We start from the raw sequence: 72,089 nt of genomic DNA on the forward strand, positions 1-72,089 counted from the left end.
TCTTTAGCCTGCAGAAGAGGCATCTTAGGGGAGATATGATAGACATCTATAAAATAAGTGAAATGGAACAAGTAAACATTAATTGGTTGATTACTCTTTCAAAGAGTACAAAGACTCGGGGACACACAATGAAGCTCTGGAGTTCGTTGCCAGAGGATGTGTGTGAAAGCTAATAATGCAGCTGCATTTAAAAAAAGGTTTGGGCAAGTTCCTGGAGGAAAAGTCCATAAACCATTATTAAAGGTAGAGTTGCAGAAATCCACTGCTTATCTCTTGGATAAATAGCAGGGAATCTATCTACCCCTTGGGATCCTGCCAGGCACTTGCGACCTGGATTGGCCACTGTTGGAAACAGGATACTGGGCTTGATGGACCTTTAGTCTGACCCAATATGGCAATTTCTTATGTTCTTATTTAATGATGCATGTATTACTCAGAAATCTAATTAAGGTTAAGACAATATTTATTATAACCTTATGTAAATTTCTGTACCAAAGAAGGAAACTAGGCATCATGTTATACATACGGATCTTCTTGATTTCTTAAAATATTTAAATAGCATTATTTTGAAATCACTAAAACATCAGAAGAGAAAGTTTTGAAATATGACTGTATACAATTTTAATGTTGAAAAACTAAGATGCAATTGAATCCCTGATCGGCAATGAAACATTAATTTAAAAGATAAACAGTTGAACTAGTTTATTTCAGCTGATGATTTTTCTGTTTGCTGTGTGCTCTTAATTCCCACTGCTCAGGAGCATCTTGCTAGCCAAAGAAACAGCCCCTTCTGTAAAGCAGGGCTGAGGCCTTTCCTGCAGTGTAGAAAGCTGCCAAGGAATAAAGATAGGCATAATATAGCAGAAAGTTGGTGATTCTGTTTCAGTAGTGGAAAGAGAGCAGGAGCTCCTTGGCAAAGGAGCTTCCCATGATCTGCTCTGCCAGGATTAGGGGTGCCTGAGGGATGCACTAACATGGAGACCGTGAGACATTACAGCTCCCTGGCAATAGACCGATGTGTCACAACACCTCTGCTGAACTGTTCTGCCATGCTCTCTGGGTCACCAGGGCTGCCTCCACCTCTTGCCCCCACTGAGAGAGAAGCTTCAATTGTGCTTCCTTGTCTGTATTTTCCAACAGTCTCAGCTATCATCTCTGGGGCTGGACCCCCACCTCCTACTGACCCCTACTGTCCACCTCCCACTGTCATCGGTGCAGAGGGGTCAAAAACTGGTAGTTTATGCTGGAAACACCATGCTCAGGAGGGGCACATACAAAGGAGCATGACTTCGTGCGTGATGAGGGCCAATGAGGTCCTGTCTCCAGATTCATGTTCATCTAAGCCTATTGTCTATGCATCAGCTGTGATCCTGGTAATTATGGAACAAAGCAGGTATGGCGATTTATTTAATCTTCATCGTAAGATGTGTAAGTCTCAGCCTCCTTGTCTGATTCCTGTGTCTTGTTACTCATAGTTCCTCAAAGCCATCAGTTTCTTCATGTTGGTTAATGTTTAAGCTATAAAGAAAAAAAAATGTTATGTGACTTAAGTTTCAAAGAACAACCAAACATTTTTTGTTTAACTGAATCTTGGTTACTAGATTCAGACCAAGTTTTATTAAATTAGCTTTGTCTATCTGGCTATGTCATAGTATTGTGGCCTCATTAGAGGGGATGAGGTGGTGGCCTAATGATTTTTAAGAAACTAAGGAAAATATATGTGGAGAATCTCAATGGTAATTCACCATGTGAAATAGTAGTGCTTTTTTCTGATGCCTTGAGTATTTTTCTTTCCTACTGTGTCCCCTCCCCCGGTCGGTCTCTTACAATCTAATCATTCCCCTTTTTTGACTAATTAACTTGATGAAAGGCTAATGTAAATAACATGTTAATTCTCAGAGACTTTCATTTACATGTTGATGTACTTCCTCCATCACCTGCTTGTTGCTTACTTCTCAATACTATGACATCCTTAGGATGGAGTCAAATAATTCATAAACCAACTCAGAGATTAGGCCATACTTTGGATTTAGGTTTCAATAATACATCTCTTTGTGTTAATTACCATCCTGATATTTACTTCTGCTCTATACTTTGGTCCAATCATTTTTTTTAATTTTCTTCTCATATCCATTTGTCAACACTTGCATGAGAATGGACCATCTCCTGAGCCCATCTTAAAATATGGTCATATTGATAGTGATAAATTGAGAAATTACTATTTACCTGATAATTTCCTTTTCTATAGTATAGCCAGGTAGATCCAGAACAAGTGGGTTATGCACCTCTACCAGCAGATTGAGATGGAGCAAAGCTGACATCACAGTACATATACCCCTGCACTGATATCAACCCGCCAGTATTCTCTGCAAAAGCCAGTTGTGGACAGACTAACAAAACTTGATTATTAACAGATAACCATTCCAGCACTCAGCCAACAGGAAAACACTGAGCTCAGACAAAGAATGTATTAACACTGGTCTAGAGACTGGATTAACACTTACCAGTAACCCCTGGAACACGCAGCCACACAGGAGCACAATAGCACAACCCACCAGCAGCCAAGAGTGGGAAGGTGGATGCACCTGTCTATCCTAAAGAAAAGGAAATTATCAGGTAAGTAGCAATTTCTCATTTCTTAGCATTTAGACAGGTGGATCCAGAACAAGTGGGATGTACCAAAGCTACGCCCTAACAGGGCAGGAGGCTGCCCACGGACCAATCAAAACCATACGTGTGAAGGCTGCATCCTCCCAGGCTTGCACATCCAGAGGATAATACCTGGAAAAGGTGTGTAAAGAGGACCACGTCACAGCTCGGCAAATGTCGATGGGAGACCACAATCTAACCTCCACCCATGACACTGCCTAAGTCCTAGTGAAATGAGCCCTAACCTCACTGGGCAACAGCTGCTCAGCATCCACATACGCAGCTGTGACTTCCTTAATCCAGTGAGCTAATGTAGCCCGCAACGTCAGCTTGTTCTGTTTACTTCCACTGTGGAGAACAAACAGGCGATCCGTCTTCCTGAGAGGTTTAGAAACCTCCAAATACCTCACGATATGGTTGTTCTATTTTATTTTATTGTATTGTCATTTTGATTTCTATTTTATTATTTATTTTTATGATTGTATTCTTGTTCATCGACTAGACCTTTTTAGCGTTAGGCGATTCACAAATGCTAATAAATGTAAATGTAAGGGCAGCAACAGGCAATATTCCTTCACATCTCTTTCCCTGTCCAGAGATGGCAGGGAAATGGATTGATTCAAGTGAAAATCTGAAACCATTTTTGGCAAAAAGGAAGGAACAGTACAAAGCTATATTGCCTCCAGAGTCACTCGAAGGAATGGCTCCAAGCAAGACAAGGCCTGCTGCTTGGATACTGTACATGCCAAACAAATTGCCACAAGAAACACCGTTTTCAAGGTCAGTAACTGTAAGGAGAGGTTACGCATCGGTCAAAAAGTAGGGCACTGGTAACCACAAAGGAGGATGAAGATGCTTCACTCCTTTCAAGAAACGGGTCACATTTGGATGAGCCAATAAGAGTCCCCCATTTGCCTGACCCCTGAAAACAGGCAAGAGCCACTACCTGTATCTTTAAGGAATTAAGGGCCACCCCTTTACTCAATCCATCCTGCAAAAATTCCAAAATGAACAGGATTTTAACTGACCAAGGAACAACCCCTTGATCTGTACACCAAGCTTCAAACACTCACCAAACACGTATGTATGCTAAGGAAGTGGAGAATGTTTTCGCTCAGAGCAAGGTGGTAATCACTGCAGTAGAATATCCACGCTTCAGCAACTGAGTCCTCTCAAGGGCCATACCGTAAGACAAAATCAAGTTAGATCTTTGTGAAGAACAGGCTCCTGCCACAGCAGATTCCTGTGCGCCAGAAACCAGAGAGGAGAGTCCACCAGAAGCCTTCACAGATTTGCATACCATGGTCTCCTGGGCCAATCTGGTGTCACCAGAAGCACTATCCTCCTGTGACTCTCCATCCACTGAACCATTCTGCCCAACATGGGGCATGGGGGAAAGCATACAGCAGCTTGCCCTCCAGCCACTCCTGCAGGAGGGCATCGATGCCCAAGGACTTTGGTTCTCTCCTGCGACTGAAGAATCAAGGAACCTTCGCATTGCGAGAAGTCACCAACAGGTCCAAAAACAGAAGGCCCCCAGCGATCCACTATTAGCTGAAACGCCTCGTTTAGCAACACCCATTCTCCTGGATCCAGACTGTCTGCGGAGAAAGTCTGCTCTTACATTGTCTTTTCCTGCAATGTGAGAGGCTGAGATCTCCTGAAGATGCACTTCTGCCCATTCACTAATTTGTGCTATTTCTTGCGACACTTGCTGGCTCTTGGTTCCTCCTTGCTGACTGATGTAGGCCACTGTCATTGCAATGTAAGACATTATCTGGACCACTCAACCCTGCAACCTGTCGCCAAACTGCAAGCATGCCAACCGGACCGCATGGGATTCCAGCCGATTCATGTTTCAGAGAGACTCCTCTGCACTTCAGTGCCCTTGCACCATCAGCTCCTGACAGTGAGCTTCCCAACCCTGGAAGCACGCATCTGTCGTGAGTACTAGCCAGTCCAGTGATCTTGTAAATGTTGTTTTCCTATTTTAAAACACAGCTGATCACACATTTAAAAGGTAGTCATAAGTTTAAGATAAAAGAATACTAAAAATTACCTTATAATTTACAGATATGTTTGATTTTAAACTGGGAGTCACTGAGAATATTGTTGTGAATTATTGTGGCCAGTGACAAGGTTTTTAAATCAAACTGGAGGTTGCTGAAAATGTATTATAAAGAAGTATGATGATATATCTTGTCTGCTATTATGAAATAGATTTTGTTTATTGTTAGGAAGTTTTTTTAATAAATCTGGGTGATCTCTTATTCTTTGGGTCCAACTGTGAGGTTACTTTTGTTGTATTTCATGTGGGGTGGGGCCTTGGGATAAACAATGGAAGTTTATTAGGTTAGTCTTATACCAAATTATCTGAGGTGAAAAAAGGTGAAGAGATTTTGGGGTGAATTAGAAGAGAATTAACCACGGTTTCTTCCCTAGTAGTTTACAAATTTACAGATTTGTTGTCTCCAAAATGTCAAAGTTATCGGCCATTTTTGCATCTGTCCAACTTGGTGTCTGGTTCTTCCTCAGCACCCTGAGTCACGTCAGCCTTCCTTTGATTCCATTTCTGCAATCGAGGAGTCAAAGGCTATTGCTATCAGTTCTTCCTTTTGTCCATTGAATATTTGTGATATTGCGGTTTTGAAGATCCCAAGGGATACAGCTGCACCCTGCACTATCTCAAGATGTTGTTCCTCCATCTCTTAAAAAAAAGCCTCTGTCAGACCTCTGCTGAAGAAATCTGGTCTCAACCCATCAACCAACCAACCTCTTCCCCGCCTTTTATTTCAAAACTGATGGAACATCTGGTGCTGCGACAACTGACTGACTTTCTGGATGAACACCTTACTCTGGATCCGTTTCAATTTGGATTCAGAAAGGTTCTGAGCACCAAAAATAGACGTGGTTTCTTTATTCGATATGTTCAGGAGAGGTATTGAATATGGCAAAAGTTTTGTTCTTGTTCTTCTTGATATATCATCTGTATTTGATATGAAAAACCACCAAATTCTCTTATATTGTTTAAGGGAGCATGGTATGACTGGCGTTGCTCTGAATTGATTCAGTTCTTTTCTCTCCGAACAGTCTTTTCAGGTAATAGCTGGCAGCAAGCACCAAATGGAGTCCCCCAGCACCCTGCCGTCGACATTGCTTTTTAATAATTATATGGTGCCAATTTGCAGGTTGCTGGCAGGGCTCTGTGAGGGAATAGAATTTATGCAGATGACATACAATTTTTCGTCTGCATTCAGTCCAGCCAGGACAACACTGTTAAGTTAGTTAAATTCAGCTTTATCCACCATTAGACGCTGGCTTTCCCATAGCAAACTGGCACCTAATACCACAAAAACCGAGATAATTGTAATCCCACGTCCTTATGCTCAATCTTTGCCTTCTTCAGTTGTTATTGATAATGTTCTGCTGCCAATTCTCCCCTATGTAAAAATCTTAAGGGTTTGGATTGATTCCAATTTAATCTTTTAGCAACACATTGAAACAGTTGTGAAATCTGGACTTTTAAAGGTCTGAGTTTTTTGGAAATTAAAACATCTATTGGATTATTCTGATTTTTGTCTCCTTGTATAAGCCCTAATTCCTCCTCAGTTAAATCACTTCAAAGCAACTTACATTGGTCTCTTGCATCAACAATGAAAGCGTTGCAATTTGTGCAGAGTTCAACCACATGGTTAATTTCAGGGAAGAATGTTAGGGAACACATTTCTTCAGTTCTAGCTGATTTTCACTGGCTGCTAATACAGCATTTTGTTCAATTTAAAACTGTATTATCGGTACACAATATGCTGAAATTGGATACTTTCCTTTGTTAATGTATTACATAAATATAACCCTACTCGCTCTCTATGTTGCGCGTCCCGGCCGCGCTGGTGCCATGGCCGGCTCTGCTCACATCGGGCTCCTCTCCGCAGGGCCTGATCCATCCTTCCACGCAGCCGCAGCCAGCCCACAGCATTCGCGGCGTCCAGTGGCCTATCCCGGGCCTTCAACCTCGCACTGCTCCTCACGTCGGATCCGCCCTTAGGCGCACGCACGCGGAACACCCAACCCTTTAAAGGGCCAAGCGCGGGAAACTCCTCTGTGGCGCGCGACGATGACGTCACCTGAGCCCTGTATATAAGGCAGGGCTCAGGCTCCAGTTCCTTGCCTTGGCAAACGGGTCATCTCATTGTTGAGAAGCTAGTTGCCGTCCTGTTTCCTGCGTTCCTTGTTCCTTGCCTGTTCCAGTGTTCCTGCATTCCTGTTCCAGAACTTGTTCCTTTGTTCCTGTGTCTTCCAGTGCTCCTGTATTCCTGTGTTCCTGTGTCTTCCAGTGCTCCTGCGTTCCTGTGGTCCTTCCAGTGCTCCAGCGTCCGATCCTGTTTCTGTTCCACTTCCCAGGTTGTACCTTCTCGGACTGATACTCTGTACTGACCTTGGTTTGCCTCTGACCACGCTTGGACTGATTCACGGTATTGACCCCTGCTTGCCTCTGACCACATTTGGACCACTGCCTGGAACTGACCTCTGCTTGCTACTGACCACTCTTGGATGGATATACTGGCTTTGACCCTTGCGCTCCACTCGGACACTCTATGTGCTTCTCCCGTGACCACTAGGCCTGCCTGCTTTGATGCTGTGGCCTTCTACAGGCTAGACCACTAGGCGCTGCCTATCCTGTCCGGAGGACCTCCAGTTCAGGTTCCCTTCCAGTGGTCTCTGGTATACTCTGCTCCGATCTAGCTCACCTATTCTCCACTAACTGCGCACCCTTGCTCGTGGTGGGCACACCTCTCCGGGAGACCCTCCGAGGCCCACCTAAGCACAGGCAGTCCGGGTACCCAAGGGCCCAACCCGCGGAAACCCCGGACTGTTATTGGTGAAGCTCCAGCTTGCCTCTGTCTCCCTGTGTGCTCCGCCTCCTGGCGGCAGGCGCCCTCTGGGACCTCCTTGAGGACCGTACCAATCCTGCCCCAGGCCAAGGGTCCACCTCCAGCGCAACACTCTATGGTCCTCGCAGAGAGGTATGCTATATATTCCAACTTTGAAACAGGCTTGCCTTGCTGAGACAAGGGAAAGATCATTCTTAGTCGCTGCTCCGCACTTTGGAACTCATTTCCTGAACATTTGCATCTCATAGATTGTACAGAAACCTTCAAGGTTTTGCAGAAAATCTGCTTGTTTAAACTGGCCTATTTGTAAATATTTCCTGGCAGGTTTTTACATCAAGTGCAGTGTTTTTGCAGTTTCATACTGTTGTATGCCTTTGGGCTGGGACATGGGTGATGCAGTCTAGTAGGCAAACCTACTTGACCCATGCCGACAGCTGATGGACATGCCCTAGTGGGACTGGACAAGAGTTTGACCTGTACCAGTCTTGTTTCCCACAGGTTCAGCCTTTGGGTTCCAGGGGCCAGCAGGATTAGATATGAGTCCCTTAAGAGCACTTGGATAGAGAAAGTCCAGAGGCAGGCTAAGGTAGGAGCTGGCTGCAGGCAGACAGTAACCAGATCCAGGCCGAGGAGCAGGGTAGGCAGCAAGTAGAGAGTGGTTGAGGTCTGTAGCAAAGGTCAGTACCATGCTACAGGCAAGAGAATGGTCCGGATCCGTAGCAGAGGTCAGTACCAGGTGACAGGCAAGAGAAACAGGACTCCAGGGGACAGGGCAGACCAGGCAAGACAGAGGAACAGACAAGGTGCAAACAAGACAGGAACCAGGCACGGACAAGGCTAGCCAGGGCACAAATGAGACAAAGGCACAACAAGGCAAGGCAGCGAGACAAGGAAACACAAGAGCAACACATTCTGCAGACTAGGCTGGGGACCTGTTGCTGAGAGAAGGACTAGGAGCGTAGCTGGGGTTTAAATATATCCAGCTGCGCCAATATCATCAGAAGGCGCCACTGTTGACTTTTCCTTAGTGAGGCTTATTCGAGGGACAGCAATGCACGCCCATGTGCCTATGGGAAGGCACAGCATAATCAGGGAGGCACGGAGGCGTCCTTTCTGCGGGGAAAGTCCTGACGGCATTCTGGGCCAGGCAGCATTGGGGGTGATGTGACTGGTCGTGGGCCTTCCCATGACTGGCCAAAATGTAACATACGAGTTGTTAAGATCCACTGGCTATGGCGCTATTGATTTGTTTATCTTTCATGTGTTTTATTATGTTTTTGTTGTTGTTGTTATTTGCAATTTTATATTATAGATGTTCCTTTGTACATTTCCTAGTGTCTAGGCATTGGTTATCATAAATCCAAATAAAAATAAAGCACAGAAACCCGTATGCATTCTAAGGTTGTCACCTCACCCCAGGTCTTCTAAACATATTGATCCAATCCTGGTTTGCCCCATTGCAGGCATAGAGCTGAGTATCTAAGGGAAATCAATGGGACAATCAGCTTTACAACTCCCTCTATATAATGGGGCAAAACCAGGACTGGATCAACATATGCGGTATGCCTGTGTGTGTTGGCAACCCTATGTGCAGGAGCTCAGCCTACCATTCATATTCCCAAGAAGGGAAAATAGTTTGAAGCAGAGAACGTGATGGCTGTGCTTAGCCCTTGGCTGCGGGGAAGCTATAGATTGATTGGAAGGTGCCTGGGGTAGTGCAGCGCCAATACCCAGGGGACAAGCTGGCCACTATCTAAAAGCACAAAAAAAAGCTGGGACTGAACTGCAAGCAGAGGAAGCGGGGAGAGGCTTAAACCTATGAACTGCATCAGATTACTCTACATATGCTACCCATTTTCCTGGAATTTATATATAGATATTAGACTTGCACAAAAAAAAAAATCAATGAATTCCACGTTGACAATTCTAAATAGTATGCTTGATTTATAAAAGTGTTTTTTCCTCCCAATAAGCACAAAATAGGTTCAAACTCCTGATAAATCAGGCCCTACTGTACCACAAAATGACAGTTCGGGAGCAAGTCAGGTCGTCCGCTCTCATGTTGCAGCTGTAATTAATCATGTTTTCCCAACTACTAAAGTCTCTTCTGAAGCTGGCCCACTAAAAACAGACATTTCATTTAGAGAGGTGAATATTTCTCATGCCGTGGGTGACTATATCATGTCCGTTTATGTTCTAAAGCGAATGAAAGTGCAGCTTAATCTTGCACAACCACACAGCCTTCAAAAAACAAAACAAAAACAAAATTATAAAAGACTTCCTAAAATGCCTGCGGTGTTAGAGCAGAAGTCTGTGCTTACACAGTAATTATTTTTTACAGTATTTACTATATTTTTTAAATGTGCATCAGTTAGAAAGCAACCTTAGGCTTTTTCTTGTTTCATAACCATTTAGATAAGCAAACGCAGTTTCAACAAATCACACACAAAGAGCAACAGGAGTGCAAGAGCTAAGGACTGGGCCGCATCTCCCCAGCCTTGTTATTCCATGCTATTCATACCACTTTCCTTGTTTATATAAAACACGCTTTGTTTTCCTTTCCAAAAAGAATGCTGCCAATCGCTAGAGGCAGACGTGTTTATCAGGCCAGCGATCTTGAAGTCTGACAGAAAATCCATGGCCTTTGGTACAAGCTGAAAAACATTCTGTCAACACCTTGGAGAGAGCAAGTCGGCGCTGCTGGCAGGGGACCAGCGGCTGTGCTGGAGGGAAGAGGAGCCCCAGGGGCGAGTGCAGGGGAATGGAAGAGAATTTGAGCCCAGGCCAAAAGCTACAAGCTGGGGGGAAAGTCAAACTCGAGCCGAGAAAACCTTTTCCATGGACTCTGTTTAATCTCCAGCGCAAGACTCCAAACCACAAGTCAGTCAGCTCGGGCCGGTGCAAAGCCTGGTCTTGTCTCCCCTGTTGGAAAAGTGCCTGGTGCTGCACCGGGATGAATATATCATTATGTGATACCTGGAAGGCTCTGTCAATGGAATTTCAGAACCCAGTAAAAAAACAAAACAACAACAACAACAAAAAAAACCAAACCATTCTGTCAGGATGGGTCAGCTTCTGAAATCTATAGCCTTCCATTTCCATGCACTCATTGGCAATAACGTAAAATAAATAAAAAGCTTGCAAGCACTTACCAGGTTAGAGACTGGCTTTTGTTATTACTATCCCAGGTCAACTTAATAAACTTCCCACATTCCATAGTTTTCAGATGGGCAAAGCAATATAAAAATAATTCATTTTCAGAGCTTACTATGGAAGGGATTTTTCTTTTTTTTTTGTATTCAACAGAGATAGTTATTAAGTGCAGATATATATTAGTGAACAAAAATTATTTAATGGAACATTAACTCTGAGGTAACATATTCATGCACCCTGTTATGGGTTCTCTTTTAGTCTGATACTCACAGCTACAAAGGGTTACCTAAAATAAAGTGATCCCCAATCTTCCCTTCCAACTCCAAAATTGAGCCCTTGTGGGTAATTCTAATTTCAGATTAGTGGCATGTCAAAGGGATTGGTCCTGGAGCCAGTTCTGATCAGTGTCTTTGGGAGAAACATTGCAGAGAGTTCTGAAGGTTAAGTTGATCTCTATGAGGATGACACTAAGATCTGCAACAGAGTGAACACCCTTAAAGGAGCAGCCAGAATGAAATGTGATCCAAGCAAGCTGGAGGAATAGCCGAGTGCTTGGTAGTTAAGAGACAACACTAAAAATAAAAGTGCATAACAGGTGCATTTAGGGTGCAGAAATTTTAGGGAGCAGTACATGATGGGAAGTGGGAAGCCAATGTGCATCGATCAGGAGAGAGACCGCTGGTGATTGTGCCAGGCATAGCCAGTGAAAGAAAACAGATGATAATACCTCTGTATATGTCATTGCTGTGTCCTCACCCAGAATATTGTGACACTTTACTTCCAAATGGCTACAGACAGGGTGGACATGATGCAGAAAAAAAAAAAGCTATCAAAATTGTATTTAGCCATATTTGATTTTCCACCATTTGGAGCCCTATTATGGCAGAGTACAATATATAAAATAATCAAAACATAATGCTTGCAAAGCAAACACATAAAATCCAACACAATAAAATAATCTTCCCTCCCAATGACTATTTAAAACCAAATCTACCCATTCATCAGTCTTTTTATTCTTCCTAAGGCAGAGTCAATAAACTCCCCCTCACCAGAGTAAATACCAGCCAATATCACCCTAAGGTCTGGGTAAATAACCAGGGCTTGACTTGCTCTCAAAACTTCAAATAATGTTGCTCTTCTCTAACCACCAAAGACAACTTGATCCATAGAACTGGGCCATAAAAACTAAATGCGATGTTAAAGAGTTGTCAATGTAACCCTGGTAGGGAGTATAATGCTTAAATCTGGTATAAGGGTAATAAATCACTAGGGCCTAGAGCTCATGGACTCTGTGGGCTGAAGAAATTGCCACCAAAAACTGCACCACAAAAACTGAACCCTAACAGAGTTGTTTTTTAGGCTAGTCTCTGATAGACAGAAGGTATTCAAGAGTTTTTGTGTGGGTAAGAGAAGGGATCAAGGGCCATGCTCTCATATTAGATGGCAAACCTTTTCTATTTAGAACCATTAGGCCTGCTGGTAAAGTCCTTTCTAGAAAATGTTGCAGGGTCTAAATCAAAAGTCTTCTGAAATGAGACTTAAGAATCTAAATATATATACCCTAGAGCAGGGGTTCACAATCCAGTCCTTGGGACATGCCCTCCTAACCTGTCTGGTTTTCAGGATATCCACAATGAATATGCATGAGACAGATTTGCATACAACAGAGGTAGTACATATAAATCTGTCTCGTGTATATTCATTGTGGACATCATGAAAACTACACTGGCTGGGTGTGTCCCGAGGACTGGGTTGAGACTCCCCTTGCCCTAGAGAAGAGGAGAAATAATACAATAGAATACAAATTTGATTTATATCCTGCCTTTCTAGTATAAAATACTACTCAAAGTAACTAACAGGAAACCAAATTCAACAGTTCAAATATATAATACTAATATAAGCAGGCATAAAATAGACAGCCAAAAAATAAACTACTTCATAATTAATACATGATAACATCAGCAAAGTGTAAGTTACAACCTCAGCATGTTACCTTAACAATCTTTATCCTGAGACCCAAAGGCATACAACTGCTCTTTCACTGTTCATGAAGGGGCTTGCCCTTCTAGTGGTGATCTTTTCTTGCAGCTGGGCCAGTTTATCTCCCTGCCTTAGAGCTGGCAGCAAGGCCTAGAGCTAAGGACTGTCCTAGAGCTCATGCTGCAACTGCTGAAGGAAACAAAAGCTGAACTGAAGCTACTCATTTGGGCCAGCTGATCAGGGCAACGTGACTTCTTTCAAAGACAAGAATATTCTAGAACAAAAAGTCACATAATGATATTACAAAATGATAGACTTAGGAGCAACATCAGGAAATATTTCTTCATGCAAAGGGTGGTGGATGTATGGAATGCCTCCCAGGAGAACTGGCAGAGACAGAAATAGTAATTTAATTCAAGAAAATGGGATAAGCCCAAAGGACTATTGGTTATAAGAACTGAGAGGGGAGCCTAAGTTCAAACAGATGTATGGCACTGCAGCAAGATTAGAACTGGGCAGACTAGATGGGCCATGAGGTCCTTATCTGCTGTCATATTCCATGTTTCTATGTATCCCTATCCTATACTAATTTTGGATCCCCTAGGTGTGTTCAATATGCATTTTTCACAAAGCATTTTGGCTCTCTGTTCACAGATTCCATAGAGTCCATGGAAGAGACTGAGAAAACAATGGCAGATAGAGACCACCAGATTCATCTTGTCAGCCTATTCCTGATGCAATATCACAGAGCCTAACTGATCTCAAATTGTATTCTCTCATCTTTTTATCTAAGGATCCTCTGTGCTTAGCCCGTGCTTTTTTGTATTCTGGTATGCTTTTGGGGATGTGCATTCATTTCAAATCAATGTAGTTTTTGCTAACAATAAGAGTTATAATCTGAAAATGCTGGGATACTTTTGATCTGTTACCAAAAACAAAAGAATGGGGACATTCCCAGCCGCTCATCCCTGCTTCTGCCTAACAAGGGCAGGTTGCTCTGGCCCTCTCACCGCCCATTTTTAAGCCAGGGCCTCATGGTCACTACCATATTTCTTTAGGTCTGTATGACAGTAAGACAACATAAGCCTTCGCCAGCTCTTGGGTCAGTGCCATTTTTAAAAGGGAGCTGGCGGGACAGGAGTACCTGGGTTTAGCTTTTGCTTCCTTTTGCAGCCAATGATCCCATGGAACAGATAAGTTGGGGGACGGGGCAGATAGGTCCAAGCCCTGGATTTTTGGTGGAGGGCAGGATCCGCAGAGGTCTTGGCTTATTTTCCTTCGGAGGTCATGCAGTGGGAGGTTATGGTTCTTTTTTTTTTTTTTTTGGTGGGGGTTTAAAATGCAATATTTATTTCAGTTTGGCATATAAACCAAGCCAAAACAAACATAAAATGAACCTAAACCCCGCTCCTGAAATAAAAAAAAAAACTAACCAAACTGAAATTGTTCACCCTGCACACCCCCTCACCTCCAGCAACCTTCTCTGGGTGGCTGGTTTAAGCATTCAGAATGGATTTATGGTATTTTAACAAATTAATGTTTTCAGTAAAAAGTTATATATTTGACTCATTCCTATGATCACACCTCCATCTCCTTCTTCCTTTTCCCAGGTGGGACCAGTAACTGTGTTTCAGCAGCTCCCTCCCGTTCTACAGCAGGAGTAGACAACTCCAGTCTTGCTCTGAGTGCCACAAGCAGATCGGGTTTTCAGAAAATCTAAAATGAACATGCATGAGGTATATTTGCCTGCAAAAGAGGCAGTGTATGCAAATCTACCTCTTCTAACCAGTTTAGTCTTTTTCCAGATTTATTTTTTTATTTAAATACAATTTCTAGCACGTCCATCCAGATGAGTACTCCCAGCAAGGTACATCATTTGAAAATAGCAGAATAAAAACAGAGCTGTATACATATTTCAAAGAGATGTGTTTCTATTTTCATGCTATTGCAGTATAGCTGGATCTATTTTTAATAAGGCTTATCCTTATAACCCAGAATCATTGCTTAGTTAGGCTCCACTGTATTAATATAACACCTAAACATAGTAGGCTGATGCCTATCATCATGTTACATATGGGCAGATTTTCTTCACATACTAAAACTAATCTGAGTGTGCTACAACACTATTCTAATACAGCTGCTTTGAATATACTGACCCATTTCTAAACAATACAGACTGGACATTGTACACTTCAATAGGGGATAATAGAGCTGATTTATTTTGTTTCTATAAAAAATGTATAACCCGCTCAATAATCAAGTTTTGGTGGCTGACAATACAACACACATGTCATAAAATAAAATTAATGCAGTAGGTCTGGGATATACTTGCTTAGACTGGAAGAGTGTAGCAGGTCGGGGTAATAGTACAGCAAAGATTTAAGGCAGTGCCGCTGGTCTGGCCATAGTTCCCTCAATCAGAATGTGCTATGCTAATCTGTATCCAGTACACTTGGTCTTTATACAGAGCAGAAAGAAGGCCCCAAATAGATTCAGATAACTTTATTGGCAGGACAATTTTACATGTATTAGCAAAGTAATATATACAATGATTAAATTAAAAGAGTAAAAAAAGAAGAAGGAAATTACAAATTGGTAATAAATAAAGATTCAGCTTACAGAAAGCCCAGCATCAGGGACATGTCTCAGGTTTCATTTCTGGCCTGTTGGCAGGATACCACATATTTTGCTGCTATAGCTGCTGTTTCTCTCTTTCCCCCAGGATTATAAAGAATTTTTCTTGCTCATTTTTTTGTGGGAAGTGTTGTATTTTCTCTGTCAGCTTGTGGAAATGTGCATCTCTGATCTCTGTATTTTGCACAGCACAGGAGGAAAGGCGTTTCTGTTACTCCAGTGTTGCACTGGTTTCTTGGGGTTTCCAGTTTAGGTTTTATCAGCATCTTTCTATTTCTAGTCTGTGACCACTTATGCTGTATTTGGTGAGGGTCCACATGTTTTTTATATTTGTGACCAAGGTGAGGTATTCTGTTAGTATGTTTGTTCTGTATAGGGATCTGTAACTGTCCAGCTTGTTCTGTTTTCCAATTCTTGTTCTTGTTCTGTTTTCCAATTCTAGGGCATGTTGCAATTTTTGCATTGCTGTCTTTTTGTATGCTGGGTTGTTGTTTAAGTTTCAGGTGTTGGTGCTGGATTTGTATGGCAGGTATGCTATGTAGGGCCAAGTGTGTTTTTTCCAGGGTTTTGTGTTGCATCACAGAGGGCCTCGTAGTGGAGGGAATATATGTCGCTGTTATTGAGATGACACCAGGAATTCAACATTCTGTTTTGCATGGCGTGTAGTATGGGGAAGAGTCCCAATTCTGCTTTGCACCCGTTATTAGGAGTGTTTGAGAGCACAGAGTGTCTGTTTGCAGAACTGAAGGTATAGGATTTCTGTTGGGGTTCTGTCCCATTCTGTATAGTTTGAGGTGAATGATATCCCTTCCAGTTGCTACTGCTGAAACTGTGCATGAAGAAGTGCCTGGAGGACTTCCACTATAGCATGGACTTATTCTTGGCGCTGCGCTAAAGTAGCTTTAGGGAGACTGAAAGAATGCCACATGCAATCAGATTCAGTAAACAGGCAGGTCTTTGCATGGACTAGGATACTGGGCTTGTAACTGTGCTTTACCTCATACGGCCTTCTAGGGTTTATCTGTTAATCATCACTCAATAACATTCACACTTGGCTAGACTTCCTGTATTGGGGCAAACTTGATGCTATCGTTTCAGTAATTCACTGGGTCCACCTCTCCCATGTCTATGGCTTGTGATGGGCGCTGTGCCCAAACTTAGCAAGATTGTATCAGTAATGCTCTCCGCATAGCCAACATTCCAGGAGATCTCAGTCATTAAAGCCTGTGAAAATGGCAAACGGTGGGAAAACTAACTCTAAACGGGGCCTCGGAGGGTTTGCCCTGTTACTTAACCAGTAATGCTCAAGAGTCTTCCAGCCCTTGAACACATTTCTAGCCCGTAAAAGGTCAAGACAAACACATCGGGCCAAACAGATGCAGGTAAGAAAGAAGCAAGATTCATCAATGTTTACTGTTCAGTTTGATCTTTTATAAAAGGAAGCTTTGGGTACATTTGCGCTAAACAAGAACAATAGGTTTAATGTTTCCCTAAATCCTTGGTCTGCGTGAGTAAGGTCCCTTTCCCTTATTTCTGAAAACACATGCTGTCTATAGACTCTACATTATTTCTTGCAGTACAGGAGTGAAAAAAAGAACAGGTGACGGAGAGTATCTCTATCTGTTGCAAGATTCAAGAGCAAACTCCAGAGTAAGGAGTAAAAAAAAACCCAAAAACATCCACTTCCACAGGGCCGGAAAACTATCTGGTTAACTGTATGAGAGGCTTCGGCACACATTCTGCACCTGCTAAAGACAGGCTCACAACACCAAATAATCAACAAAGTCAAGCAGGAGGAAAGAACCTAAGGGCACCTGAAAGGGAATTATGTTTTTGTTGTTACATAGAATGCTTTCAAAACTGTCCTTATCGTGAGTTTTAGGATGACAATTTTCCTCCTACTAAATGAAGGAACATTTCACCTTTTGAAAGGCAAGCACGTCCTTTCTTTTGAGGGTGCTGATTTTGTACATACACGAAGCTCCCCAAATTGATTATTGGGGACGAAAGTAAAGAGTTTGTTCTCAAAGGTGGCCGGTCCGTTCCACGGGCGCTGTAGCAGCCTAGAGCAGAAATATTTCACACCATTCATTCCGCGAACTGCTGAAAAATCATACGGCTAATCCCTCTTTAACTATGCTTACATGGGACCCTGTGAAAAATGCAGCAAGAAGCCCCCGTGATCAGCAGTTTCCAGGACAGGAGCCTTGTTCACCTACGCTGGTGTTTGGCGCCCTCTAGTGAGCGGCACAGGAGGCAACAGGGATTTTCTTTTCCTTTCCCCGCATGGCTCCTAAGTAGTTTTAAGAGGGGCGTTTTTGCCTTTGGCCATGTCTTAATTCTCCCAGGAAATACATTTGGCTAGATTCAAAATGCAAAAAGGCTGCTTTTAAATCTTGGGCCTGATTTTCTGCTTTTAGCCTCATTAACTTTCTTTTTTATCCATTGTCTTACTTTATGAAATGCTCCAAGTCTCTTGTCCTGGATATTTGTTTTATTATAATTGTAGGCTCTATGGAGCAGGGACTGTCTTTTTTGCGTGTTTGTACAGTGCTGAGTATGTCATATAGCGCTATAGAAATGTTTAGTAATAGTGGTAGTGATAAAAAAGTTCATTTTCACTCAAAGGGTTGCCCTAGTATTTGAGAGTCCATGCTTCACTGGCATATAAATCTAAAACTTACGAACAAATGCAGTCAGAGAGAAATTAGGAACATAGAGAAGTAATCATGAAAATGGATGAAATTTGAATAAAGGTAAATTGTAACTTGTGATCTATGCATCGCTAAGATTTTACGAAAAGGGAAGACATGGTTTTATTTCTAACAGGAACTATGTCCTTTTTTGTAGGCGATTTACAAACAAAGCAAAGCATTGCCTACCTTGCATGCAAATGCTGGTGCCGGGAGCGTTTGAAAGATAAAAGGCAGGGACAAGAAAGCAAACGACCAGCAAAGCTTATTGTGCAAATGTAAGGACGCCAAAAGGAAATAGCTGTCCACCTCCCTATAGAAAAAGATTTTACAAACAGCTTGTTTTCTGGGAGAAGAGAAACTTTGCTTGGAGCTTTCCTTTAATAAAGCTTTCTAAGACCCTTTCCCTCCCCACCCCCACTGGCTTTTTACCGCTGATTTACAGCCATGGAAGTCAAATTCTTTAGAAATCATTTCAACGAGCTGAAATTCAATATAAGTAGAGGCCAAAGAGCTTGCAAACTGTGTCAATCGTCAAGAGGCGGTCTGTTCGGCATCATTCCGCTTCTAGCCAGAGCTGGGATTAGTGTGAGAGCAAATAGCTGAATGTCTCCCGGGAGCCCCGAGTGCCAGGCCCCACAGCTGCACAATCCTTCATTGGCTTTACAGTTAGAATCAGCTTTAATCTAATTTTACGAAATTTAAGTAACATACATAAATGTCAATGGATTGTTGCTGCGGTTTATTTTCTTTTTTTTTTGGAGGGGTGGGATTGGGTGTCTCGCTGTCGAATCAGTGGAAGGGGTGAAAAAGACTCTCCACAATTATCTTTTTTAACATTTAGTGCTTGCTTGCACGCTGAGGCCATTCCGCCACACGCCCGTGCACAATCAAAACACAACCGGGAAGACCCACTGGTTACAGACTCCAAATCGAGCTGCTTTATACGCCTGGGAGAAGTGGCTCCTTCCATGCCCGCTGCTCTGGCGGAGCAGGACACTCACTATATAATATTTTGTAGGCGTTAAAAAAAAAAGTAGCCAACAAGCCCCGCGCTAACCATCCTTCCAATAAGCAAATGTCCTTTGAGCTAGGAAGCATTCATTAGTCTTGTATTTATTTTATTTATTTATTTTTTTTAACAAACACCCCTGGTCCGATTCAATTTTTAGTCTGCTAATAACTACACAGAAACATTATTTCTTGTTCATCTGCGTTTCGCTTTCCTGCCAATTTAAACACAGAATTCCTGGGTGAAAGGAGAGAGGGGGGGGGGGTAAGCTGTCTGTCTCTCCTGATTAGCAGCAGCACTCCGGCAGCCAATGGAAGGATTAGAGGAGGGTGGGCTGAGGCTGTGGGAAAAAAGGAGGAAGGCTCAGAGCCGCTCGGGTAATTTGAGTATTTTGGTTGAAATGCCTTTTGGAAGGAGAAATGTAAAAATCTCACGAGGAGCAGGAACGTAGATTTCCATGCACGCACGAGAAAGATCTGCTATGGGTGGTAGAGCCATTTTCTAATATCACAGCTCGAAACTCCTCACTAGTACTTAGAAACGTCAAGCTTCCATTCGTTATGCTTTCCTAACAGAATGCCGTGCGACGAAACAATGCGCTTACAAATAAAACCGAGACTGGGAATCGTCTTACAAATCACTCCGAGTGAAGAAAACGTCCGGTGGCTTCATGCTGGCGCTCGATCCCTCCTAGTCACACTAAAGTGTTCCCTCATCTTAGGCGCCTGCACAGATGGGTCATTTAATTATGAATACCAAGCACGCTATAGCTACAGCGTAGCAAGAGGCTCGTCATTTGCACAGATTTATAAAGTGTATTCATTCAGCTCTCCTATGCTTACCGCAAAATTCTCTAAAACGTAGCAGGAAAGTTTGCTCATACGCTCCTGTCTGTTGTTTAGCAAAATGTGCAGATACATTCCTAATACACATGTTCTCCTCTTGTTATAAACACGCACTCCCATATTCAATGTGAAACATCTTTTCTGCAGACTTTGTGCATGAATACATCCAGACTTTCTCAATGACAAAGTACGACTATTTGTGCTACAGTCCTGCAAATATTCATTAATTTAATTTTTTTCCTCCCTTTTAATCAAAAGACTTGCCCCATTACTAAAATGTTGGCAAAGTTTAGTTTAGTACCTGCAGTATCTCCAGTGCACAGAAAGAAAAAAGGTTTGGGTAGTTTTCCTGGCACCTAGTAGATGAAGCCAAACAATGTTTTCAATTTATTCTGAGATTTACAAAAGCTTTAGGAAATCAAAGTATTTGGCAGCCGATCGAGTGTAGTCTGTAATTAGATCATGGACAAACTGAAAATTTAATTTCGGAATAAATTGCTGGCGCCAGACGTCCTACAATGAACCGAAAGGTTCATGGTAGCGCCACGAGATGGCGTAAGAACTGAAATGATTACATCGGTTGGAAAAGATCAAATCATCAGCAAAATATTCAAGCCGTCCCCAACTCCATTTAGGTAGTGATAAAAAAAAAAAAAGCACCAAGTCAAAAGCAATATTTTCCAGCAAGCACCGGAGAAAGGACCGCCTCCAGTGCAGGCAAGATTCCGCCCTATTTGCATACTTTGCAACTATTGGTTTTGTCTTTGTGACACGTCATTTGGACCTCCCTTGGTTTTAAGTAGCCAATCGCTCAGAGGGCTTGACTGATTGGTGGCCTGACTCACGTCAATAACCCTAAGGAGGTAATTTTAAAAGGAGTTATGTGTAAATGTAACTACAATGGTAGCAATTCCAAAAAGCCATTTACAGGCATTTTAATGGCATATATTGTAGCAATTTTCAAAAGCCTACTTCCATGGGAAAAGTGCATTTACACATATAAAACCCAATTTTACCTGCATAAATACTTTTTTAAATCAAACCTTCAATTTGCATAATGCAGAGACAGCATGTAAAAGTGGCCAGTCTTCCTTTGTATGCAGAAGGGGGCAGTGCACATGGGCCAGGAGAACAAAGCATCAGGGGAGAAGGAAAGCTGCCTGGCTGCCCCTGAGAAGGCACCAGCTAATACTTTGAAGCAGCATGCACAACTGCAATGTCATCAAGTTTTGCAACATCCCACACAGCGGTCATCCAATAGAGAGCTGGCAATTATTTTATGGCTGTTATAGTGCACCAACTCCTTGCAAGCACAGAGCCAAATTTTTATTTTATTCTTAATGTTTCTGGGATGGCTGCACTAACAGGAGGTTACAAATCAAATGGCAAAACACTGGAAAACACTGCATGCTTATAAATATACTTGGGAAAACATGCATGCTGCACTGTATGTTAATAAAATGTAAACATTTAAAAAATAAAGGAAAACTGTGACAGCATTTTAACTCATTATGCCTGGTGGCTGGGTATTGTGACATCATTGCTCATGTCTCAAAAAATGTCACATTCTACACAATGGTTAAATTTACAGATGAACCCAGAGACTCTTATATGCAGCATTACAGTTTCTATTTCCAAAGAAAAATCGAAATTCTAAATAGATTTGGAATGGTGTTGTAGTACAATTTCACTTTACTGTAATGAACAGGGTTCAGTTCATTTTTAAAACTTTAATAAGTTAAAAATATCCATGTATCAAAGTTTTAAGGTAGTTTGGCTGCCATGTTGATGCACTTAAATGCACAAAAATAAAAGTTAACAAAAACAAAGTGTTTTTATATATATTGTTGATACTTGGTTAGTGGCCTAAATACATTTCCTGACTAGTTTTCAATAGGCAATAATTTCTTATTCAAGTTAGAATGCAATTGAGCAAACAGTTGTAAAGTATTCTTATGTTTTGGAAGTCAAATTATAGCTATTCCACTTTTTACTTAAAAAAGAAAAAAGAACAATTTGTGGAAATTGTTGGAGTTTCTTGAAGTTAAAAAAAAACTTTTCAACTTAAGAGTAATTGAACCCATAATTAAACATTTATCTATTTATGACTTTTGTTTTGTATTTCTTCCGTAAATTCAGGTTTTTAGTACAAAAAAATCGCCTCGCACACTATTTAGTCTGACAGGACTGCTCGTCTGTACCGTAATTAGCTGTCAAAATGAAACGCCGCCCCCTTCCCTGGACCCCATTGTTATATCTTGGCCCAGTAGCATAGCAAGGGGGAGGGGCAGGACTGTAAAGGGTGCCTGTGGGTCTTTTTGTATTTTTTTTTTTTCCAGAAAGACGCAGGTAGGTGAGAAGAGTGTGTTTGAGGCTGCTGTTTCTGTGACCTTAAGCATTTCTACAAGGAGGGTGGTGATGGGAAAAAAAAGAGGGGGGGGAGGGTGGCACAGGGGAGGTTCCAGAGACCATTGCTACGCCACTGTTTTGGCCTTCTGAACTCTCTGCATGCATAATTTCGGTAAGCTTCTTGTTGGCTGCCTTGCCTGCTGGTTTCTTTTTCTCTCCTGTTTGGAAACTGGATGATGAAACGAATATCAACCGTGAGCTCATTTTCCCTCTTAAAGTAGTTGCTGTGTGTTTTTCTGCAAACACACCAGCACAGATCCCGGAGCCAACAGGATGCGCTGACGCCAGAGCGAACTCAGCCGATTTAGCCTTCCCACTCTCCTCCCCCCGACGAATCATGCTCCAACATGGCCCCTTCTCCCCCACACCCACACTCACTCACCGCTGTCCATCAATCCCAACAGCCAATTGTGAATAGGCTGCTGGATGGGGCGGGGGAAGATGGAAGAATAAATCCACAATGTGCGTCACGACCTTGATTTATATGTTTGTTTGTTTTTTTTAATTTAACAACAGTTTAGGGTGAAATTAAGATATACTGCTTCCCTTTCTATAGAGCAGGTGTAAAACTTTTTGTAAATTAAAAAATAAATGACAAATGGAAGAAAAATATCCACGGTGCTTCACTTTTCCTACAACTGTTTTTTTTTCCCAACTTTACATAGTGAATTTTTTTATTTTTTTTTGCTTGTGGAGTCTTATGCTTGTTAGAAAACTATATTTGTGACCCAATTGATTTTTTTCTACATTGCGGTCTAAACTCACGTATGGGTTCGGTTAGTCATCAGGGTTTATTATTATAGTTCAGTTTCTGTTCTATGAAGTAGATTGCTTCTTCTTACAAAAATATAATTGTGCCATCCAGGAAGTTCTTTAATTATAGTTATTTTTCAGGCTTCTATGCATAAGTAAGCAAAAAAAAAAAAAGCCAAGAGTATATAGTAATTCCTCAAGGGAAGTGTACCTCATTGAATAGAGTCAAGTGGTCATATCGGGCAACTGGATGAGTAATTATGCTAAGAAGGTAATAGGCGGGATGTCAAATGTAAATAAAGGAAATGGGAGAACATTCCATCATGCAAAATAACGAAAGTTCCCATACAAAGGGAAATCAGAAACAGTGCATCCTAGAAATAAATTTTATGTATATTCCACGTTTTCAGGTACTTCAAAAGCGGATTACATTCAGGTACTGTAGGCATTTATGCAAAATAAATGCAAACATTAGACAGTATGGTAGGGTGCGAGGTACGTTCAATAGAGGTTTAAGGGTTAGTTGCTGGGTTGAATTTCACAAAGTAGTTTCTAATGCAAATGTATGATTATTAAAATAAATGGGGGGAGGGGGTTAACAGGATGTTTAATAGCCGCTAGGTATACGAGGCAAACAAAACTGGCAACTTAAAAGCCAAGGAGATGTCATTCAAGTTCATTTTGTTTCCAGTAGCAGTTTTCATTAACGATAGATCATTTGTCCCACGGTGCCTACTAAGTGCAAACTTACGCCGTGTTTGCCTTCCTGTTTGCTTGCGCTACAACACACGATGTCAGCTTCTAATCTCTGACAGATCTGCATAATATATATATATAGACGATGTAAATGAAGGGCTTTAATAAATCTTTGCGGGCCAGAACCATACTGAAAAGGGACCCGCCGTACTGTTCGGGCAGCGTGCCAAATGTCTTTCCTCACCGTCACTCCATTAAGTAAACCTAACACCGAAAAGTTGTGTGGGGATGTGTCGTACAAAGGTTACAGCGTGTTAAGGATTTCCAAAGCTCCTTGGAAGCAGTAAAACTTCTGAACTACAGCCGCATGGTTTATCAAATGACGTGCCGGCCGGGCGTCCCCCTTCCAACCCAGTGAAAAAAGCAGCTGCCTCTGATCTTTGCAGCCTGGGCCTATAAATATGTTTAATGGGGTCTGGTGGGGGATTTGGTTTTAGATCACAATAATTTATATCTGCTATTCTAGCGAACATGTCTGCCCATACCACTACTGCTGTAGAATTAGCGAAGGACTGTATGGTCTTTTTAAACGTCCTAGCTGAAGCACGTTCTGTAATAATACATTGGGAGGGGGCTCGGAAGAGAGGATGAATAGGGCATTGTACCAGTTAACACATTATAAAATGCCCAATTTACATTAAGCAAGTCCAGCCTATAATCCCTTATAGAACTAGGGCAATAGTTGAATGTAGTTTACATACATGTGTCAGACCAGGTGGATTTTAAGTGCATTAACCTATGCATATTATATTTAGGACTTGTTATTTCAGGTTGTAAGCAGTGAATACCTCTACCATATCCCTGAAAAAATAGGGGTAGTGTATAGACATCATTAAAAAAAACCCTACTTCCATTGCCTCCCTTAGATCCTCCACTCTGCTTTTGTACCTTTTCTGTTCTGACTTCACAGCTGCACAAACATATGTAATTCAACCAAAAAAGGTACCCTCAACTAGCAACGGCCCTAAGAAAGCAGGGATACACACTGAGTTTTGTACTCTCACACCACTAATTAACTAGAAAAATGACACCTCGCTTTATATTATATATTTAACAGAAGCCCTCATTATAGTGTATAGTACTACAATGCAATGTATTGATAAATGTGGTTAAAATTTGTATTAAATTACAACTACAAATGAAATGTTTGACAGCATAGCAAAGAGTTCATTATATATACTTTTGAAATAAAAGCACTCTAATATTCACTTTGGCTTTCACTCAAAATAGGACTTGCTGGTACGCTGAATTTCTCAAACCAAATCAACAATTTTTGAAGGATGTTTGTCATGTAATCAATAGATCAGAGCTCTTTAATTAAAAAGAAAAAAGTCAAAACCTTAACAAAATCCTTAGCTCAAATAGCCTATCATAGCACAAAGTGACTGCAAGCCTAGGATTGATGTATGTGTCTGGTCAACAGTAAACTGCAATTCTTAAGGCTGGAAAGAAAATCCCTTTTCCAAACCAGACATCTGTTTTGAGGCTGGAAAAAAAAAGCAGGTATTAAAGCTGGAAATGCAGGTTAAGATGAGACTCCAGGCACTGTTTACAGGAAGTGCTCCAGTCTGGGTTAAAAAAAAAAGTTACATTATAAATGTTTTCTTCAAGTTTTGTTGCAGTATATGCAGTTTGAATGGTTAGAGTCTGCTTTGCCTAAAGTTAGCAAGGAACAGTAATTTCCCAGCCTCAAGGATATTAATTGGTAGCCGTAACAATTCTTATTTTAAGCAAAATAAGATATTATGCACTATATATCCACTGAGAGATTAGAAAAATTAAATATACACCATACTATAATAAAAATGTGATCACAATCTTTTAAGGTAACCCTTTATTATTGGCCATATGAGAACTTGGAAGATATTTGCCTTCACCATGATACAAATAAGGTACCACCCAAGCTCTGCCTCAAAAAACAAATAGCACTAAAACATTTGACAGCTATAATATGCATCCACATTCTTTTCTAATGTATGGCTTATCCAGGAAAGTAATTCATAAAACCAAGTATCCAGAGTCATTTTAGATAAATGAAATACATTTATTAGTATTATATTCTAATAAAGTTCACATTTTAAAATGTAGCACAACTGTACAGTATAGAAGTCATCCAAGAGAACAAAGGCACAATGAATACAATGTTCTTTTAAAAAGGATTTTAAAAAACAAAAATATACTACACTGTTATAAGTGGCTTGGCCAAACATCGCATATACCTAAATAGAAAAGCTTTTTAGTTAAAGTCTAATTTTTTTTGCTTCTAATAAATGCAAACTCCCTTTTCCAATCAATCTGCTGTTGAACAGGATATGCTATTTATTCAGCTTTAGGTACCAGTTGCCTGATAGAATTTTACCCACATTCAGCAGTTTTCTTAGTGCATCCTTGTAGATTAGGTGAGCCACAGACAAGATTTCACTGCTGGTAATGTCAATAAGTATTGTACATAAGAATGAGCAATAATTTAATTACAAGTTAAGATGCCATCTGCAGTTAGTTATAATCATGATTTATGGCATTCAAAATGTGCTCTCCACCCATTAAACGGATTTAATTTACACACGTTTATTAAGTGCATAAAGTTACTGAGGCCAATAAGCTGTGACTGGAGGCCACCACACTTCATGCACCACAATGCAAGCAGAATTAACCCTGGTACCTGTGGCACATCCAGGCCGCATGCATTTGAAGAAAACTCCGTTCTTGAACTCCTGTTAACATATAGCTACAAATATATCTGGTTGGTCTGGGCCTTTCAAGCAGCCTGCCCCATGCAAGCAAGACTGACCTGAGACCAGGAATTGCCCAGTCAGAAGTAGATCTGGGCCTTCTGAACAGCCCAGCCCATGCAAGCAAGATTGTTAACCCTCTGGATTTGACACAGCTGAATCTTGGGTCACCAGTCTGATGTCACACCAGGGCCTACAGCTCAGGCATCAGATAACCCCCAGTCTTTCTAGCATGAGCCTTATTGCAATGACACCGCTCAACTTTTAAACTTCCCCTCCCCCAGTGCTCAGGTACCCCACCTCAAGACTTGGGTAGCTCACAGAACTTGCCCAGCCCCCAACACCAAGCTGCAACCTTGCTGTAATTTACTCTGCAACAGACCCTTTGCCCCTTCTACAGACAGATCCTGCCTATGTAGATGGGCAGATGCCAATAGTCTAAACCAACGCATCATCGAGTATTGACCCAATCTTAGACAGATGTGTATGGCATTGGTCAGAATAGTTCCATGTGAGATATGCTCATTCCAGACCACCCACACCACTATAGCAAAATTGCATCCACTGCAGGAGACAATGTAAACTCTCTGCCTACTATACTTGCCTAAGCACATTGACCTAGGTTAATGGCGGTGAACTCCTTGTACAGCATTGGTCAGCAGCACAACCATTATCACTTGAGCTGCTGCCTCAATGTGCAGGTCACAACCTTATGTACTTATGAAGTGCCACCTCACTGGAGGAAGAGGGCATTTGTTCAGATTATGGCAAAACATCTTAGTGCCATGACCACAAATTGCACTACAAGGCCAAGCCTTGTGTTTTCTGGTATACAGCCCCTCCCATGTTAAGGTAATGGGTTCTTCAGGTGAAAGTCGTACTGTGAATTACCTCCAGAGAAGGGCCGGACCCAGCATCCTCACCGACCAGTAAGGATCTGAGCTGATTGGCTCTCCCCCTCCAGTAGTGAAGACAAGTAGACTGCTGCACACTCCTGTGTCAGGACCTGGAAACAGGAAACACTCAAGGAGGAAATTAATAGTTTAAGGAAGTAAGGTGCCCAACAGTTTGCCCAGCAAACCCATCTTATATAATCTGACATGTCAGATCATCTGAGATCAGAAAACCCATGTGTACAGTATTTTCCTGATGGAAGCTGTGATTACACTGACAATTGTAACAGGAGAGACTGACAAAGCATTTCAAAAGGATGACAGCAGGCAGGTCTGAAGCCATTTAACCTATTCAGCTCTAAATGACTGCCTACTTAGTACAATACCTGCCCAGCAACATTATGCTACAGTTTGGCTACAAGGTATTTGCATGCGAGGCCAACAATTAGTAGGGAGACTGGAAGACAACCATTTTCCATGCAAAAGGCACACTAACAGTGGCATAATGAGTCAAGGATGCCTCAAGGTGGACAAATTTACCCATTGGTGATGCTTGGGGTACGACAGGTTGTAATCAACCTGAATATTTTCAGGATACTGAAGCTCAACTGTAATTGCCAAGTCAGACTGCCCAAGGATGCCCCACTGGTGACTATCATGCGAGTTCAGCCATGAAGAAAGTATTAACCCTGCCCCTCACCTCCACTGGAATGCGGACGGCACTACTGCTGTGAATATCACTGGAGCTCAGACTGGGAGGAGAGCTCTCCTGTTTCCTGCTAGCATTTTTTTTCATGGGCTTGTGGCCCACAGATACCCTGAGTGCCAAGAAAGTTGCCACCTCTGACCACCCCACGCAGCACAGCACTCCTCTGTGATGTGGTCTGAGTTTCAGGCTTACAGCTGAAGGAGCATACAACGCTTTCAAGTTCCAGACCATGTCCACACAGCTGTGGCTACATCCCCAGCCCCATTACTATATGAGATTACATCCCACTAGCAAATATGCTGAGGGGGCTACACTATGTCTGCCCATGCCAAGGAAGGACAAATCACCTGTGGCAATTCCTCCTATAGCAACCTGCAAGAGTGTGGGTGTGTGTGTGTGTGTGTGCAGGGGGGGCTACCACTTCTTCCAAACCCATTCAGCAATCCCATCTGCATGTATTTATTTTCAATTCGTTTTTGAGAACAGATTACTAGCTCACAGCAGCACCTCACATCTGGGAATGCTATATAGAAGTTAAGCAGTAGCAGATCACTCCCTGGCACACCTAGGCTAATGCTACTCCCCACATCCCCTCCCCCCCCTGAGAGCTGGCAATAGACATGTGGCCAAATCTAGAAAGTCCATCCACACCAACTATTCAGCTTTACAATCCCTACCACTCCCTCAGAAATCCTCTGTCCTTCTCCCATGTTTCCTTGAATTCTGATACTGTTTTAGTTTCCACAGGGAGGCTGCTCCATGGATCCCCTACTTCCCCAGTAAAGAAATATATCCTTAATCCACTCCCAAGTCTATCCCCTTTCCCCCTCATCCCCTAACCTTTCATTCTAGAGCCACCTTGCCTTTGAAAGAGGAAATGCCACTTCTGCAAAGAAATTTTGGAGATATTTAAATGTCTATCCTATCTCCTCTATCCCTCTTGAGTGTACCCTACCCTGAAACCCAGCGCCTGGGCGGAGGATTCACCAGAATAGGAGGGATAATGATTTTATAATGGGCCAACACCACGCTGCCCGGGTTGGAGTAATTAGCAGCCCTTCTGTCCCAACAATTTGGGAAATTCGAACACCAGCCTGAAGTGGCCCACCTCAATTACTCATATTGGGGTGCCGCCAGAGCAGAGGGAAAAAACAAGGGGTATAGGGTATAAAGCTTTACTTTTGCCTCAGATTTAACAAGGCAGGCAAGGAACTCAACAGCTTTCCATGTTTATTAACATTGCAATATGCCCAGTCCACCCACTTCACAGGTCACTCAGCAATGCTGCGGATATGCCCCCTCCACACTGCCCATTGCTGGTGTTGCCACTGTAAGTGGCATGAAAGATAAGGGGTGGGAGGCAGCATAGGAGTGCCTGAAGCAAACATAGCAGCTCCTTTCAGCCACATCTGTGTGAAGGAACCAATACCTACATACACGAGGCCCATGCAGAGACTTGAGCTCTTGAAAATCCCCAGCATAGTTCTGAATTAGCAGGGAACAAAAGAAAGCTACACCAGGCTACATCCTGCTGAACTGGGATGGGATGTAGTGGAAGGCAGGAAGAGGGGGGCTAGAATAAACCTCTCCCCATACCCCAGATACTTCCCAACCATCCTATCCACCAACCAGATAGGCAACAACAATATTGTTGACATGTGCCCGTCCACACAGCCCATTAAGGGTAAGAAAGTAGGTACCCAGCACAAATCATTGCTTTATTAAGCAACCATGGAGGACTGGTTTGATCAACAACTGAGACCTATACAGCTGAATGCTGCAAGGGCTGATCACCACCCATAATTTGTTTACAAGAAAGCGGGGAGTTGGAATCTCACTCTCAAACAATAGCCCTACAGGATCAGGAATAGGGTTCTGGGAGGCAGCTCACCCCACTGTCCTTGCTTTCAGTGGATCATGCCAGTTGGAGACATCCCCCCCCCCCCCAATCCAGGAAAAATGGAAGCAGGGCAGCTTTCCTAACTTCATGGAGGAATAGCCTAGTGGTTAGAGCAGTGGGCTACGGTCCAGGGTTCGAGTCTCGCTGTCGCTCCTTGTGACCTTGGGCAAGTCACTTTACCCTCCATTGCCTCAGGTACAAAACTTAGATTGTAAGCCCTCTGGGGATAGGGAAATACCTACAGTACCTGAATGTAAACCGATGTGATATCTCCGATCGAATGTTGGTATATAAAAATAATAAATAAATAATTACACCCCAGTTAGGATCTACTGTGATCTACTGCCCAAGGCCCCAGAAGTTCACTTTAAACAAAGCAAAGTGAAACAGGCAGCTATCCCTTGCTATGGGTTAATCATGCCACGTGAACAGCAAAAGTACAAATGAGTGCATATATCTACAGCTCTCTGCATTACCCCAGGCTCCAGCATGCTCACATCCTGGAGTGAAAGGAAGCAGGCTTCCAGCCCAGACACCTGGGCCATGCCGGAGGAAACTGCTGCTTTAAAACACAAACATCACAGCCGCAAATAAGCATCAGGGATGCAACAGAAAGTTAGGAGCCATCAAAGCTGTTTTGCTTTCAAACACCTGCTCCAGGCTCCCCTCATGCAAGCAGCTTACCCCCATAGAATCCTCCTCTTGGGATCAACATCCTCCTGCTCCCTAATCACAGCCCACACCAGAACTGGATTAGAGCAAGACAGCAAACAGCCTACAGACGAACCACAAAACCTCCCAGTTCTATTACACGAAAGACCCATGGCTTTAATCTCAAAACTCACCCATGCATACCTGCTGCCCCTTAGCTGCAACTCCCAAGCCTGACCGGATCCTTAAGGTTGGCAATCTTAATTACCACAGGAAGCCCCGAAGAGCTTCTACTCTGTAACAACAAGCAAATCTTCCGGGAAGGAGGAAGGAAAGCTCTATAACTCAACAAAACAAAGAGAAACACAGCTCAATCTAGCTCACGTAGCCCAGAGAGAAGAAAGAAGGGCTATAGGACGTTCTGCCCACCCTCGAATACTCCACCCCAGTTTCCCACCCCATGGATTCCTGATCCAATGGGATCATGTCTCTGACAGAAAGGGGGCTGGCCCGGGATACAAGGAAACGATCCTCCCCTCAGCCTTGGATCTGACATCACCAGCTTGCCACGCCCCAGGTAACTGGATGGGACTGGTGCGGCACGGCAGCCATGGTTACTTGTGGTGTCTGTGCAGGTTGCTCTGTACCGGACATTAATTTACTGAAGTGGGTGGTTGGGAAAGGAAGAGGGGGTGCAACGAAGGGTTTCCTATCAAAAATGGATAGAACAGCTCTGGGTCTGACGTCCACAGCTGAAGTGATACCTAATTCAGATACCTAAAAGTGTAATTAATTTCATGTTATTTTTTTTTGTTTCCATTAACAATAGACCATTCAAATACAATTAGCTCATATCCTCTCTAATGGTCTGCAAGTTTAGTCACATGCATATGTCTAAGGAGACAATATTCAGAAAAAAATAACATATACAATTCAGTTTATTGTAAACCAAATAATATGTAGATATTTATATTTAAAAAAATGCTTTAATTTCATATTTTAAATCAGAGATATTTCAAGCACAAACGCTTGAAAATATATTTAATAAACCTTGTCAATATGGCTGATTTACTAATTTTACTGTAAAACATTTCACTTATTAAAACAGAAAAAATATCTTAATCTTGCAATACGTTTTTGCACTTTTAGTTGAAATCAGATTTCTATGTATCAGATAATTGTAATCAGATGATTTCTCGATGTTCACTATTTACTAATTAAAGCAAGGAGCTGGCAGGATATCCCTCAGTGCATACAGCTGCCAGAAAGAAATTCATATATTTCACAATTTGTTCAAGGTAGTTTCAAGTAATGTAGTGCAAGCGATCAGCTTTAAAAAAAACCCCAAACCCAAAACATTGTTAAGGTAAACTGAATAAAATGGAAAAAAAAACATTAAGTAGAAAAGGTCACACGAGGATAAAATCAATAAGTAGGGAGTGATCTACGCTTCATAGTGCGAAGGGCTGAACAGGAGGGGGAGTGGCAGTGAGTGGGCGAGCCGGGCAGGACACAAGAAAGAAAACAGCCAGTGGTGACGTGCTCTCTGAAATTATATTATTTTTTCCCACCTTTCATAAATATTCAGCAGATCTTATTTTGTATTCGAAGACGTCTGTCGTTTTTGATTGGCTAAAGTCATCAAGTGGGCGGAGAAAATGTAAAAACCTGATACTATGTCTCCAGCTTATCTGAATAACCCCACCTTACACGTGACGTTCCTTAACGATTCACCAATCGGGATGGCAAACCTCTTTGGTTACCCTAGAGCAAGCGTTTTTGCATACCTGAGAAATGACCGCCTAGTCTGACGACACGCCCAATAGGAGAGCACTTGCAAATATCAAGCACTGTGACATCGCCTTTTTCCCTATATGGAAGGGAATGAGAACGAGGCTGTAGGGCAGAGCTCCCAGCTGGGCAGGGCTCGTAGTTGGTTGGCTGCTGGAATAGTTCTGTAGCACCGTTTCTCCGCGCTTGCCAGCACTGATTGCTCAGTGTTTTTACGCTTTGTTTAGTTAGATGTAGTGGGCGTGTTCCAATGTTTACAAAATAAGGCGGCTGCAAAGACAGCTCATTGGTCCGGCAGGAGGTGGGGAGCTGCCTTCAGGGTGCGTGAGGTGACGCCCACAGGAGAGAAGATGCGTTCTCTCTCACTGATTATTATGAAACTAGATTTTATTAGCCTAAGTCTACGGATTCCCTAATTTCAACACTACTAAATCAGTCATATTCTTTTCATTTTATTTTTTTAATTCTTTCTTGTAGGTGCCAGATTTTACTATACAAGTCTGCATCCCCAATAAACTGCAGTACACAAACGAAACAATCGTGTCTGAATTCACGCTTACGATTCCATCGTAAAATAAGAAAAAGCATTAATGTTCTCACCACATGGAAGCTGGCCAGCATGTTCCTCATTTCCTGCCTGTAGCTTTGTGGCAAAGAATTTTAAAGGACGAGGATCACAAATCAGCAAATGACATGTGGAACAGTGATCATTAAAATACTTTAAAGTTATTAGCTCTCAAAAAGAAAAACATAGACACTTTTTAAAGTGTAAGGCACATATCGATGGGAATCTCCTGAAAAAGAGGAATTGGACAGGCATGAATGCTTCAGACAACACTGCAGTATTACAAAACAAATTCAGAAACACCACAGACTCCTTGAGAGAGATTTTACTGCAGGTAGTTAAAAGTGATCCTGGTTAAACAAGTTTGAACATCAAAGCCAATTCTGAGGAAGCTTCAGTTGTGTAAAGATGCTAAAGATCAACTTGAGCTGTTACATTCAAATACCACCTCCCGCCCCCTCCAAACAAACCGAAACAGACCGTTTTCACTGTGAAATCTTTCCTCTCGTTAATACAGAATTATATTAATCAATGCAATGTTATTCAGTCTTGAAACAGTTTTTTTAGTCATGAAAATGCTGTTTTATGTATATTAACTGTGTTTATATATAAACACCGCCAAAACGGAAGAGGGGGAAAAACATTATGATGAATACAAAAAACTAACAAATTACATTTTTATAGTTATGGAATGAAGAGAGCAGGGCTGAGAAAAGGGGAGAGAAAGCCATTTCTGAAGTCTCCATTATTTTAGCATGTATTTAATTCTGTTGTCTCAACTCGTCACCTACAGTTAGAATAATGTTGCTATTTTTCCTGACCTACCTGAGGGCAGCTGCATGTTAAAAGTCAGTGCATTCATCATAATTTACCCCTTTCAACAAAGGATGTTGAAATTGAAAGTACAAAAGTCTCAGTGCAGTGACATCGATCTGAAAAAAATGCTGGGAACGGTGAAACACAAGCTTAATAAACATGGGAAGCCCAAGTCTGTTGAAGGTTTAAAATGTGGTTGCCTTTCTTCTAAACTGGTGTTCACTCCTGGAGAGCTGATTTCTGAAAAGTCCAGACTAGGGACTGGTTTTCCATGGCCTCCCCCATCTAATAATATTTATTAAAAGCTTTTGGTGTCTTAAAAATGTCTTTGATGGGCAGGAGGAATTATTAAAAATAAAATTAGGAAATACAGAACTATACAATAGCTGAAGAGAAATTATAGTTTTATTTAGACCAACTTATATGTAAAGATGCAAACTCACGTCGTAAATATTCATTTGCTATTTATTTATTTATTTGTTTATTTATTTATTTATTTAAATTTCTTTATCGACCCAACTATTTTCTTGGTCTTTTTTAACTCATTTTATTTTTGGTGGGCTACTTTTCAACAAGTATATGCAAAATAAAGTTTCTGGTTTTAGCATTCCAAGCTTTTTTTTTTTTCTTAAATTAACTCTCTAGAGGGGAAAAAATGCAACTAGACTGAACCAAAAAATGCAACTAGGATTCTTCCCTTCTATTGGCCTAAATTATGAGTATATCATTTCTAATTATGAAAATATGTGCTCCTTGATTACGCTGTTTAATTTTAAATGCATTCCATTTTCAGTTGGCTAGCAAAGTAGTTCTTTAAATTACTTTTAAAAAGTTTTTTTCCAAAACATTGGGGCCAATGTAATAAGGTGCGCTGAAGCTGCCATGGGTTTGTGCACTCCTGTACTTGCATTTTCCTGCACAAAGCCCTATATTGGGATGTAATAAGGGTTTTGTGTGTGGGAAAAAAGCACGTACGAATGCGCTTACAGACCCCCAGTTTTTCCTGCACGAATGCATGCTAACAGCATGCAAAGGAGATGATTAGCTAATCTTAGGCAATGCCGGGAGCTGCGCTAATGCTAGTGCAGGTTTTTTACCGCCATGATCAGGGAACGAGTTAAGTGTCAGCACCGACTTGGGGGACCTATTTCGGCATCCGAGCGTCCTGAAAACCAACTAGTTGAGCTCCTATCTTGGCGTTGCAGTGGCCAGCTTAGCTAAGTGCTTCTCTGGGCGACCAAGTGGCCATTGCTAGGTGCTTTTCTCGGCGTCGGAGTGGGCAGTTTAGATAGTTGCTTCCCTAGGCGCCTTTCTGGGTGCCCGATCATATAGATTTGTGACCAACTAAGTGCCTAGCTCATTGCCTGAGCGGCAACATTTGCTAGGCACCTTTCTGGGCATCAGAGCATCCATATTCGCTCCCGGCTGAGTGCCTATCTCGCTGCTATGCCAGTGTGAATTATCATCCATGAAAATATTTGCCATGTTTTCGGCAGCACAGTTATTTGAAATATTAAAAATACTTTCCAGGGTCATACTTTCACTTAATAGGGAGACCCGTTCGCTCACTTGCTTTTATGTGCGGGTTATCAGTGCTGGTTTTGAGCACAAATGTAGCCACTTATTACAAAGGCCCTTACCGCGCTTGGGTACGCGCATTTCTCCGAATGTGTGCAGATTTCTGTGTGCAAATCATTTGCATAATTTATGTTTTTTACATCCCGCGGAAGCAGCATCTTCAGTCGAGCGTGGTGATCAAAACCCGCACTCATGACTAACGCCTGTTTTGCTGCGGGACTTATTGCATCGGCCCCATTAAGAGGCTAACCCCAGGTGCAGATGGTTTGTGTATTTCTTCTTAAATCTTCTTTTAGAGAATAGAAGAGATGATCCTTTCCCGCGGAAGAGAATAGCAAGCATAGGTTACAACATGGTCATCACAGGCAGCTCTTTTTGTACAGTGCATAAAGTGTGCTGCAGCAAATTAAGCCAACTTTCTAAACAGGCACAGCAGAGTGCTTTTTTTTGGGAGGGGGGCTATTTCCTCCTGCTCTAGGGCTGGGATCTGGCCCCAGACAGGGCCAGTGCAAGGGTCTGCAGCTCCCTAGGGAGACCAATGTAATACCACCTCCCACCCAAACCCACCCCGAGTTGAATGTGCACTCTGACAGTGATAGATATATAGAGTTGTATCAGTGTCTTCACAGTCGGAGTCTGGGGGCTCGGATCCGAGACGGTTACAGAGTGATGGTCTCTCTCTCTCTCTCTCTCTCTCTCTCTCTGTGCAAATCTAGCAAATGGTCCGTAACTGGTTTTACCGCATTTTGAATAGGGTGCCCTCTCATATCGAGCTGGTGCCCCTGCGCAATGTCGGCAGCCGCCTAGTCCCACCTAATGGTCGCACTGGTCCTGGCCCCAGAGACTGGGTAGGAGTGCCCTGGGGAATCCTAGCTCTCTACACCATCATCTTTGCTTTCCCATGGCTGGGAGACTTGGCTCCTAGGAGGGCTACTCCTGAGCTCTCCCTGCCTGAGCCTCCTGCATCTCCAGCGTCCTCCGGCTCCTGCCCTGCAGGGCTGGCCACCTGAGGGCATCTTCATTAGAAACACCAGCTCCAGGGGCACCTCCCCCACTCCCTCCATCTACACACACAATGCCACAGCCCCCACCCTCCTGTCTCTCCAGTTTACTCTTAATCCATTTCTTTTTTTTCTGTTTAATTCACCTTCTCTCCCCCCTCCCCCGAGTGCTGCTTCCTGAGTTCCTCTGCCCCCCCCCCCAACCCCCTTCCACCAGGGCAGAGCTACCCAAAGCTCCCCAGGCTCGACAGCAAAGCCGGAACAGGAGGTAAAGGGGAGAAGAGGGAAGGCTGCCCCAAGGTGGTTCCCCCCTTCTCTCGTCCCTTAATTTATTTTCGTTTTGCTTAAAAGCTTGTGTTATTCCCTTTCCTCTCCCCCCCCCGAAGGATTGCTGGGTTGTGTTAGGGTTCCCTTGGTTTTTTTTTCCTGTCCTTTCCTTCCCGTCCTGGTTGCTTCAGGCAGGTGGCCTTGATTAATTAAACTGCCGTTGGCCTGCAGCTCCTCCCCCCACCTCAGTTGGCTTTCTTGGTCTTACTTCCATTTTCTGTCCCGAGGTTCCCCCCCCCCCCCTCCCCCGAAGCAAAGCAAAGCCTCTGAGTAAGAAAAAGAGCTGGTGCTACCCCCAGGAGCACAAAGTATCCTGTACTCCCTGTTTTGTTTTGTTTTTCAAGGTTTTTTCCCCCTTTTTTTTTCTGAGTTAGGCTCTAGTTGCCTTAATCCTTTTTTTCTTCCCCTCCTCCCCACCCTCTCTGGGGCAAAAAATCCACTGTCCCCAGAGAACTTTTTCTGTTTAACTCCCCACACCCCCCCCCCCCCCCCACTAACCTAGACAGCCATCAAACTTATCTTTCCCCTTCTTTTTTTTCCTCCTTCTGCCAGTCCAGCCCTGACTCCAAAAAAAAGAAGACTACAGTCTGCGCGCAGGAAGACACCCTCCAGCCGCCATGGCTTCTCCTGCCCCTACTGAGGGAGAAGCGTGCGCACCTGCCATTATTTTGGCCAGGCTGAAAGGGGAGATCCCCAGCCAGGCCGCTCCGCCCACCCGCGCAACCCCCTTTTCTGGGGTTCAGGCCCCTCCCTGCCGCCCCGGAGCGGCAGCTGCTGGGCACGAGCCCGCCGGAAAGAGGAAGACAAAGCACACCTCCTCTCTTCCGGCAAGATCCCCGACAACCCCAGTCCTCCACCACCCCTCCCCCTCCCCCATTTCTATTTCAACCCCCCCATCCAGGAGGCATCAGGGGGAAGGGAGGCAGCCTCATTGCCTTCCCTCCCCTGCCACAGAGGACGGTGCCTGCGAGACGGAGCGCCACTGCCACCACCTCCTTTGCCGTCACGGCTGCCGTCACCACAGCCACCGATGACGCAACCACTGGGGACCCAATTCCCCCCCCACCACCACCACCACCCCCACCACCCCTGTTGCTGCTGTGGCCGCCTACGCGGCCACAGCAGCAACAGGGGTGAGAGCTGGCAAGGGACCGGCCTCGCCGACTGATTTCTATTCGTCAGCGGCGGGGTCCTCCAACCTCACCCTAAAGAACAGCCTGCACTGCCGCATGCTGGCCACGCCGGACCCCCCCTCCCTTACAGCTGCCGCCCTGGTGATGTTGGTTGGGTCTAAGCAGGTCGTGGCAGTGGGGAAGATAAACGGCAAGGCCATCATGTTCCTTCGGTCCCTCCAGGAGGCCCACAAGGCTGTTGTGGAGGGGATGGTCGTGGAGGGGGGGGTCCTTCCACTGAGAGAGGAAGCTGTGGCATGACGCCTCCTACCGGAGTAAAGCGTGGATACGTCTGCCCGAGTACGGAGGAGAACCTGAGGGGTGGAAAATGATTCCTTTCCGGGGGGGGGGGGGGGGGCCGGCCCCTCTTCAAACTCTTCTGGTCCACAGAGGAGATGTGGTGTTTTCACTGCCACAGGCTGGGGCGCTCCTGTAGGCTATGCCCCAGAATCTGCGGGAGGGGGCAGACTTACCTCCTCCAGGCCAGAGCTGGGCCCCTTTGGACCCTCCACTCTGTCGGCGCCAGGCCTTGCTGACCCAAGGCTGCAGCACCTTCGAGGGCTCCGAAAGGCGGGATACCGCCCGCCCCTGCCCCTCCAGAACAGCGGGGCTCCACTTCGCCCCCCCCCCCCCCCCCCCCGCCAGAGACGGCCGCCGTCGACCTCGCCGAGGAGGAGACCCGACCTGAGCCCGACGCCCCTCTCCCTGTGATTGCGCCTCCCCTCGGTGGTAAGGAGCGTCGTTAAGAGGGAAAGGGTGTGTGTGCCAGGGCGGCCGCAACAGCTGGTGAAGGGGGCGCCCAGCAGGAAGGCCAGGATGGAGCCACCGACCCCCCCCCCCCCCACACCCTTCCTGCCCCGGGCCCTGCCCCGGTGCCCTCTGAAGGGGGCACTGAAGGCCTGACAGCTGAGGCCGAGCCGCAGCTGCCCCCCAGAGCACCACCGCCAGAGCTCCTCAAGGGTGAGGGGAACACACGAATGCCCGAGGAGATGGATGTGCTTCCTTTGCCTCCTCCCCATACCATGCAGCCGGAGCAGGTCGGGCCCTCCCTTCTGTGTAAGAAGAGGAAGAAGCTCATGTGGGGTTCAGCCGGGGATGACGACCCCCAGGCTACCTCCTCAGATGAGGAGAAGACAAGCGGGAGTGGGGGGGGGGGGGGGTTTGGAACCCTCTTCATCCCTTCCACCTCCTCTGTCACAATTAGCTAACGTCAGGGACCCCCGCTCTGTCAACGAGGCATCCGAGGCACCCCCTCCTTCCCTCCCGAGTCCACTGCCGGCCAAAGAAGTGGTCGTTGCCATGAAGGTCGTGGGCGGGGAGGAGGGAACCTCAGAGCCTCGGTCTGGTGACCCGGGTGGGGAGCCAGATCCGGTCCCCGGGACTAGCCCCGAGGGCCTCTGCAGGCACTCCTCAAAGGGCGGGGACGAGCGGGATCGTTCAGGCGGGACCCAGGGGAAAACCGGGGGGAGAGGGACAGCAGGGATCATCCCCCACTCCCTCAACCCCCGCAGATGCGGAAAAGTCCACTTCTCCGGAGGTCTTCTGCTCCTCCTTTCCTCCCCCCTTGCCTGAAGGCGCACCCCCATCCCCGTCCCTGGATGATGCCCCTGCCCTCTAGGAGGAGGGTCAGCCCCCGCCACCCTTGGTTGAGGAGGATTCTCTGCCGCCTCCTGAATCCCCAGACACCACATTTGTTCCTCCTCCCCATGGTCTGCTGGCCCCTCTGCCCCTGCTCCCCCCCCCCCCCCCGAAACTGAGCTTCGCAACCATGGACGTTGATAAGGCAGAGTGTAGCTGGGTAGGGGAATGTGAAGCAGGCGGCCCAGCCCTGCTCGCGAACTGCCTCCGTCCCTGGCAAGGAGAGAAGAGATCACAAGCCGTGGGTGCTCTGGAAGGCCCTGTGACAGGGCCAACCGTGTGCATACTTGTTGTGCTTCTTGACAGAGAACGGCATAAACGTTCTGCACTCTTAACACCAATGGCTGCGGGACCGGGTACTGCAGGCACTGGGTAATCTCTGCTCTCAGACAGGGCAACCTGCAGTACGACTGGCAGCTGTTTGTCTTAGACATGAGAGGATTTGCCCCTAGCCTCCTCTTGCAGCTGCCGCACCACACCCCCTGCCCCTCCCTCCCCCCCGGCCATGCTGGTAGGGCCTAGGATGCCAGAAGACGGTCCTCTCAAGAAGCTCAACCTCCTCGGGCCCTCAGCCTTAGCAAGTTGCGGGAACCACCCCTAAGGGACTTCCGAACCCTGTCTCAGAAGAACCTGCCCCTGCTGTTGACCCATACGGTGCACTGCCTCGCCCTCACCTCCCATCCCGATGCCATGGTGCGCGCCTAGATGAAAGTGGAGCACGTCTGTGCCATTACTGTGGGTTGGGTGGAGTTTGCCCACCGGTGGGCAGTGGAAAGAGTGCTCTCCCCCCTCCCTCCCAATTTTGACTTAATCCTGCATTTGTAAGTTTTTTACTTTTGTATTTACATTTACTTTGTGCACTGCAGGATGACCTTCCCCTCCCCCTCTCCCCTCCACTACATAGCGGAGTGGTGAAGGTCCCCTCCGTAACCGCCCCAACTCCCTGAGGAAGGGAGACCCCCTCCCCCTTTTTTTTTGTCCTCCTTCCCCTTTTCCTTAAGCACTCCCTTGAACAATTGGTGAGTGACTCTTTCCCCCTCCCCACCAAAAGGTGGATTCAGGGGGGGGGGGCCCCCCCAGGTTCTTGGTCCCCCTCCCCCCTCCTCCCCTTTTTGTCAAGGGGCTTGTGGTGGCTGTGGAACTTGAGGTGCAGTAAGGAGGTACTGGGGAAAAGCAGCTAAGGAACAGCTGGGAACCGGACCACAGGGCAACCTGAGGCCATTAGTTCAGGGCTCCAACCCCCCCCCCCCCTTTCCCTTACTTTTATTAGTCTTCGGTGTCCCCCCCAGGGGGACACCGGAGAATGGAATTCTCTCTTTCAAAAGGGATACTGCCCTGCCCTGAGCCTAGAAATAGACCCCACCCCATTGATTCCTGATCCAATGGGATCATGTCTCTGACAGGAAGGGGGCTGGCCCGGGATACAAGGAAATGATCCTCCCCTCAGCCTTGGATCTGACATCACCAGCTTGCCACGCCCCAGGTAACTGGATGGGACTGGTGCGGCACAGCAGCCATGGTTACTTGTGGTGTCTGTGCAGGTTGCTCTGTATCGGACATTAATTTACTGAAGTGGGTGGTTGGAAAAGGAAGAGGGGGTGCAACGAAGGGTTTCCTATAAAAAATGGATAGAACAGCTCTGGATCTGACGGCCACAGTTAAAGTGATATCTAATTCAGTGTAATTAATTTCATGTTATTTTTTTGTTTCCATTAACAATAGACCATTCAAATACAATTAGCTCATATCCTCTCTAATGGTCTGCAAGTTTAGTCACATGCATATTATGTCTAAGGAGACAATATTCAGAAAAAAAATTACATATACAATTCAGTTTATTGTAAACCAAATAATATGCAGATATTTATATTTAAAAGATGCTTTAGTTTCATATTTAAAATCAGGGGTATTTCAAGCACAAACGCTTGAAAATATATTTAATAAACCTTGTCAATATGGCTGATTTACTAATTTTACTGTAAAACATTCCACTTGTTAAAACAGAAAAAATATCTTAAATCTTGTAATACTTCTTTGCACTTTTAGTTGAAATCAGATTTCTATGTATCAGATAATTGTAATCAGATGATTTCTCCATGTTCACTATTTACTAATTAAATCAAGGAGCTGGCAGGATATCCCTCAGTGCATACAGCTGCCAGAAAGAAATTCATTTATTTATTTATAACTTTTATATACCAAGGTTCAATTAACAGAATTAATTATCACTTCAGTTTACATTACAACCAGCAAATGACAACAATGACATAGTCTTGTCTTACATTCATATATTTCACAATTTGTTCAAGGTAGTTTCAAGAAATGTAGTACAAGCGATCAGCTTTAAAAAAAAACAACCAACCCAAAACATTGTTAAGGTAAACTGAATAAAATGGAAAAAAAAAACATTAAGTAGAAAAGGTCACATGAGGATAAAATCAATAAATAGGGAGTGAACTACGCTTCACAGTGCGAACGGCAGAACAGGAGGGGGAGTGGCAGTGAGTGGGAGAGCCGGGCGGGAAACAAGAAAGAAAACAGCCAGTGGTGACGTGCTCTCTGAAATTATATTATTTTTTTCCCACCTTTCATAAATATTCAGCAGATCTTATTTTGTATTCGAAGACGTCTGTCGTTTTTGATTGGCTAAAGTCATCAAGTGGGCGGAGAAAATGTAAAACCTGATACTATGTCTCTAGCTTATCTGAATAACCCCACCTTACATGTGACGTTTCTTAACGATTCACCAATCGGGATGGCAAACCTCTTTGGTTACCCTAGAGCAAGCGTTTTTGCATACCTGAGAAATGACCGCCTAGTCTGACGACACGCCCAATAGGAGAGCACTTGCAAATATCAAGTACTGTGACATCGCCTTTTTCCCTATATGGAAGGGAATGAGAACGAGGCTCTAGGGCAGAGCTCCCAGCTGGGCAGGGCTCGTAGTTGGTTGGCTGCTGGAATAGTTCTGTAGCACCGTTTCTCAGCGCTCTTGCCAGCACTGATTGCTCAGTGTTTTTACGCTTTGTTTAGTTAGATGTAGTGGGCGTGTTCCAATGTTTACAAATTAAGGCAGCTGCAAAGACAGCTCATTGGTCCGGCAGGAGGTGGGGAGCTGCCTTCAGGGTGTGTGAGGTGACGCCCACAGGAGAGGAGCTGCGTTCTCTCTCACCGATTATTATCTCTTGCTTTACTATGAAACTAGATTTTATTAGCCTAAGTCTACGGATTCCCTAATTTCAACACTACTAAATCAGTCATATTCTTTTCATTTTATTTTTTAATTCTTTCTTGTAGGTGCCAGATTTTATTATACAAGTCTGCATCCCGAATAAACTGCAGTGCACAAACGAAAACAATCGTGTCTGAATTCACGCTTACGATTCCATTGTAAAATAAGAAAAAGCATTAATGTTCTCACCACGTGGAAGCTGGCCAGCATGTTCCTCATTTCCTGCCTGCAGCTTTGTGGCAAAGAATTTTAAAGGACGAGGATCACAAATTAGCAAATGACATGTGGAACAGTGATCATTAAAATACTTTAAAGTTATTAGCTCTCAAAAAGAAAAACATAGACACTTTTTAAAGTGTAAGGCACATATCGATGGGAATCTCCTGAAAAAGAGGAATTGGGGGACAGGCATGAATACTTCAAACAACACTGCAGTATTACAAAACAAATTCAGAAACACCACAGACTCCGAGATTTTACTGCAGGTAGTTAAAAGTGATCCTGGTTAAACAAGTTTGAACATCAAAGCCAATTCTGAGAAAGCTTCAGTTGTGTAAAGATACTAAAGATCAACTTGAGCTGTTACTTTCAAATACCACCTCCCGCCCCCTCCAAACAAACCGAAACAGACCGTTTTCACTGTGAAATCTTTCCTCTCATTAATGTTTAGTTCTGTAATTCCCTAATACAGAATTATATTAATCAATGCAATGTTATTCAGTCTTGAAACAGTTTTTGTAGTCATCAAAATGCTGTTTTATGTATATTAACTGTGTTTATATATAAACACCGCCAAAACGGAAGAGGGGAAAAACATTATGATGAATACAAAAAACTAACAAATTACATTTTTATAGTTATGGGATGAAGAGAGCAGGGCTGAGAAAAGGGGAGAGAAAGCCATTTCTGAAGTCTCCATTATTTTAGCATGTATTTAATTCTGTTGTCTCAACTCGTCAGCTAGAGTTAGAATAATGTTGCTATTTTTCCTGACCTACCTGATACAAACCTTGGGCAGCTGCATGTTAAAAGGCAGCACATTCGTCATAATTTACCCCTTTCAACAAAGGATGTTGAAAGCACAAAAGTCTCAGTGCAGTGACATCGATCTGAAAAAAATGCCAGGAACGGTGAAACACAAGCTTAATAAACATGGGAAGCCCAAGTCTGTTGAAGGTTTAAAATGTGGCTGCCTTTCTTCTAAACTGGTGTTCAGTCCCGCTCTGTGTTTTCAGCTGGAAAAAAAAACAAACCTCTTTAGATGACAGGAGAGAAAATACATAAGGAAAAGCATATAATAAAGGTTTTATTTTCTTCTTTTATGGATAGCAGCATTTCTGAAGATTCCAGACTAGGGACTGGTTTTCCATGGCTTTCCCCATCTAACAATATTTATTACAAGCTTTTGGTGTCTTAAAAATGTCTTGATGGGCAAGAAAGGATTTATTGCAAATAAAATTAGGTAATACAGAACTACACAATAGGTGAAGAGAAATTATAGTTTTGTTTAGGCCAACATACCAACATATATGTAAAGATGCAAACTCACATCTTAAACATTCATAACATGTGGATGAAACACTTGCGCTCAATTAACTGTCCTCCCCCCCCCCCCCCCCCCATTACCCCAATAAAAACTCGACGCCGTTTGGCTTTTAAATTGGCCGCAGTTTATTACCAACATAACCCGAGCCCTAACAATAACACTAACAGTTAATCCCCTTTCCATGCCCCTTTTCCCTTCCTTTCTTCAGCCCCGCCCATTTCTCCACCACCTTAACCTCAATGGTGAAGCCGCCCCCTCCCCCTTTCTCCCGCCTGCTCCACCTCATGCCAGCGAGAGCAAGCTCAGCCGCAAACGTGGGCCCCACGGTTCTGAGGTCATCCTGTGTAGCAACCCCCCCAACTCACAGGGCGCCCCCCCTTTTACCCTAACCCAACTCCCCCTTTAACATGCAACATGAACTGTGCTCGGGTTTACCGCCACAAAACAACCGATATAATTGGTTTGTTTCCCCCACTGCGACCCAACTAGTTGCCCTACGTGCTGTACTAACTCTTACCATTTTGCAATTTCTTTTTCTAACCCTTACTGTAACGTGTTATTGAATAAGTCCATGCCGATCTCGGACAAATGTATACCATCCCCACTGAATAGGCCCGCTTTGCACTGCCATGACCATAGGTGCCTTATCCAAAACCCAACCCATCCATTTTCCCATTTGACGGTTCAATTTCTTTACCCCCGTATTCCATATCGTCTCGTGCTTGTTCTTTAAACGAATTATAATGTTGGACCACCCGATCCGTATCTGTGGACATCTAATCATCACCTGTGCAAGGTCTTTTTTGATACAAGTGAGCAGAGCTCGGCATGTCCTTGCTCCTATATTGTTACCCCCCAGGTGTATCACTAATATGTTCGGGGCCCCCACATCTCATAGGAAGGACCGCAACTCGTCCCAGCACATTCCTCTCTGACTGAAACAAGCTAACTTCTAGCCTTTCCGCTCCAACTCCAGATGTTCTCCATATGGCCTTTTCAAGGCCCGACGTTGCGCTCTATGAATAAATGAATGGCCCACGATCAAGGCACATCCGATCCTGTGCATGTGTCCCCTGCTTTCTGAAATGAGAAGATCAATGATTAACACATATTCTCCCACATGTCCTGCCTTCCCCCTTCCCCCTTTGCTTGATCCCCTATTTCCCCTTGTACTTTGTCTATCTACTTGCCCTTATGTTATACCTAATGTAACTTTTGGATGCCTTGGACTTCCACCTGCCTATCCTTTGAATCTTTTCCTCATCCATGCCCACTTCTGCTGCTGATGTGGCCACGCCAATCCTAAAAGAATGCGAACTGTAGCATCGTTGATCTCTCCCTGCTTTCTGAGCCGCGAACCTTAGCACCCGAGAAAACTGATATTGTGTGAGCACTGATCCATCCGCGTGCACTAGAAAAAGCCCTCCCATGACTGGACGCATCTGTAAATAAAACCTAGCTGTGCGCACTGGACAGACTAACCAATCTTCTGCCTGGACTAATCGTATAAATGCCCCTTTTCCAGCCTGATCCGTCTTGGAGTTACGTATCAACAATGTTATACATTCCTTAGATATGCGTATACAGCTGGCGTCCATACCCTGTCCTTTCATGCTTTGCTAGATTTGGCTATCAACTCGCTCACCCGCATAGCGCCAAAAAATGCCCACGAAAATGCCTCGCAAAACAACGCTACCTCGAATTCGGATCAACAAACTTGAGGGAAATGCATTGAAAAGTCTACTAAATCCCTATATCTAATTGGCAACCTTTTGTCCGTCTGCCCTCTTGAGCTTCTTTTCCAACCTCTCAATTCTCTCTGCAACCTTAAATTACTTGTCGGATTCCTCCCCCCCTACTATCTTCTGAAAAAAGGCATATCCCGCTAATTGTGCGGTAACCATACCCACCGAAACTCCTTCCCGTTTTGCTTGTACCACGAAACCCACTAATAAATCGTCTGTCACCGGTCTGCTTTCCCAACCCCTGCTATGCAAGTAAGCTAACACGATCTTGTTGCCTCTGGCATAGCTCTTCCACGTGTTAGGGGCCACAGAGCTCTGTATTAGCACCCTTTCTTCGTCTTCATAGGTCATCACCTGGGATCCGTCTGTTCTCCTTGAACTCCGCCAACCTTGCAAAAAGGAAAGTAAGACCGTGGCCTGTGTTCCTGCCCGCACCCTCACCCTCTCTCTTCTCCCCAACCCCTTTCCGTTACTGGTACCCCCCCTCCGCCTGTCCCTATATTAGTATTCTATTTTTAATTTTTTTTTTTTTTACTCGCCCCGGCCATCCCTTCCCTTATCCTCCCCCCACTCCTCCCTGCCCCTGCAAACCTTTGCTTCTTCTTTTTTTTTTTTCTTATGTCTCTCCTGTCTGCTGCACCTTGGAATAACCCTACAGGCATTTCGAGCTCGGGTGAGCGCCATTACAGGTCCCGCATGCGTGCCGAAACTTACAGTCGGGGAATAAACATGTGGCTTAGTTGTAACGCCAACATACATCTTTCTGGGAACCCGTACCTTTGCTATCTTTTGCCCCTAACCCATCTTTAGCTATACGTTTTTCTCCAACTGATAAACTATTCTGTCCCTGAACCCCACTATCCCCTCCCGGCCTCACACACCCCCCCCCCCCCCCCCCCCGGCTTCCTTACTTTGCCTGGCCCCTTTGTTAGTCATTTGAGTCAACCATAGGTTAATGTCCTGAATGCCCCAGGACATAAACTTGTTACCTGCCATTTTTTCCCTGAATTTCTCATTGAAGTTGAGCCACGCCCAACCTTCGTAATCTTTGAAAGCCCCTAAGATGCTGTCTCTGTAAGACAACAGGGCCCCATGCAACTCCGGCTGGCAATGCCCAACCACGCTAGCTAACCAGAAAAACCCCCTCACCCAATTCACTATATTCTTCGCCACCTTGATGCTAGGCTCCGTGTTTCTCCTTTTCTTGCTTCCCTTCTTCTTCCTCCTTGTCCCACCCCTTCTACCGTCTAGTAATTGAAAAATATTGACATATCTCCTCTTCCTGATTCTATTCCTCAACCTGCTTGGGACTCCTTCCCACAGTTCCGTGAGCGATGCTAACGCTGGATGGCCCATGTCCTGGGATGGCCCTACCTCCTTTCACCTGAATACACTGCTCTCCTCGCTGGACGTAGACTCTGACTCTGAATCAGAACTGCTATCTGTACTAGTACTATCCGACGTAGACCGCATTCTCCTACACCTCTTCTTTTTCCCCTTACCATACTGACATGTACTTTACCTGCTCCCTGCCTTGGACCCATGGGGCTATCTAATCCTCTGGATCCTGAGGCCTGCATCCCATCTCCTGGCATCCCTGCTCCTTAGGCACCTCCCGCCTGCCGTCTTCTCCACCCTTCTGCCTGCGATGGCCCAGGAGCCGTCTGCTCCTCCTCATCTGAAACAAGAAACATACTGATAGCAGCACCCATCCATTCTTCGCTAGCTGCACTTCGCGCTCTCCTTGCACCCCCGGCCTGTTCTTCTAGGGGAAACCAGTCCCTACCGCTTCCTTCATCGCTCCAGCTAACTCTCCTCACCCGCTGCCCCTGCCTTGCCTTGCCCGTCTTCGTGGCAACCCCCCTAAACCCACCCCCAAAACCCTCTTTTGTAGCCGGTATTCCTTTTCCCTTGTCCCTATTCCTTGCCCTAACCCTCCCTCACTCGCGCTCTCAGTTGCCTTCATGCTCATTCACCGCACATGCGAACCTCCTGCTCTCCAGCTTGCTCACTCCCGCTGTGCGCTCCGCCGCCTTCCTCATCGTGTCCCCGACTCCGTCCTCTTCTCCCTCTTGCGCGATCCTGTCACTCTTCCTCCAGCTGAGATATCCGGCTCCTCGTTCCCGATGCGCTGGGTCCTCGCCGTCCTGTTCGAAGTAGCTGGCATGCTCCATTCTCCTCCTTATCTCCTCCCCCCGAAGGGCCTCCATCAAATGCCTCTTGGGCCCCCCTGTTTTCAGCCTGGCTGCTATGAACGTCTGCCCAACTGCTGCGCACGCCGCCGCGCTTGCCATCTTTCCCTGGCTATTAGGTTTTGCCGCCATTTTGTCTGGGGATTCCATGTCGGAACCCGACGCGTACAGCGAGATCTCTAACTGGCTCATGTCACCTGAGGGGGCCACATCTACCCCAGCCTCCCTTTCATCACTGCTCTCTGCTTCGGGACCACTCTCTCCCGACTCCGCTGCACCGCAGAGGCCTGTCTCGACTCTCGCCATCTGGGTAGGTTGTAAGACTTCATTTTCTATCTCCCCGCTTACCGGGGAAGCTCCGACCGTCGCACCTCAGCCCCTCTTCTTGGCCGTCGCCCTACCGGGACCCGCTCTGCCCCCTTTTTCTCCGGCTCATCGCATTTTGACCGAATCGCGAGCGATTAGGACAAAGAACTGGTTGGCTTCTTCCTCTTCTTGCAGCTTTCCCAACTCTGATGCTTTCCTATCCTATGTCACCTTCTTTACCCTATCAGCATGCCTGTATTTGAAACTAATCGTTGACCCCCCCTTTCCTATGTGCCTCTGCCCTTCCGTTTCCCACCTGTTCTTTTAACTCTCCCCTTACTCTCCCCTATCTCTTTTAACTCTTCCTCTCTCGTGCTGTTTCCCCCATGTTATAAACACAGCTCAGTAAGGCCTTCGCTGCTTCTTCTTTTGCCTAATAGAGATATTTATTTACATTTATTTATTGACCTAACTATTTTCTTGGTCTTTTTTAACTCATTTTATTTTTGGTGGGCTACTTTCTAACAAGTTATATGCAAATAAAGTTTCTGGTTTTACTTTCCAAGCTTTTTTTTTTTTTAACTCTCCAGAGGGGAAATAGCAACTAGACTGAACCAAAAAATGCAAATAGGATTCTTCCCTTTGGTTGGCCTAAATTATGAGTACATAATTTCTAATTATGAAAATATTTGCTCCTTGATTACGCTGTTTAACTTTAAATGCATTCCATTTTCAGTTGGCTAGCAGAGTGGTTCTTTAAATTACTTTTAAAAGGTTTGTTCCAAAGCATTAAGAGGCTAGCCCCAGGTGCAGATGGTTTGTGTATTTGTTCTTAATGCTCCTTTTAGAGAATAGAAGAGATGATCCTTTCCTGCAGAGGGGAATAGCAAGCATAAGTTACAGCATGGCCATCACAGGCAACTCTTTTTATATAGTGCATGAAGTGTGGTGCAGCTAATTTAGCCAACTTTCTAAATAGGCACAGCAGAATGCTTTTGTGTGTGTGTGTGGGGGGGGGGGCTATTTCCTCCTGCTCCAGGGCTGGGATCTGGTGCAATGAGCCTTCACCCAGAGCAGAATGGGGATTTTCCCCCTATTTTGTAAATCCTCCCAACTCATTTTATCCTAGACATTGGAGCAACAGTTCTTGGCTCCTTCCGGAGCGCAGTGCATTTCTGATTTTGCTCGATCAATACCGGGGTTTGTAAATGAGCCGCTAGGTTTCATAGGTGCACTTCTATAATGGTTTGGTCAGCTCCTGCAGCCCTCTGTGCAGCTCCACCCCAGGGTTCAGGGGTAGTAAAATTGTTACACATAGAAGGCTGTTTCTGATTTTTGCCACTGTTTTATTGAACCCAGGAATATATGGGTGCTGGATGCGGGACCATTGCTCCACATAGCCACTTTTCTTTGTATTCTCGATTAAAACTATTGCCTTTTCGGAAGTATTACCTGTTCATGGAAAGGGAAATGAGAAAATATGCCATATAGATAATTTCAATTCCTGGCTCAAAACCTGGTGTACAGAAAGTGGTTTTGGATACATTGGAGCATAGGGTCATGTGTAAAAGGCTATATGGTAAGGATGGCCTACATTTCTCTGTAGCAGGAAGGAGGATGCTAAGTGAGAAATTCAGATCATATATTATCAGACATTTACACTAAAGAATGGGGGGTGGTAGGAGATGGCCAATGAAATTGATGTCACCCCCAAGCAATACAGGAAGTGGGAAGAGAAAATAAAATCAACCAGCTCAATAAAGCAGAAAAGGTGTCTAGGAAGTGCAACAAATCAAGGGAGAAAAATTGGAAAGCTATGACTACAAATGCTCGTAGTTTGGGCAACAAAATCCCAGACCTGCAGGCCCTGATGGTAGAGGCGGACTTGGACACTGTTGCTGTTACGGAGATATGGTTCACGGATTCTCATGATTGGGATACGGCCATACCAGGCTATAACTTGTTAAGGAAGGACTGAGAGGACAGAAAAGGGGGAGGAGTAACTCTTTATGTCAAAAACAATATCCAAGCAATTGATCTGCAAGGAATGTGGGGTAGAAAAGAAATGTTATGGGCTGTCCTAAAAAAAGATGATGGTGCATTCATTTTTACTGGAGTGGTTTACAAGCCTCCAACTCATACGGAAGAATTAGACAGAGATCTGGTCAAAGACATCCAAAAGGTGGGAAAGAAGGGAGACGTGTTGATTGTTGGAGATTTTAATCTGCCAGAGGTAGACTGGAGAATCCCTTCTGCAGAATCTAACAGAAGTAGAGAGATAGTGGATGCCCTGCAAGGGGCTCTGTTCAAACAAATGCTAATGGAACTCATGAGGGAAGGAGTTATACTTGACCTGGTACTCACTAACAGGGATAATGTCTCTAATGTCCAGGTGGGTGCCCACCTCAGTACCAGTGATCATCAAATGGTATGGTTTGATATCCCAAATAGGATACAGAGAAGTCACACGAAGACCTGAGTTTTGAATTTCAAAAATACGGACTTTGTCGAAATGAGGACGTACCTGGAGGTAGAACTAGAAGATGGAGAAAATGAGAGAGGTGGAACAACAGTGGGCCAAACTAAAAGGAGTAAATACAAAGGCAACAAATCTATATGTTAGAAAAGTAAACAAAAGTAAGAGAAATAAAACAATCTGGTTCTCAAAGGAGGTGGTTGATAAAAGAAAAGCAAAAAGAAAAGCATTCAAGAAATATAAAGGATGCCAAAAAGAGGATCACAGGAAGAATATCTGGTGAAACTGAGGGAGACGAAGAAAGAAATCAAGAAAGCAAAAAGTCAAGCGGAAGAAAGGATTGCCAAAGAGGTAAAGCAAGGTGACAAAACATATTTCAGATATATCAGAGAAAGGAGAAAAGTCTGAAGTCGTATACTGAAATTGAAAGGTGACAAAGATCAATGTGTGGAGAGAGATGAAAAAATGGCCGAAATATTATACAAATACTTCAGTTCGGTATTCACTAAAAAAGATCCTGGAGAGTGGAGTAGACCAGTGGTTCTCAACCTTTTTTTGGCCGGGACACAACTGGCAGATGGTTCTCACATGCGTGACACACTGAACATGTGACCATCATGGGACTAAATGTAAACATGCACTCTGCATCCACAGGAATCCCCTCAACCCCCAGCAATCAGTGCAGAGCAGATCTAGGGCATTACCCTGTACAACACGCCATACAAAAAATATATTCTGGTTCTGATGACATCTCAGTAAAAGCAAAACAAACTCCCTTTACTACTAGGCACAATAGCCTTCCTTATGAAAAGACAGTAATTTACCACTAATGCATATCCTATTGAGAAAACACAACAAATAAAATTGATACAAATGCCTACATGCTAGTAAAATATCTTACCTCGGTCACACACCCAGAACTGACTTTCACCAAGTACAGAAAACCACAATTTATAAATATGGAGACAGAAACTGGAATGGAAAACCAAAAAAGCCACTCTGCATGCAGTGCGAACCTAGAGAAATGGAAAGAGAAATATAGCACCTAACAGACTCTCAGGATTTGCAATAATTCACACAAACTAACTCGCACAAAGTTACACCTGTATTATGGAACACACTCAAACAGTAACAACCCTATCTAAGAAATATAACTATTAAACCAGGCCCTAAACACTAATACATTTCCTATTGGGAAAACAGAATAAGCCAAGCTGCTATAGAGCCCCACACAGAAATAATTGTAAAGCTATACTAAACATGTTACAAAACAGCTGCTGAACAGAATAATATCCAACAATTAAAAACTCATAAAAATTATTAAAACATGTCCAAATATCAATAAAATATTTCAAAACAGCAGACAGTGCATAATACCCAATAATTAAAATGGAAGTCAATCAAGAAAAATAAATTTAAAAAGCCACCTTTACTTACCCTCTCCAGCAACTCTCCTACTCCTTTCCCTTCCAGGCCAATAGCACTCACCAGAAGCAGCAAGGGCTGCTGAAGCTCTGTCCTCACAGTCCTCTTCCTTAGTGCCCACAACCAGTCACTCACACATACACACACACCCCTAATTAGACCCCATGACCAGTCTTGGCCTCTTTCACACTAGTCATCTTCCTGACCAGTCTCTCTCTCACATACGCACACTAGTCATCTTCTTGACCAATCTCTCTCTCTCACACAGAAACACATCACCTCCCTGACCAGTCTCTCTCTCAATCACACTCATGTTCTCTTATATACAAGCTCTCAATCACACACAAATGCTCTCGCACCCATTCACACCGGCTCTCACCCAGGCACCAATTCACACCCACAAGCTCTCACCCAGGCTTCCATTCACACCCACACACACAAGCTCTCACCCAAGCACCCATTCACACCAGCTCTCACCCAGGCTTCCATTCACACCCACACACACAAGCTCTCACCCAAGCACCCATCCACACCAGCTCTCACCCAGGCTTCCATTCACACCCACACACACAAGCTCTCACCCAAGCACCCATTCACACCAGCTCTCACCCAGCTTCCATTCACACCCACACACACACCCAAGCATCCATTCACACCAGTTCTCACCCTGGCACCCATTCACACACAGACACACAAGCTTTCACCCAGGCACTCATTCACACATAGACACACAAGCTCTCACCCAGGCACTCATTCACACCCACACACACACAAGCTCTCACCCAGGCACTCATTTACACCCCCACACACAAACTCTCACCAAAAACTCCTTCTTCCTTCACTGCAGGGATGGGCTCCAGTTCCGCCGTGGCTTTACTCCAGCGGGCCATCTTTTTTTGCCGCCAAGGGGATGGGCTCCCGTGGTGGCCTCAGTTGGGGTCAGGTTTCCTCTTCACCATGGGGATGGTCTCCCTGGTTACCTTGCTTGGTCAGGGTCAGATGTTCCTCTTCGCTGCCACGGGGATGGGCTCCCTAGCGGCCTTGCTTTGTCGGGGTTTGACACTGCCATTCCTCCCGCCCCACCCCCGGGCTATGCGATGCCTGCCTCACTGGACAATCAAAGGCTTCCTCCCTTCTTCCTTCTTCTGCCGGTGTTTGGCGACACACCGGTGTGTCATGACACACCGGTTGAGAAGCGCTGGAGTAGACGACACTCCGTTTACAGAAGAGAATATATGGGAAGAGCTAGGAAAACTGAAAGTGGACAAGGCCATGGGGCCTGAAGAGGTTCATCCCAGGATACTGAGGAAGCTCAGAGATGTGCTGGCAGGTCTGCTGTACAACCTGCCCAATAGATCCCTGGAAATGGGAGTGGTGCCACAAGACTGGAGAAAAGCAGTGGTGGTTCCGCTTCACAAGAGTGGGAGCAGAGAGGAGGCTGGAAACTACAGGCTGGTTAGCCTCATCTTGGTGGTGGGAAAATTAATGGAGACTCTGCTGAAGGAAAGGATAGTGAACTATTACAATCTGGTGGGTTGCTCAACCCAAGGCAGTAAGGATTCACCAGGGGAAGGTCCTGTCAGACAAATCTGATTGATTTTTTTTGATTGGGTGACTAGAGAATTGACTCAGGGAGGAGCACTCAATGTGATTTACTTGGATTTTAGTAAAGCTTTTGATATGAACCCATGTAGGAGACTCGTGAACAAAATGAGAAACTTGGGAGTGGGTGCCAAGGTAGTAGTATGGATTGCAAACTGGTTGACTGACAGGAAACAATGTGTAATGGTAAATGGAACCTACTCTTAAGAAAGAATGGTGTTAAGTGGAGTGCCATAGGGATCGGTTTTGTGACCGATTGTGTTCGATATTTTTGTGAGCGACCTGGTGGAAGGGATAGAAGGTAAAGTTTGTCTAATTGCGGATGATATTAAGATCTGCAACAGAGTGGACACATCTGAAAGAGTAAAGAGAATTAAAAGTGATTTAAGAAAGCTTGAAAAGTGGTCGAAGATTTGGCAGCTAGGATTCAATGCCAAGAAGTGCAGAGTCATGCATCTGGGGTGCGGCAATCCAAAAGAGCTTTATGTGATGGGCAGTGAAAGACAAATGCACACGGACTGGAAGAGGGACCTTGGTGTGATAGTGTTTGATGATATGAAGATGGAGAAGCAATGTGACAAGGCGATGGCTAAAATCAGAAGAATGCTGGGCTGCATAGAGAAAGGAATAACCAGTAAGAAAAAAGAGGTGATAATGCCCTTGTACAGGTCCTTGGTGAGGCCTTACCTGGAGTACTGCATTCAATACTGGTGCCCATATCTCATAAAGGATAAAGTCAAGATAGAGACGGTCCAAAGAAGAGCAACCAAAATGGTGAGGGGTCAGCATTGGAAGACTTATGAGGAGAGGCTGAAGGATCTGAATATATACACCTTGGAAGAAAGGAGGTGCAGGGGAGATATGATACAGACCTTCAGATATCTGAAAGGTTTTAATGATACACAATTGTCAAACCTTTTCCGTTGGAAAGAAATCAATAGAACTAGGGGTCATGAAATGAAACTCCAGGGAGGACGACGCAGAACAAATGTCAGGAAATACTTCTTCTCGGAGAGGGTGGTGAATGCCTGGAATGCTCTTCCGGAGGAGGTGGTGAAGACGAAACTGTGAAGGAATTCAAAGGGGCATGAAATAAAAACTGTGAATCCCTAAAGGTTAGAGGTTAGAAATAAAGAAAAGAGTGCATGGGGGTAACTTGCTGGTGTGGCAGTTACTACCCTTAACAATTAAGCCTGGATACTGTTAATGCAACTCCAGCATTGCTCTCTGCTTCAACGGCAGTGAGAAAAGGGGAATTGGATTCAGAGAACAACCAACGAGGGCCCCGACTTTCATGGTTTGGGGAACAAACAAACATGGGGGTAACTTGCTGATGTTTTTATTTATTTCTTTTTATTTAAAACTTTTCTATACCGTCGTTTAGTAGTGCACCATATCAACGGTTTACAGATAGGCACAAATATGTTTAGTTTGGTTTCTAAATTATCCATAGGGTGCCAGTATTATACAGTTACATAGTTCAATAATATACTCTAAAGGGGGAATGGGTGTGGTTACCATTTATGATTATACTGTCTTTCTAATTTAATACTTAAATGTGAGAAAAATAATAAAAATAAGCAATTCTGCTTTTTTACAGGTGACTTTCAGCTGTTTTTATGTGTTGTTATTCAGTTACCTCACTGTGAAATGCTTTTTTGAAGAGCCACGTTTTTAAGCCTTTTTTGAAGAGTTTTAATTCTTTCATTAGTCTTAATTCCAGTGGTAATGTGTTCCATAGTAATGGTCCTGCCAAAGATAGTGCTCTCTCTCTCACTTGGGTCAACTTTGCTGTTTTGATTGAGGGTATGGTTAGTAGAGCTTTATTGGCCGATCTGAGACTTCTTTGAGGGACATGTAGTCGTAGTGCGGTGTTTAGCCAGTCAGCATTTTTGTCATTTATTAGTTTATGAACTGTGCATAGTGTTTTAAATTGAACTCTCTGTTCTATTGGGAGCCAGTGTAAATCTGCAAGTGTTTGGGTGATATGATCTCTTCTGCCTTTACCAGTAAGTATTCTGGCAGCCGAGTTCTGTAGTATTTGCAGTGGTCTGATAGTAGTATATGGTAATCCTAGGAAAAGTGTGTTACAGTAGTCCGTGCTGGCAAATATTAATGCTTGTGGTACTGTACAAAAGTGTTCCTGATTTAATAAGGGTTTTAGTCTTCTAAGGACCATTAGTTTGGCGTAGCCTTCTCTTGCTTTTATTGATATGTGTTGCTTAAGGCTCAGTTCCGTGTCTATAATTACTCCTAGGTTTCTAGCTTTATCAGTTAACTCTACCTGTTCCCTCCGAGGCCGCTCCAAAATCGGAGCGGCCTCGGAGGGAACTTTCCTTCTGCCTCCCCTCACCTTCCCCTCCCTTCCCCTACCTAACCCACCTCCCCGGCCCTATCTAAACCCCCCCTACCTTTGTTGGCAGATTTACGCCTGCGGAAAGCAGGCGTAAATCTGCCAACAAAGGTAGGGGGGGTTTAGATAGGGCCGGGGAGGTGGGTTAGGTAGGGGAAGGGAGGGGAAGGTGAGGGGAGGCAGAAGGAAAGTTCCCTCCGAGGCCGCTCCGATTTTGGAGCGGCCTCGGAGGGAACAGGTAGCGCGCGCTGGGCTCGGCGCGCGCAGGTTGCACAAATGTGCACCCCCTTGCGTGCACCGACCCCGGATTTTATAAGATACGCGCAGCTACGCCTGGTGCACGAACAAAAGTACGCGCTCGCGCAAAATTATAAAATCTACCCCAAAGTGCATTAAACACGTAAAATCCAGTTTTAAGCATGTAAATCCTTTTGAAAATTATCCCCTCAAAGTTGCAATACTTAATGATTCCACTGATGAAAAATTGTTTACCATCCAAAGATGCCATTAATCTGAATAAAGCTGAAGACTCTTTGTTAGACCTGTCTCTGGAATTAAACATTTTGGACTATCAAATAATTGGGGGAAAAAATTGTTAGTGATTTTTCTTCTTGAAGCTGACAGGGATTGGCTTTTAAAGAACTTTTATACTAAAATAGATTCCTTATTTGTGGATGGAAAGATACAGATGTATCTTGATGTTTCAAGAGCTACTCAGACAAGGTAAAAAAAAGATTTTTGTATTTAAAACCTAAGGTGTTGAATTTAGATAGTACTCTCCTTGTAAATGCAAGATTAGATTGCATGATACTTCATGCATTTTCTGTGACCCTGATCCAGAATGAAAATTAGAAAATTTCATTTTGATTTGTATTCTTTTTTCTTCCGGCTGTGTTTAATCTATTTGTGGCCCTCCCTAGCTTGCTTTATCTTGTGGTCTAAAACGTAAGCGACTTTACTTGTGGTAGATAGTTGTCTTGTATTTCTGTTTCTGGTACTATTGCTGAATTGGTGCCAAGATGTATCTGCATCTTGATTATGAAATTATATGAATATAAAAATAAAAAATAAATAAAAGGGAATACATGTTGCCAGAGGTTCTCAGTCACAGTCTAGTAATCACAAGAGGGCCCTTCCGTTTAAACATGCCTCTACCTGCATTGTATTACTTTGCACGTCTGTGAGTTGCAGAAAACATGCCTGCCGCTCCCAGCTCCATCTGGAGGCATCCCTTATGCTACTTTGTCCAGGAAATGTTTACAGATCAAAGAAATGCTAACTGCACAACTGCACTCGTTTATATCCTTCCCTCAGGTAATATGTCACAGCGTGCCATGGTAGACACATACATTAGTTGCTGGAAACAAATTAAGAGAGCCAGTGCTGTAGACTTGTAAATAAATGCAGCACATCAAAACCCACTGTGAGCTGGCTCTGAATTGTTTGCAACTTGCATAGCAGTGCCGTTCTGTACCAGACTGAAGGTAAGAATTTCTAATCCACCCTTTTGGCTTTCTGTTGTCAGCCAACCTACTTCCATCTTTAAACAAATTGCTCCCTGTGCCAAGAACACAGGTTCAGGCTTAGTTGGTGAACTCCGAAATTATGTCCATGGGTAAGAAACAAAAATGGAGATAATCTTATGCCTAGAGACCTTCCTTTTCAGTTTTTATTTTATTTCCCCCAGGAATTTATCAGTTTTTATCAAAACAAACAAAATGGGAGAAAAATCAGTGAAAACGTTTTCCCATTTAATCTTCTCCTGTTTTTGTTTGTTGTGATATATACTGAAATTCCCGGGGAAAATAACATAAAAACTGAAAACAAAGGTCCCTACTTATATATAGCCATTATTGTCAGAATATGGGGGGAACCCACATAAATTAACACTTTTATTTAAGAAAATGCTAAACATTTGAGGAATTCTTTATATATATATAATTGCAGGTTAGGCCCAAAAACCAATGTGATGCTCGACAAGAAGGTTTCATTCAGTTTCCGTGAAATAATACCAGATACACGATCTGCAGGTTTCCAGTGAAAGTTCTGCAGGAAAAGAGGGTGAATTTCTGTTCATCCAACAGATCCAAATAAAGTATTCCGATATGCAGCAATGAGGACTTGGTTAAAGCGATGGTGTACATACCTGGTCTGCCATGGCATGGAACTCAACTGACAAAATAAGCATTTCTGTAATCTCACCCTGGCCTTCATTAGCCCACACATGGCTTGCCCTCAAGTAATTCTGTGAGGACAGGAGTAGCTCTAAGGATAAGAAATCAAGCTGACATGAAACATTTGGAAGCAAGATTTCAAATTTATGTTAAATATAAGAAACATAAATTAGTAGTGTAGTGTACAACCCATGCGCAGCGCACACTGGGTGGACTAACACACAAAATTAATTCCTGCTATCTGCTGTGGAAAACACAACCCACAACACTGAGGTTTAAGAGCTACAATATGGACAAAGGTCACACTCTGAACCTGTAAACCATTTAAGAGCAGCTGTGAATCCTGAGCATTTGTGTAAATCTTCACTAGTAAAAATCAATTCATATGTCTAAGAAGGGGAGTTGAGCAAGTTTTATAGTAGGGGACTGGAAAACTGTTCTTAACCAGTGTATAATGGAAGCCTGCATGCTAGTTACAACACCTATGTGCTTAGGAGGGAGCTGGCAAACAGCAACCATGTGCGTTAAACAGGATATAGCACGCCTAACTTTTTTCCTCTTAACCTAGTGCTTTATCCTGTTTAAACAAACTCATTTTGGAAGGTAAGTTATTAAATTAACCCTTAATTGTTTCTGCTTGTTTTAGTTAGCTGTTACAGTTTGGATCCAGGTGTCATCCATTCTGAGAGATGATAACACTTAACAAATGGTCTCCTTGAATCTTGTTCTACATTCTAACTGATCCAGACCCAAAGTTTTCCATGTTCTCATCACACATTTGCCCGATAACTACATTCCTGTGAAACAAGGATTGCAGAAATCTAGATACTGTACCGTCCTCAATGGACATCTAGAAGTCCACATTTAGTCACTGGCTAGATTGCAAAGTTAGCCGGATAAACATATCTGGCTAACTTTGAATGGATATGCAATAGTGCAGCTGCAGTACTGAATATAGATAACTATCTTAGAAATAACCAGATACATTTATCTGCCTAACTTCAGAAGGACTCTATGGCACACCGGTGTTAGCCAGATAACTTACCTGGCTAAGCTAGCTCCTCCCAGAAATGCCCCCGGAACATTTGTCCAGTATTTGGCTAAATTTCAGCCGCATAATGAGATATCTGTCTAAAGTTTAGCTGGATAAGTGTCCAAAATATTCAAAAGTCAGCATTTAGCTATTTAACGTGTGATTTATTCAGCTAAATACTTCTGAATATTGACCTCTTAAATATTTCTCTAAGTTCTTTATATTATTTCATGTTTTACTAAAGTATAAATACAGCCACAATACTGCTGTCAATCACATAATGTAAAGAAATATATCGTGTCGTTGTAGAGAGAATGAAAAACATACGCTGTAGCGTTATACATAGAACAAAATAAACTTATAGAACAAAGGCAATATATAATTCAACCAGACAACTCACTCATTTATAGGAAATAATGAGACTCAAGATAGAAAGAGCATTATAGATAAAGTACTAACATAATAAAAAGGAAAACGAGAGAGAAAGCATTCTAACATTTACAATCCGTCAATAATCATATAAAATTAAGCAGCACTAGCCTGAGCATATCTCAAATGAGCAGGATCAAACTAAACAAATCTGGATCCCAAATGGGAAAGTACACATTTACATGGGTATGAAAGTGAAAACTTCGCACCCAATACCATAGCCTTAGTATGCATAGCAAGAAATTGTTTACGTTACTCTTGAGTTGCATGGGTAATATCTGGGTATATCCAGATTTACTGACCATAAAAAGTAGACGATCGGTAACAGAAAAACATTCTAAGTAAAAGATCTCTATCTTGGGGGAAAAACAAAAGAAATGAACAAAGTCCCGCGTCTAGAGATAGAAGCATCCGTCAATGTTTCCAAAATTCAGTTAAATTTAAATTGGGATCCAGATCTTGAACTTGGCCAGAAAGCTTCATTCTTCATCAGACAAAATTAAGGAGAGGATTGAGAAACATTCGGTGTGGATCACAGACTTGGATAATCAGAAGGCAGCACAGGAAATAACCTCAGAACAATTCACCATTCAATTGGCAGAATTAAAAGAGAATGCTGCCCTTCATAAACACATTGAAGGCCAGGAGAATCGAGTGCAAAGAAACAATCTATGTATTATTGGCCTTCCTGAACAAATAGAAGATCCTGAACGGATGCAGCTAGTGCAGGTATGACTTCCTGAAACCCTGGCCCTCTCCATGGTGACGGAGCTCATTTATTGTGGAGAGGGCACAGCAGCTGGGCCCTCTGAAAGAAATCGTTACCAGGCCCAGGCCAATGCTAGCAAGAATACTCAACTTCACTGTTAAAGATAATGAGGGCTTATAAGAAAAATAAATCCATGGAAGATGAAGGGAAGAAACTTTTGCTTCTTAATGATTATTCCAGCCAAATAACAGAGTCCCCACAGGATTTTGGCTCCAATACACTCAGAAATATACTGCAAAGACATGAAGTTTATGCTACAATTTCCTGTAACAATTAGAGCAGGCACACCGCTTCCTTGAAACTTTGAAATTTTCTTTGCACTATAATTCAATATTAGGCAGACAGGTGAGGGATTAGGACAATGCAAGGCTGGAGGCAGGATAGGACAGGACAAGATGGACTGTATGGAGCAAGGCAAGATGGATATGGCAAGGTATGCTGAACAAGGAAAGGCAGGCTGGATGAGGCAAGGCAGGATCAGGAATGCTGCAACAAATCAGAATCAGGATGGAGCAACACACTGCTAGAAGCAGAGGCAAGGGGTCTTAAGTAGTGGGACTGGTGATGTCATCCATGGGCGCTGCGAGAGCGCTTTCCTGCCTCAGGGCCTTTATAGTTCATGTGGTTGCATGCACGCGCATCTATGGGGAAGCATGGCGGCTCAGGAAGGCAGGCACTGGCAGCGTCTTTGCCATGTTTGTGGCTCAGGAAGGCTGGGGTGAGTGAGGACGGTCGCGGGTCCTTCCTGCAACTAGCCAATATTACAACAACATGGCCTACTGCAATTATTTTACATCATCATCGGAGGTTGGTGTGATTGCACTTTATTTATGTTCTCCTTTTGATTAGAAATATCATACCATGGGAGCTTTGCACACATATAGACTAAAAATGGAGCTTGCGGCGGAGTTCTCTAGCTTTTGGAACTGCTGGCTGATCTCGGGCCCAGTGATATGAGACACATCTAGAAATGTAAGCACCACAATAAGTTGAGCTACGTTGTCATACTTTCAGGCAGCCATTTTTGTTTTTCTGCCGATGGTGGAATGGAGCATATATGCTGTTTTGATTTTTTTCTGTTTGGTTTTTTTTCCCACTACTAGTCAACCTTATTTTGATCCACTTTACTTGACAGAAAGCAATTCCTGGAGAAGCGTCCTTGAAGTTTTTTTTCTCTTATTGCTTCGTTGATATAGAACAGAGGTACTTTGCTAAATTTATGAGGCCCTGCAGGGTGTATCTTTGATCAAGGAAGCAAGAAGAATGAAGATGTAGTCCCTTGGAATGGAAGGACTGAGTGTCGTGAAATGTCTGTGGTTTGTGTTATGTGCTTTGTTGAATGAGAGATGTATGAATGTGTGTGATGAGGGTTCATTTTATAGCAATCTTAACTGTGGTCTCTGTAAATTATGCCAAACAGGATTGTGTATTTGTTTTCTAATAATGCCGTTTTACTAAGGGAGGAATGTCTTAGCTGGTGGGGGCACTCCTAAATATTATTTTATGGGAATGTTGCTTTGTGCAAGATAATGATGATTTGATTGTATTCTTAAACCAAAAGTTTGATGATCGTTGATATTAAACTGTGCTCCATTAGACGGTAACTTTCAAAGGCGTGTGCGGGCACACACTGATGCGTGTGTGCCGGGGTGCACCCAGGGATGTGGCTATTTTATAATACATGCACGTATGTTATGAAATAGCATAGGTGCATGTACATGTACTCCCTATTTTGCAACTGGGCGCGCACAGCCGCACACATCTGAGCTTGAGTCGTATAAGCGGGGGAATTTTACAACTGGCATGTATCCACGCTATGACCAGTTTCATCAGTTCGTCCACCAGTTCGTCCAGTGTAGAGCTAGGACCTTCAAGCCCCCCTGGTTTAATAACCTGCAGTCCCTCCCCATGTACCCCAGATCCTTAAAACCCCTCAGAAATACTTGTTTTGTTTTGTTTTTTTAAGTTACAGATCCTCCATAGCAGAAATAAACCATTTGCGCACACATCTCTTGGCCCCGCCCTGGAACACCCCACCCAAAGCATGACCCTTTTTAAATCAGATTGAGATAGTCACCTATCAGGAGATGTGTGTGCATGAGGGGGCTTTTAAAATCTGGCGCATGCGTGCATATGAATAGAACATTAAATTATTAAAAATATATAACATTTTTAAAAATTTTCCAAACTTCAATAAAATATTTCAAAACAGCAGACACACCAAATAACACCCAATATTTAAAACTAAAGTTAAAAAAAAATCCCTTGCTCTCCATACCTGGGAACATTAGACTCCAGTCATCCTGAGATTGTTGTGGATTAATCAGGGATATGAGGTGTGCACAAACTTTCTCCTTTCTCAGATATAGATATATATATATATATATATATATATATATATATATACACACTCTGTAACATACATATTCATTCTTACACAAACTCCCTTATATTCTCTCATACGCATACTGACTGGTTCACACACATGTTCACTGACTTACTATTGCTCACATACATGCTCACTGGTTTAAATAGTCTTCTTGCTCATACATATGTTCATTGACTCACTCGTACTCTCTCACTCACACACATGCTCACTGGCTCACTCACTCTCTCTTGCTCACACATATGCTCTGGAGACCACAGCAAGTCTGACTGTATTATTATGCAGTGCGACAATGGAAAAATAGAAACATTGACATTCCTCATAAAATATTAAGCAATAAAGTCAAGAAATATAAAACTTCATTCATAATATTAAAACTATGCTAATAAAAAGAATAACTATGTCAAGTAGGCAACAGCCAACAAACATTCACTAATTAAAATGACTCACCTTTTTTTCCAAATATTTCAAACAGCAGCACATGAAATTTAAAATATTAAGATTAAAAATCTCTAGCTTTCCATACCTGGGATTTTTTTGATTTCCAGTCACTCACAGATTTTTGTGGATTGGGGAAGGGGGCCTCTCAATCTTTATCTACTCTCACTCTCACCCCCCCCCCACACACACACACACATGCTGTCACACACAGAGCCTCTCTCTCATTCTCATATATGCTGTCACATACACAGGCTCTCTTCTGCTCTCACACACTCACGCATTTTCACATACATATAGATTCTCACAGACATATGCAGGCTGTCTTGCTCTCTATTGCATACACACACAGTCTCTCAGACATATGAAGGCTCTCTTATACACACACAGGATCTCACAAACACACATGCAGGCTCTGGTGCTCTCATATACATGCAGGCTCTGACATACATGCTTGCTCGCTCACTCATGCACACATGCAAGCTCTCACACACTGACACATGCAGGCTGACTCATATGTACATGCAAGCGCTCTTTCTCTCACACACAAGCATACACACCTACAGCTTTCAGGCCTCCCCCTTTCTTCTGGGCCTTATTTTTGCCACTGTTGGATGGCAGCGCTGCTCCTCACTGCCCAAAGGGAGGTGGAAGGAGGCCACTGCTACTGCGGGGCCCCTGCAAAGTTGGGGGGGGAGGGTCATGCGACCTTGCAGGCCTCTCTCCCGGCCCCACACAGCTTTCTTCCAGCCGCGGCAGGATGGGCTCTGCCACAGCCTTGCAGGCCTCTCTTCCTCTCCTGCACGGCTGTCTGCAAATGGCTGCTGTACTGGCTGCCGCCAGCTCTGCCTCTCCCCACCCCCTGGATTGCCCCTCCGCGCCCCCCCGGACCACCCCTTTTGTGAGGCCTGGATCTTGTGCACGTAACAGGAGTTATGCACGCGGCCGGGCCCCTTCAAAAATACCCGCGGCATGCTCAAGGCCCGGTCGCACATGTAATCCCCGGATTTTATGCACAAGAGGGGGGGGGGTTGAAAATTTGGCCGACAGACTATGCAATGACCCTAAACTGGTTCATGTTTTATGGCATAAGAGATCAGAACATAGACAGCCAACGCTCAATTTTGCAGGCGTTGGTTCTCGAGCACGCTGACAGCCACGGGTTCGGAAACCGGACGCCGGCAAAATTGAGCATCCGGTTTTCAACCCACGAGCCGCGGGCCCATTTTAAATTTTTATATTTTTTAAATTTTTTACTTTTTTTTAACTTTTGGGGCCTCCAACTTAATATCGCCATAATATTAAGTCGGAGGGTGCACAGAAAAGCAGTTTTTACTGCTTTTCTGTGCACTTCCCCGGCGCCAGCAGAAATTAACGCCTACCTTTGGGTAGGCACTAATTTCTTAAAGTAAAATGTGTGGCTTGGCTGCACATTTTACTTACTGTATCGCGCGGGAATACCTAATAGGGCCATCAACATGCATTTACATGTTGCAGGCGCTATTAGGTTCAGGGGGGTTGGACGCGCATTTTTGATGCGCTATTACCCCTTACTGAATAAGGGGTAAAACTAGAGCGTTGAAAACGCGTGTCCAATCACAGGTTAACAGTGCGCTCCGCTGGAGCGCACTGTACTGTATCGGCCTGTTTGTTGTATAGCTTTCAGCAGCAGTTGGATGGATGGAACGACCCTTGTCTTTATTTGGCAAATGTGCTTTGTTTAAAATGGTGCGTTTGCCCAAACTGCTCTATTGGCTACAGATGCTGCCTTGCTGATTTTTATGAAAAGATGTGCTTGGATTAAAGTCTTTAGTGTTAGGCTTTTTTGAGGAGAGCAAAAGCTGGGCTTGCTAGCTATCAGAGTTTAATGAATGATAAATCTGATGAAGATCTAAATATTGAAACTGAAAAAATTACCCGCAGTATAGCAATCAAAAGCACACAATGAATCACTTTATGCAGGAGGGAAAACTTCAAATGCCTGATCTCAGCAATAACTGCCTGCAATCAGGAAATTTTAGGCACCATCATTAGTGAAAAAACCTCCTTGATGCAAGTGGTATATGTGATTTTTTTTTTGAACTTTTTTTTCTTTTTCTCTTTTTTAGTGAACAGCATAATTCTTTAAAGCTTTTGAAACATATGTCACAGCCTAATTTTAGCCCAATATTGACCAAATACTATGTGCTGAAAGACTTAACTTGATTTAAATGTCCATGCACCTGTACAGCTTCAACTCCTGACGACCAACAAAGAAAAAAGTTGAAATAAAAATCACATATACCATTTGCATCAAGGAGGTTTTTTTCACTAATGATGGTGCCCAAAATGTCCTGATTGCAGGCAGTTATTGCAGAGCTCAGGCACCTGAAGTTTTTCCTCCTGCATAAGGTGATTCATTGTGTGCTTTTGATTGCTCTACTGAGGGCAATTTTTTCAATTGCTTGCTTTTCTGCACTCAGTTTTTCTTCTTTGTTTTTCAGAGATCTAAATATGCCAGATTTTAGATTTTACATGTCAAATTCATTTTGAATGGGAATGGGCTATAGAGAGTTATCACCTTTGTACTCCAGGATTGGTGGAATCTGTAGTTCATCTATTCTTGCCTTGGGATGTTTTACACTCCCCAAATTTCACGGTGCCTCAAGACTTGAGATCACATCCATTATTGACTGTGGTTAAGAAGGCCTGGAAATATCTTTGTCATTGGTGGGGTCTTCTTGGTTGATTTCAGGTTATTTGCCATTAGTAGGGCAACACTGATTTTTTTTTCTCCTAGTTTATGTAATAAGATCTTTCAAGATTGGCATAAAAAGGGAATAAGGAGTCTCTCAAATAAATATTGTTTGGCTTGTGACAGATTTTTCTCTTTCGATCAATCAACAACTGATTTTAATATTCCAACACAACACTTTTATGCTTATTTGCAGGCCAGACACAGGTGAATTTTCAAAGGAATTACTCATGCAAATGTAACATACTATCGTAGCAATTTTCAAAAGCCATTTACCTGTGTTAAATGCACTTAATGCAGATAAAACCTATTTGTCAATAAATCCTTCAATTCAAACACCTCCCCGCCACCTAAAATGGACTCTTTCTGCTTCTGCTGCCACAGTCGGGGTGCTATTACGATTAGTTTCCAATTCATTCAGGAGCTTGGGTGCAAAATTTAAATGAGAACCACCAAAAAGAGTAAAGATTATTTTCAGGACACGTTAAATATTTTCTGTGGAGACACAACCGCACCCCAGGTTACCGCACAGAGTCGTTTACACACAGCCACCACATGAGTGCATCCTGTGCAGATTCCTTTCTCAGCATACCTGCTATCTGTATAGGCTTTAACACCGGCTCCTTTACTATGGAGATGCGAACTGGGCCAGTAGTGATTTACCGCACGCACCATTTCTTAAAGTATTCAAAATTAATATTTTCATCTTAGTTTTTAACCTACTTTAAAACTGCAGGAGGTGCATGTCAGAAGATTGCCAAGACTGCAATGAAATAAGGCCTGAATAATAATCTCTGACAGTTAGTGAGGATTCAAGGCCTAGTGCCAGTGATTTTACAACGTGAGTCATAAAAACATTATCCTATGTTCAGTCAGTCAGTTTGCTTTATTAGGTGGCTGTCTCACTCCTCTTGTTCCGACATAGTAATAGAATTACCTATTGCTCGCCATGCATAGTAACAAGTACGGTAATCCTATTACGATATAGGAACCATAGGCCAGAAGCAATGTCTTAAAAAAATAAATTCACCAAGAAAAGTTGTCAGATGGAATATGTGAATGGGCATTATGGGCAATAGTTTCTATCTTTTTTTTTTTTTTTTTTTAATGATTTGCCATTTATTTATTTATTTTATTTAGATTTAGATTCTGCTTTTCACACTTTTTCAGTGCTTCAAAGTGGATTACATTCAGGTACTGTAGGTATTTCCCTATCCCCAGAGGGCTTACAATCTAAGGGGGTCATTTTCTATCGGTATTGCACGCGTGTGATAGCTTGATTATGGGCGGAGTTGGGGCGGCGTCGGGACCGGAAGAGGAGGAGTCAGGGTGGTGTCGGGGTGGACGTGGTGGTAACTTCGCTGGCAGCGATAAGGTAAGACCCGTTATCGCCGCCAGTAGCGCACCCAATAGCACCACCTTTCACGGTGGCATTATTGGGTGCGAAAGCCGGCAGCGATAACACCGCGATGGTGCGATTGCTGCCGGCTTTCACAGGCCCACCCCCCCGCTTCGCCCCCCCACCCCCCGTTACCGCGGGATTCACAAACCTGTGTGATATTAGAAAAGCCAGGCCTAAGTTTGTACCTAAGGCAATGGAGGGTAAAGTGACTTGCCCAAGGTCACAAGGAGCGACAGCAGGACTCTCTTTCCTCCTGCTCCTTTGGGATTTCATCTCAAATGGAACCAGCCTCCAGTAGGCTACAGCACCATGAGCTTTCATTCACCACCAACTGGAGTTTATCTCCTATTTTATATTCCTTTCCCAACTCACCTTATCTTGTCATTGCAGGAACAGTTCTCAGCAGGGGTCTCATGCACTCTGAAATAACACCAAACCTGGAAAAAAATACAGTCAACGCATATGTAGCAAACATGCCCTCCCAAACCAGCACTAACAGCCAGAACTCAAACAGATACAACCCGGCCTACAAAAAGGTGTCAACACAAATATTGTGAAGTGTCCTGAAATGCCAATACACTTTCTATTGGGAGGTGCAGACTGGGAAACAGAAGAAACTGTACTGCTACGGATCCCTACACAGAAAATGCATGCCAGTGGAATAGCTCACCTCAGTTACACATGCAGAACAGAAACAGACCCTCATCAAATACAAAATATGTGACCATAGACTAGAACTAGAAATATGCAGACGAAACCTAAACTGGAAACCTCAAGAAGCCAGACTCTGTATGCAATGCAACAGTCATGAAATAGAAACTGAAATGCCTTTCCTTGTGCTGTGCAAACTACAAATATATCATTTCCCAAAAATAAGAGAGAAAATCAAATATTACCTACAAGGGAATGGGTGGGAAAAATTGTATAATTCTTGGGGAAATAGGAGAAACAGCAGCTAGAGCAGCAGTATGTATGGTATCCTGCCACAAGGCCAGAAACAAAATCTGACCAGGGATAATATGGACCAGCACCAAAATCTGGGAGTTGTACTTGTTGCTGTCCTTTTTGTACCTTGTAATTTTATTTTTACTGTTACTATAGTTTTGTAAATGTTATCCCCCTTTAATTTAAATCAGTTAATGTGTTACTTTGATAACACATTAAAAATTGTCATGCCAATAAAGTTATCTGAATCAAAATCAAAAGCTCTCTCTGGAATCTTGCAGTTGTGGTGTCTAAATCCAGCCACTAAGTGTCACCATTGTAAGATGACTGGGACTCCCTCCCCAAGGGGCTGTGAATGCTGCCTTTGCAGCAACCTCACTAACGGCCCAAGGAGCAAATACCAAACAGGGAATTAAATCCTCTGTCAGGGTAGCACACCAGATCTGCCCATAGTTAATATTTTAATACCTGCATTTGATTATCCAGTATTGAATCCCAGTGTCGGTCTGTTTGCAGTATATTTGAAAGAAGAACTTGGGTCAAAGACTATCTTTTTAAAATATTCTATCTAATGACAAGTATATGGATTCACAGCACTGGAAACAGAAGTCTACTATGTTGAGTCAGACCAAAGGTCTGTTGAGCCCCCAACATCCTGTCTCTGAGAGGGGCCAATCAATCACAAGTACCTGGCAGGATCCTGAAGAGTAGACCCATTTCTTGCTGCTAATTCCCAGGGATATGCAGCAGCTTTGCCAAATCTACATGGCTAACAATTGTTTATAGACTTTTCTTCCAGGAAGTTGTCTAAACCCTTTTAAACCAAGCTTCGCTAGATGCCTTGATGACATTATGATTGTGAATTGAGTGAAAAAATACTTGTTTTCAATTTGTTTTAAATCTGCTACTTGTTAGTTTGGTGGAGTTGTCCCCTAGCCTTAGTATTATTTGAAAAGATAAATAACCATTACATGTTTACCTGTTCTACCTGACTCAGAATTTTATAAACCTCTATCATATCCCCCCCCCCCCCCCCCGTTACCTCTCCTTCAAGCTTTAGAGCCCTCACCTTTTAGTTTTTCTTCATAAGAGAGCCATTTCATTCCTGTTATCATTTCTATTGCCCTTCGCTGTACTTTTTCTAGTTTTTCAGATGGGCTGGCCAGAATACTCAAGATGCAGTCATACCATGGATCTAGCCAGAGGCATCATGATATTCACCCTTTTATTCTCCATTCCTTTCTGAATAATACCTAACATTCAATTTGCTTCTTTGATCGTCACCACACACCGAACTGAGGATTTCAACATATTGTACACCATGTCTCGAAGATCTTTCTTCTGGGTGGTGTCTCTTAATATGGAGCCCAGCATTGTGCATCATTTTGCATTTGTCCACATTGGGTATCATTTTCAAAGAGTTACATGCATAAAATCAGCATATATGCATGTAAGTAGCATATACACACATATATGCTACTTTGGAAACATCACAAGTAAGAACATAAGAACATAAGAAATTGCCATGCTGGGTCAGACCAAGGGTCCATCAAGCCTAGCATCCTGTTTCCAACAGAGGCCAAACAAGGCCACAAGAACCTGGCAAGTACCTAAACACTAAGAAGATCCCATGCTACTGATGCAATTAATAGCAGTGGCAATTCCCTAAGTAAAATTGATTAATAGCCATTAATGGACTTCTCCAAGAACTTATCCAAACCTTTTTTGAACCCAGCTACACTAACTGCATTAACCACATCCTCTGGCAACAAATTCCAGAGCTTTATTGTGCGTTGAGTGAAAAAGAATTTTCTCCGATTAGTCTTAAATGTGCTACTTGCTAACTTCATGGAATGCCCCGTAGTCCTTCTATTATTCGAAAGTGTAAATAACTGATTCACATCTACTCGTTCAAGACCTCTCATGATCTTAAAGACCTCTATCATATCCCCCCTCAGCCGTCTCTTCTCCAAGCTGAACAGCCCTAATCTCTTCAGCATTTTCTCATAGGGGAGCTGTTCCATCCCCTTTATCATTTTGGTTGCCCTTCTCTGTATCTTCTCCATTGCAACTATATCTTTTTTGATATGCGAAGACCAGAATTGTACACAGTATTCAAAGTGTGGTCTCACCATGGAGCGATATAGAGGCATTATGACATTTTCCGTTTTATTAACCATTCCCTTCCTAATAATTCCTAACATTCTATTTGCTTTTTTGACTGCTGTAGCACACTGAGCTGACAAATTTAAACTATTATCCACTATGATGCCTAGATCTTTTTCCTGGGTGGTAGCTCCTAATATGAAACCTAACATCATGTAACTACAGCAAGAGTTAATTTTCCTTATATGCAACACCTTGCACTTGTCCACATTAAAATTCATCTGCCATTTGGATGCCCAATCTTCCAGTCTTGCAAGGTCCTCCTGTAATGTATCACAATCTGCTTGTGATTTAACTACTCTGAATAATTTTGTATCATCTGCAAATTTGATTACCTCACTCGTCGTATTCCTGTCCAGATCATTTATATATATATATTGAAAAGCACCAGTCCAAGTACAGATCCCTGAGGCACTCCACTGTTTACCCTTTTCCACTGAGAAAATTGACCATTTAATCCTACTCTCTGTTTTCTGCCTTTTAACCAGTTTGTAATCCATGAAAGGACATCACCTCCTATCCCATGACTTTTTAGTTTTCTTAGAAGCCTCTCATGAGGGACTTTGGAAAATGCCTTCTGAAAATCCAAATACACTACATCTACTGGTTCACCTTTATCCACATGTTTATTAACCCCTTCAAAAAAATGAAGCAGATTTGTTAGGCAAGACTTCCCTTGGGTAAATCCATGTTGTCTGTGTTCCATTAAAACATGTCTTTCTATATGCTCTATGATTTTGATCTTGAGAATAGTTTCCACTATTTTTTCTGGCACTAAAGTCAGGCTCACTGGTCTATAGTTACCTGGATCGCTCCTGGAACCTTTTTTAAATATTGGGGTTCCATATTATTATTACATGTGTAAAATATATGCACATAATTTTATAAAATGGGTAGAGAAAGTGAGCATTTTCCTGCATTACAAATATGTGCGCATCCTGAAACATAAGTGTGTATTTTTGGGGCAGAAATATGTGCTATTTTATAAATTGTGCATGCATGCAGCTATTGCAATACAGTTTATAAACATTAGCATAAATCTCTATGGGCCTACTTTCATGGTGAGAATTGAAAATTGGGCTAATTAAATTTCATGTGCCATTTAGATGCCTAGAACCCCAGTCTTGGGAGGTAGATGATGGAAGATAATGACCAATTAGCCCATCCAGTCCGCCCAGTTGTTTCTG

General features: G+C 43.5%; 1 long non-coding RNA gene across 2 annotated transcripts; it reads right to left on the reverse strand.

Annotated features, from left to right (window-relative positions):
- Nucleotides 1–327: 327 nt before the first annotated feature.
- Nucleotides 328–31,035, reverse strand: LOC115084356. Of its 2 annotated transcripts, none has more exons than XR_003854528.1 (3): nt 30,866–31,035; nt 27,400–27,514; nt 328–1,518 (listed from the first exon to the last, which is right to left on the reverse strand). It is a non-coding gene; the product is annotated as an uncharacterized LOC115084356 (long non-coding RNA). The 2 variants fall into 2 exon arrangements; XR_003854527.1 differs by having other exon boundaries at nt 30,856–31,035.
- Between the last annotated feature and the right edge of the window lie 41,054 nt (nt 31,036–72,089).

Source organism: Rhinatrema bivittatum, chromosome 2 (assembly GCF_901001135.1).
Source record: "Rhinatrema bivittatum chromosome 2, aRhiBiv1.1, whole genome shotgun sequence".
Classification (NCBI taxonomy): domain Eukaryota; kingdom Metazoa; phylum Chordata; class Amphibia; order Gymnophiona; family Rhinatrematidae; genus Rhinatrema; species Rhinatrema bivittatum.